The sequence below is a fragment of the Vicugna pacos genome, unplaced genomic scaffold, assembly GCF_048564905.1.
Source record: "Vicugna pacos unplaced genomic scaffold, VicPac4 scaffold_102, whole genome shotgun sequence".
Classification (NCBI taxonomy): domain Eukaryota; kingdom Metazoa; phylum Chordata; class Mammalia; order Artiodactyla; family Camelidae; genus Vicugna; species Vicugna pacos.
The window spans coordinates 1,156,781-1,228,869 of NW_027328782.1; the positions used below are offsets into that span (position 1 = coordinate 1,156,781).

The window sequence follows — 72,089 nt, forward strand, 5'->3', positions numbered from 1 at the left end:
GAAGAGAAGGACAGAACGTCAGGGAGCCTGAGGGCTTGGCAGCGGGGCCTCGGGTAAGAGAGGAGCAGAGGTGGGGAGGGGCCTGGCTACGGAACCAGCTGCTGCACTTTTTCCCGCACCCAAGCCACACAGCATTTAAATGGGCCCAAGACTCTCTCCGGTCTGGATGTCACCCTGGGCAGAACCTTGAGAATTGAAGGTAAGGGCAGCACTCACCTAGGGGGTCACTGAGGACTTTGGTCAACTCTACAGTGCCTTTTCTAGTCATGTGCCTTCACCTGTTCTTTATCTCAGGATCTGAGAAGCAGGAGGAAGGAAATCAGGGAGAGATCCAGGAAGACACCTGACTGTGTTAAGAGACGACAGTCACAGCGACACGGGGAGCAAAGACACTTGCAGCAAAGTAAAATGATTTCACAACTATTGCATCAGAGCTGCAGGTGTGAGAGAGCGTAAGCCTGTCTCAGAGTGCAGGGGGCAAGAGAAAAAGAATGGTAACATTATAACTGACAATAGAAATTTTGTTAAATAGCCTGCTACCCTTAATTTTATCACTTGAATGCATGCAGGTGTATTTCTATGAGCATTTATAGGTTCACACAACCCCACCAGCCACTCTTGCTCCCATCTGGGATGGGCTTTCTCAAGCACAGTGCCCCTCCTGCTTGGGTGGGCCACGCTGCGGGTCCTTGCCTGGGGCCGGACGGATACAGAACACTGAGTCCCCGAGGCATGGCCTGGGAGGCATGACAGGAAAATCTCTGCTCTTGGCTGAGGGCCTCCTTTTCCCCCTGCAGTGTAAGAATGCCGGTGACTCAGTTAGAAGCATGCATCCAAGCAGTCCTTCCGTGTCATCACCATCTAGAAACGGTGCCTGAATCTTCTGAATTTCTTCAGCATGTGGTTTACAATCACCTTCAATAATTGAGTGTGTGTCCTCTTACAAGTGGAGGAATTACTGCCGTTTTCCTGGAACTTACTCACCACTAGTCCATCAGATTTTTCTGTGCTAGGATTCAGTATGGCCTGCTGAAAACTCTGCAGTCAGATCTTAACACCCTGATGAAGAGGATTATTTATTTTATTTCTTTATATGATAGTATTTTACTTTCAAAATTCAGAGTTTTCGGTTCTTGGAGGAAATTTTTCGGGGGTTGGATAAACAACTTTACTCATACCTTCTTTGTGAACTGTTGCTATATGCCTCTCACCTGTCTTCTGTCACTTGTGAAGCGGTTCCATTTGTGACCCTGTCCGGGTTGTTCATGTTACAAAACATAAACTGTAAAAGTACAGTCCCTTTTTCTCTGAAGACATTCCACAAATACTACTTAAATCTGGGTGTTGTTGTAAGAAGACAGAATCATTAGAACATGTCCTTGCAGGTTGCTAGTGCAAAATCCCCAAATCAATAGTCTCGCTCAATAACTAAAATCTTTCTAATCTACCTTGGATTTGTATGGATAAGTGAAGCAGTTTCCTAAGAACTCAAGACCAGGTTTAGAACACAGGCTGGTGTAGCTCAGCAGGTCCTCCCAAGATGATGCTCTGCCAGACGGTGGGGCCGAGGGGAGACGGCGGGTCCTGCCCTCCCTGAGCTGACAGTTTGATTGCAAAGACCTTCACCAGGTGAAGAAATTAGAGTTTCTTCTAAGAACAGTGGGTTTGAAAAGTGTCCAAAAAGGTTGGGAGTGACACAATCCCATTTGTCTCAAGTAGGGGAGAGCGGCTGAGGGGCCACTTGGGAGACTCGTGAGTCCAGGTGGGCAGTGTTGGTGGCTTCCTCTTGAGCGGTGGGACGGTCAGTGGGTAAAAGCGAACAGATTGAAGGCATGTTTAGATGGTAAAGAGGAAAGGATGAATGCTGTCTGTGAAGGTAGGATGGAGTAAGCCCCAGGTTTCTGGGTGGATTAATGAGTTAAATGATGGTCCTGCTGTGCTCTGAGGAGGGAAAGCTGCAGCGGGAGCTCTGGGGGAAATCTGATGATTTCAGCTGTGGGTAAAGTGAAAGGCTGTTAGATGTGTGGACTTGGAGCTCAGGTGAGAGCCCGTAGTGTGTCGGGGGGGGGAGAGACTTTCAAATCTTTTTGTCTTGTGAACATACAAATAAGTATGAGTAATGACACACTTAACCCATCTATATTCTGGATTTAAAACCCAGTAACAATTTGCTATATTGACTGCAGGAGTTTTTAATTTTTTAATAGAAACAAAATAGTGGAGTTAGTGAACATCTTAGAGTTGATGTGTGTCATTGTATGTATTTTCATACTTCATCTGTTTATAAACATAATCTACAAAACGTTAACTTTCTTAGCATAAGAATTAAACAGAGACGTGACACACACTGTTGGGGGTTGAAGCTGATTTCTTCGGCAAATTATGTAGCCTCTCTGTCTTAGTTGCATCTTCTGTGACGGACCCCGGGCCCCTCATCACAGCTGATTTCCTAGACTAGTTGTTGGGAGGGAGGCTGCTGAAGGGAGTAAGAGGTGGCAACTCCTAGGGATACTGAAGAGAGAGACAAAAACAGATTAAAGGCGAGAAACTGAGTACAAATACCCTCAAAAGAGAAAGAATCCCGCAGTGTTTTGAGCCACTTAGCGTAAGGGAAACAAAATCACGTGGATCCAAAGCTCTTGAGCATGAGATTATTGTGGGTGGGAGGGTGTCATCAGAAAAGTGTTGAGAAAAAGGCCTTTTGGTTTCCCATAACATTTCCAGTAAGGATGGTGCGCAGAAGCGAAAACCACCCGCTTCACAGTAGATGGTGCTGTTTTGTGCGAAAATGACCAAAGATTGGAGACCAGTCATCAGCGGTGCTGGCAAATGAAGAGGCTTCTGGATTGGGTGGGGCACCTACTGTGACTTCCAGGTGACCTGCTGGCTGGGGGCTGTGAGGCGGGCAGTAGGTTTGCAGGGTGACCCGGGCATAATCCCTGGCTCTGAGTCTGCTGGTCTGACTAGCAGACCTGGGCACCCCCAGTCCTAATGGGGCAGGTCGGGATGTGGCCTGGGACACCTGCCGTGCTGATGGCGAGAAGAGGGCTCCCCTGAAGGGGTGTCCCTGCAGAGAGTAGAAACGTCCTCCTGCAGGGGGGAAGAGCCTCTGAGCAGAAGGCCGGATGCACAGGCAAGACCAGCCAGAGAACAGAGGTTTCGGGGAGACGGAAGTCATACAGTGGCCCAAGCAGCCTTGTTTCTAAGAGACTGGAGGGAAAACATGCTGAAAAGGCAGGCTAGGTACAGACCCTGTGGTGAGTCATGAGTGACAATAAAGGACTGTTCAGGCAGGCACGAGAGAACTCTGTGGGCGTCCCAGCTGGGGCGTCACGCTGGAGGGAGGAGCAGAGTTATAGACTTTGTCACTTATTATCTGTGTGACTTTGAGCAATATCACCCTACCTCTCTCTATATATATCTTCATCTCTAAAGATGACACAGTGACAAGCTCGTGTCATCAGAAAGCTTAGTTTAGCTCTGATCCTCTGTGTCCTGTCCTGTCAGTGCTGCCCTGCAAGGTTCTGCAGCGGCTGCTCTTACCCTGAGATGGGAGGGCATAGAAGGAAACTGTAGCACCCGAGGGCAAAAGGAGTTGCTTTAAAAACAGACATGCAGCCGCCTGCAGCAGCAGACCTACAGGCAGTTTGGCTGATGGTCGTGGAGAGGTCTTTGGAGGCCTTAGCATCGTCTTAAGACTTGTTTTCCCTTGGGGACCGGAATTGTCTTCGCAGATTAATGCTGAAGATTTGGGCTTCTGGCAAAGCTGTTTTCAGAGATGGATATATACGTAACACAGCGTATAAAATAAAATGTTTTTATTTAATATGTGAGGCTTTGCAGCTGTTGGGAACAGCTCTGTTGGCCTGGTCTCCTCGGTGGACACTAGGGGTCAGCAGAGCGTGCGGGAGGGCAGGCAGCCAGCCCTGCTTCTGCGGGGGGGTTCTCCCCAGCAGGGCACTCTGCAGAGTTGACTCTTGTCTGAGTTTTGTTCCCAGATGGGCAAACAGCAAAATAATGGGTTCTGGTGGGATTGTATAATGACAGGAAGAAAGAGGGAGCCGTAGATTTTCCTGACTAATACACGCTTTTGATTCCTGATCCAGTGTGTCCCATTACAGAATTGACGATTTGTGTCTATTCTGGGACTTGATTGAAATAAACATGCAGCCTAAAATTTAAGAGTTAGGTTTTATTTGTCGGGAGGACTCGAGCCAGGATGACCGTCTCTCAGATCACTCTGAGAGACTGCTCCCAAGAGTAGGGGAGAAGCTAGGATTACATAGGAGCTTTACAACAAAGACCAGGTAGTTGGAACAATAAAAGATTGCTTGTTATCTAAAGAAAGCCAGGTATCTCAAGTTCAAGTGTTTAGTGCTTATCCATGTATGGGATAAAGCAATAATTTGGGTCTTTGAATCCACACATTTGACAAGCACCTAGCTGTCTAGGGCCAGTATCCTGTTGTTTCTTATTTGAGTCCGCTCAGAGGGCACCACTGTGAGTGGCTGAGAGGCTGGGCTGCAATCCTGTCCTCACTGGGGGTGGCAGCACCCGCTGATGACTTGGTTTCAGCATTCTTTGTTTACAGACATGGTTGCAGTATTTTCATTCACACTGTAGTATTTTCATTCACAGTGCTCCCCCATGGTCCTAAATTCGACCAATATTTTGAGAGACATTTCATGACCAATTTTGTCCCACGGTGCTAGGATGGCTCATTCCTAGTTCAGGTGAAGAATCTTCGGAGCTGCCATTCAAGGTGTTTGGTTTTTTTTTCAGGCCCTGTTGATACTGAAAGTTCTCTGGATTGCCTGTCTTACTAGTCTATTTTGATCCAGGAAATGTTTGCCCTTCGTTGCTCATTCCCATACCTAGAATCACACTATTAAATTTATTTTATGCAGGGTTCTAAGTTTAATCTATTTCTTCAAGATGCTTAGCCATCATCAATCTTGTAGGCCTAGTTACGCATTGGGAAATGTAAGAGACAACAATTTTATAAAATAGACAGTATATAAGTAATACAGCTAGTAACGTTAATAATGTCACGAGTAAGAATTTAATACTCGAGAAGTTATATTTTGGGTTAAAATTTTGCTTGTGTTTCTGATTGAGTCTGAATGATCTTATGAGGAAGTTCATATTTATGATCAGGCTCAGGGAAGTTATTAATTGGCCAGGTGATGTCTCCCACCATGTAAGATGAACAGTGGCCTAAATAGAACTATAATTTCTTTTTAGAATAACGTTTCTCAGGGCTATCTAGTTAGACACCTGGAGTAGGGAAACCCACCAAGGTAAAACAGAAGTAATAGACATAGTTAATTTACCATAAACTTAACAATTGGTGTAGTTCATAATCAAAGGTTGGAGAAATTGTCAAAGTAATTAGTATACAGGCCTGGTCCAATGTCTTGGGTTAGCTGTCTACCTCAGATGTCGTCTTCTCATCCTGACATGGTAGCTTTTTCTCCAGTTGGGCATTGCTTTAAGGTGGGCAGTGCGCTATAGGCCATTGCACTGCAGGGAATGTTTCTTATAGGAAATGAATCTGAAAGTCCGTTTCCTTCAGCTTTGGTGTGTATGGTCTAGTTAAGCATACCTGATAAAGGGTCCTTCCATTCAGGTTGGAGACAGTTCTTTAAGTCATGCCTGTTCCAGGATGTATAATCCCCTGGCTGTAGGTCATGGGGCATTGGAACTTTACCCAAAGTTAGATTACTGAGGTTCAGAAACAAAGCTAGGGTATCCTTTTAATAATTCAATTAAACTTTTCAGCAATTTCACATAACAGAAAGGAATGATCTGGGAAGTGTCTTACTAAATAAAGACTTCAATTAACAAAACTAGAATTTAATATCCACTAAAATATAAACTTTTTCTCTATAAAGTTACCCTCATTTTTCTCAAACATAGCCAAATAAAGATTTATTTGTTTACAAGTTAATTCTGATTATTTGATCATATAGGCTTTTTAAAATTGGCTGTGTTGGAACTTTAAATAAGGAGTCTCAGGGTAGAATGTTAATAAGGTTTTCTAAGGCCAGGAAAGCCACGTCAAGGGCTTGACATGGATTTCTGCCGTACAGATTTAGGTAAATTATTTTCTAGTTAAATTCCTTAAAGTGCATTGAGATTCCTATATCTGTTAGGAGATGATCTTCCTAATTTGTCTGATAGAGCCACTGGGGACCTGATAGTTTTTAGTCTCTTGAGGGATCAGATAGAAAATATAACTGTTCCAAGGCTGCTTACATAGGTATAATTTATCAAATTGCTGTGAATCATAACTAGCTTAAGGAGAAGAGATTCTTTATGTCTGGGAAACAGGTTTAAAGTGAGTAGTATTTCAGACAAAATCAAAAATTATAACCATATTCATCAGTTTACTCAGTCCCATGTAACTAATTCTTTTAATCAGAGTTTTCTTTAGACCTTTAAAATTTCTTCCCCAGTTTAGTTCAGTGGTATAGTTTGAAGTTTATTCGAAACCAGTAAATCTTTTTGAAGAGCAAGCATTTTGCAAAATCATCAGAAGAAAACAATTAACTGTCTATAAGTGACAAAAGATTTAAAAGCATGGTAAAACACCATTACACTATAATTGGTAATGTAACCTGGTCACAATAACCAGAATTATGACTGGTAACATTTCAGATATACCAGAATTTTAGGGAGTCCATAAAATTTCTGTAATATCTATATTAATATTTTCTCATACAATATAACCTAGGAAGATTTATTATTCATTTGACAATACCATGTTATTTAACATGCCAAATGAAATTTACTAGTTTAAAATCTCTCTTTGGGATGTTTCAGGGGCCCTCTGTAGCATCCCAAACTTAACTGGAGATTAAAAGAACTTTAATTAAAAATTGATATTTGGGGAGCTTTTTGAAAGATTTCAAACACTTGGTCAGATAAACATATAGATCACTGTAAAGTAGTACCTATTCATTAACAAGATAATTTGTCAAAGGTAAAGGCAGAACAGATCAGTTAAGTGGTATAAGAAGTTTTACAATTTGTTTCTGAGGGTGGATTGTGGATTATCATTTTAAGAAAATTTTGTCCTCTTAACAGCGAGAAAACCAATTCTATTCTTGTACCAGCTTACCTCTGAGATTCATTTATATTGACCAAGTTGATTCTAAACTTAGCCAATTTCGACCATGTACAAAACCCTTTCCTCAGGTTTCCTCTTCCACAAGCCTTCCACAGCTTTCTATATTCATATTAGTGTGTCCCTTATTTTCTCTTCCATTCAGAAGTAACCAGCTTCAGTACAATGTCACTATTTTTCATTAACAAAATATAATTCCATTTCTTGTATCTTCCCTTACAGATTTATCTTACTTTCCTAGGATAATGAGATCTTTCCCTTAATAATAGAGACTATTTCAGTGTGGCACCAACCATTTATTAATATTTCTAAACACCTTTAGTTTCTCTGTAAGAGGAAGTTAAATGTTATGTAATTCATATTTCAATCTTATTTTATCTGAAAATGGCATAGATATTCAATAAAATCCTATCGTTTAACTTAATTTAGCACAACTCTAGAATTTAAAGATACCAAAGATTTAGAGATTATCTTATGCATACATTTTAAAAATGTATTTGAAAGAATTTACCCAAAGTTCTCATCTCATTTGCATTAAATTTACTTAAAATTTTACCACACCATATTAATATTTTTTTTGACAAATCTGCAATGAATGTAACAGGATCTTATTTGACTTTCATTAAACCTAGGTACAGTAAAGGTATTATACATAATATTGATGACTTTAAAGATGTCTATATTAATTAGAACATACTTAAACAAAACTTAATATCAAATATTATCTTAATATTGAATATTTTCCAGTTCACGTGAACCTTAAGGTAAATTTGGTCAGTTTTTATTTTAAAAATACTTAAATTGTAACCTCTTAGTTTTTACATCAATTAAGCAGAGCTCTTTGACTTTGTTTTTGTTTTTTTTTTTTAGTTATAGAAATATCTCACATATATAATGTGTACGCCAGCTTATAAAGAGACAAAAGCTAGAGATCTCATACCTTGACTTTAAAACTTACCTATGAGATAGGGATAATAATAGTTGGAGTAAGCTGAATTTTCTTGCTCAGATCACTAAGGCTTACTATGTATGAAACAGACATTAAAGATTTCTTGACAATATATGAAGGACCTGTCAGAGTTCTCAGTTTTAAAATGCGAAAAATTTCTTTGGCCTAAAGTTTTATCTCGTTGAGCTAATTAGGCTCACCCCTAGGTCACTGCTGTATTTACATTTCTGATATGCAAGACAAAGACACACGCGTCCAGTTCTCCAGAAAACTGCTCTGTCACCCAGTCCCAGTTGCATCTCCTTAATTTGCTTTTTTGTATCAGTGTGAAGAGCTGTAAACAAAGAATTCCATGTATTAAAACTTTAAAGTTTACTTTATCTTGTCTTCCAAAGCTTGCATAAGGCATTAAGTAAGTTCTCTTTCCCTTGTTATAAGTTAAACTCAGGGTAAAACTCTTATTATATTTTTTATTAGCCACTGAATACTAGTTTTAAATTTTATGTTATATTGGACGGCTCATGTAACTCTATTGGTTTCCTTTACTTTGTACACTCAATATTTTCAGAGGGACAGATATGTGCCCAGCCTTATAATACCAAAAAGGTGAATCGGTTTTCCATTAAAACATATTTATCCCACAACATAATTAAGTAAAAGGTTTATATAAATCTGATTTAAATATACCAATTTTAGAAACTTTTATCTCAAATTTATTAAAACTTATACCTTTAATATTAATATTTATTAGGTTTAATGAATAATTTTTATTTCTAGAAGGAGTGCCAGAAGCCTTTCTTTTGTTTGTTTTTGTGCATTGTATCTAATTTTATAGAAAACTCTCTGGGATCCCCAAGTTTGAGCCAAAGAGCTTACACCCTTCCCAATTTTTAATATGATTAATTGGTCTGTTGTCCCAATCATTGATGAAGTATCTCAGTATATAAATATATATATATATATATATATATATATATATATATATATATATATTTTAGCCGTATACATACATACATATTAAACTGTGGTAAATAAAACAGACTTGTTTGAACTTGAATGTTGGGGGGCAGTAGGTGATCTCTTTGGCCTTTTCTTAATTTTACGTAGTGTAGTATCAAAATCATGCATCTAAATCCAAAATTGTCCATTTTATTTATCTCATTCAAAATAACAATATAAAAATAATTATCCATTTGGGATAAGCCCCTTAACTTTTTTTTTTTTATTAAGAAAAAATCGAAATTTTTACAATCTATTTTCCAGTTATTCAACCTAATTAACATTAATTGTTCAAAGTTTTTATTAGCATCCCTAAAACCATTGATGGGAAAGGAAAAACACAAATGTAGCTTTTCAAACCAGTTTTTTTTTTACCTAAGTTCTTAGGTTAACCATTAGATATATTTTTCTATCTTTAAACTTGATTTTAATAGGTACCAAGAAAACAGCTGTTTATATTGAGAGCTCTTTCAACTTTCACCAATTTAAAAGCTTTTCCAAATTAAAGGATCCATCATATGGCCATCAATTTATATATATATATATCTCTAAACCAAAAAGATGAAGAGGATTTTCCACATGAGGGTGGGGGTGTTGCCTAAATAAAATTCAAAAGTTTACTCTGCAGAAGCTAAAGGCCTTTGTGGTCCAGGCTGATGCATAAAAGGTTAAGATGGCAAAATGTCTGAAAAATGGTACAATCAAAGGATTGTTGAGAATCCCAATTTACTTGCATGGCCACCATATGTGCACAATACTTGTACCTTTTGCATGGCAGAGTCCAAGATTTCCTTTAAAAAAAAGGAAACACATACATACATACACACACACACATAAAATACCCAGAGAAATATAAAACGTTTAAATTACAAGGACACAGGAAGAGAAATCCAAGTTCCCCCTAAAGGGGATTTTGTTTTTATGAGTTCAGAATTCCAAAAAATGTTTTTATCAGGCCTGGTTAGTTACTTTCACAGTGAGATTTTTTTTTCTAGTTCCCAATTAAAGTTATAAGTTTTCTACGTATATAAACCTGGCTGGGATAATAGTTGGAGGCTGGCAATCTGTCATTTCTTTTTCTTTTCACTCCTTTTCTTTTTTTTTTTTGAAAGTTCTATGCCCCATTCTAAGGCAAGGTTGTCATAATAAAATTGCTAGTAAGATTTCCCACAGGGACAACTCTGTGGCATGATGTCTTTGCCTCTACCACTCCTTCAAGTTTCTTTCTCACCCAAGAAAGCTGTTATCAGCCAGGAAGAGGGTCCCATTTTTGGAATTGAAAGGTTCTTCATAAGACTTTTACTTTTATACTGAAAAATTCAATGCAGGTAACCAAATTGAAGAAAGCATTAGAGCAGCCTCTTACCTAAACACCCAGTCCTGACCCCAGTGTCTTTCAGCTTGGACCCACTCAGGACATCTCCACTGGGTGAGTATTTTCCATGTATATTTCCACCAGCTCCACATCGGGCGTCTCTTCAAGGTGGGTATTTCCTGTTACCTTTCAACAAGGCCCCACCCACCATGTCTCCACTGGGTGGGTAATTCCCCCCACTCTTTCAACTGGGGGGCCAGGTACCTGGATACACTGCCAAATAAAACTCAGGACCATCAATCAATATGGGAGATCCGAGAACCAGGACAGACTCACACAAATTCATCTGGACTCCCCGAGGAGGCGGATGGGCACAAAGGGCCACTGCTGGTACCAAGGCTCCGGTTACTCGGAGAGTCCAGGTGGAGAGAAGTCTGCTCTGGGTCCCTTCATGGTGGTCAAAACTGTTGACTGAAATACATGTTCAGCCTAAAAGTTTAGAGTTATGTTTTATTTGGCGGGAGGACTCTAGCCGGGATGACAGCCACTCAGATCACTCTGACGGACTGCTCAGAAGAGGTTGAGAAGAGCTAGGATATATAGGAGCTTTACAACAGAGACCAGGTAATTAGAACAATAAAACATTGCTTGTTATCTAAAGAAAGCCAGTTATCTCAAGTTCAAGAATTTAGTGCTTTTCAATATATGGGAGGAAGCAAACATTTGGGCTCACTGAATATATTCTTTAGACAAGCACCTAGATATCTAAGGCCAGTAATCTGTCTTTTCTTATTCTGAGTCTGCTCAGAGGGCACCGTTGTGAGTGGCTGCAGGCCTGTCTTCACTGGGGGGTGGCGGCAGCGCTGATGACTTGGTTTCAGCATTCTTTGTTTAGTGACATGGTTGCAGTATTTTCATTCACATTGTAGTATTTTTGTTCACAGGAAATTATGATATTACACTGATTATGGATAATCTGGAAACTTGGAAAGGAACCGAGATGGAATTACTACAGGTACCTTTTACTTTAATAAGACGTGTGCAAACGTAAACACGGAGGAGGCATACAAAAAGATTCAGTGGTGAATGGGAAGGGTTTCTGCACGTTACAGGAGAAGGCAAGGCAGAATTCCTCTTCTTTGTGGGCAGGGACGTGAGTCCAACTTTTCTTTCTGAAGTGCTTTCTGAGAAGTGTTTATGGTTATTAACCAACATTGACAAACGGTGGCACACATTGCATTTAAGAGCTGGCCGGCTGCAAACTTCGGTATTGGACAGGTGGAATTCATAGGAAAGTGGTCAGGTGGATGGGATAGAGATGGAGCGAAGGCCTGGGCCCAGATTCTGGTTTAAATCGCCATTTCCTCACCATTGGGCCTTGGACTAGAGTGTAAACTCTCTTAACCTGTTGGAGAATCTGTGAAATGGGCATGATAATATTCGTTTCTTCCTGGGAATTTTGTATGTTCTAAAGAGTATTATAGCACACATGAAGCACTTAAAACACTGGAACTTAGCAGTGTACAATTTGTGCGGCCACGACGCTTCGCTTGTGTCAGAGCCGTAAAGGCTATATTTGTCTGTTGAGGATGCACTGGTAGCCCCTTGGCTAGGTTGTGAATTCGGTGATTTACTTTAATCCTTGTAAATCTGTGTGCCATGGACAGTTATTTTCATGGACAGATGAGGAATCTCAGGGTAAAGAAGACTGTGTAATTTGCCCAAAGTCAGACCATAATATTGGATTCAGGGGCCTCGGTTCAGCATGGTCCCCTGGGCCTTCTGCCCTCTCCGTTCAGCACCAGAGCCAGATGTGGGATCGGCTGTTTCTCAGCCCAGAATATCCGGCAGGCCGCAAGACACACCTGGCCCTGTGCTGCTTGAGGAAAAACTCTGGAGGAAAGGCAGTTACAAAAGGGATAAACATAAAAAGAGACGACAGCAAACTGTGATCAGCTCTGAGAAAGGAAGGAACAGGCCTCGCCGTGTAGAGCTGGGAACTTTCCCTTCGGGGCTACTCTGGGGGCGTTCATCTCAGCTAAACAAGCTCTGCTGCTGCACCAAAGCAGGAAGGCAGGGCGCGTGTGGCCAGGTAGACAGGGCCTCAATGTTCGTACTCATTCCTCATTAAGCGGCAGCTGTCTTGGGCAATTACCTAGTAAAAAGATGTCGGCCATAATCACCACGCACTTTGCTTGGTAGTTTTATTGGCCCCACCTTTGAGATGAGGTCATTGAAGCTGCGGAGTTTGCTGCATGCCCTTTTATACCATGGAAATACCCCCACTGGTCTTTCAACCTAGACTGGTGTGGCTGTCATACCCAGCCTTGTGAATGGCATCGTGTAGCTCCTCCCAAGTGGCCCAAATGACTGACATTGATATGCTTAATTCGTAGGAAATAGTATGTGACAATAGGAGAAATATGTAGTAAGAAATTGTTTGGAAAACTAGAAAAAAACCTATTCTTCCCCAGCTGGGGGAGTGTGCCCTGTATCACTCACCCCACTCAATGCCTGTCACCTCCTCCCTGCCGACTCCATGTCCAGGAGCCACTCTGAGCCTTTGAGGAACATTTTGCCTCATGACACTTTTGACTAGGACCTGCGAATTCTCTGTCCCTGGTTAACTCTCTCTTCAAAGCCATTTAATTTTTTGCAGGCTCCTCCGCTCAGATGTATGAATAACCTCTTTAAACTTCTTGATGCAGCTCCTTAATGAAGATCTTGCGTAGGAAACCTAGTCAAAACCTGGGAGGTATGCACACAGTGACTGCAAACTCAGCACTTTGTGAAGTTCAGAATCAGAGGGGTGGGTGACTCAGGAAAGGCTTTTTAAAGGTAACAAGGGGAAAGTGAAAGGACGCAGGCTGTGTGAGAAAGAAACATCCCGGTCCCAACCAGCAAGGCACCTTCGTTCAGGATGGAGTTTGGCGAGTACAGATTTCTCACAAAGAAAGAAGTGGTGAGATGGGAGGGAGGACAGTTGGATACTTTATTGGGGAGGAAAAAAATGGGCTGAAAATTTACTGGTTGAACAAGAGGATTCTGACATGATGTGCTTGTATTTTGGAGAGAAGGGTTTTGTGGGGACAGGCCTAGGAGTACGCTGTCAGGCTGGGGAGTCAGCACAACAGAGAAACACAGAGAACCGGGCAGACGCCAAGGCCCATGTTGGGGGAGAGGCTGGCCGCCAGTTGGAGCTCTGGAGGCTGCTTCTGTTCCTTAGCTGGGGCTTCAGACTTCCCTTTACAGCCCAGTCCTGTTGATACAAGAATAAAAAAAGTGGGGCATGAGAAGGGCTGTGTCCCATGCTTTGGTTGAGCCCCTGAGATGTGCCCCATCGGATTTTGTTCCTCGGCTTCGTGCAGTAAAAATTTCAAGAGCAAGCCAGTGTTGATTAAAGGTAGATTTATTCAGAGAGATACATTGAAATGCAAGAGAAACTTCACGAGGTGTGGGGGTTTGATGCTCAGATTAAAAGTAGGTACACACTCCACAGACAGTGTGGGTCTTCTCCGAAGAGGGTGAGAGAGTGGTGACCGCGAGGTGGCGCTGTGTTGCTTGTTTTCTTGAGCTTGGTGGTTTCATATGCTAATAAGTAGAAGGACCAGCCTTAGGGCAAGGGGTTGGGATTCCCAGGGAGTTGACCTTTTCCCACCCTGTGACATTTTGTGGCTAGCTTTTGGACCGCCAGGGTGCCTGGGGCATGTTATTCACCATGTTACTATTACAATGGGTGTTTACTGAATCTCAAGCTCTGCTAGAAGTTAAATCTCTTCATCCTGAGACTCAAGGCCTATTGGGGGTTGAATCCTTCACCATTTTGGTGTTAATTGCTGTGGCCTTACTTAAATGGCTGTGCTCTGCCCCCTTCCATCCTGTCTCACTGTGTTGACACAGAGACAGCAAAGGCCGGGCCCTGCCTGTGCTCCTGCATTTAACAGCAGGATGTGTGGGGTGGGCTTATGATGACTCTGAGTGTTGAGAATGATGTTTCAGATTTTCCCACGTGAGACATGGGGACCTGCCAGCAGCTACCACAGACTTATCTCACGGGCATTATTGCTTGTGTTGTTATTGAAACAACAGGCCAGCCAAGAAACAGGCACCACTCAGAGGGTGGGAGTAATGAGATTTATTACGCTGGCGGGCTCAGAGGGGCTTCTGTTCTGAAGCTCTGAGCACCTCCATGACCTGCACATGAAGTTTTATAGGCTTAATTACAACTATGGTGCTCTTAGCCAATAAGGCTCAAACAACAAAAAGGAAGGAATCAGTACACTGAAGCTTATCAACTTGGAAAAGATCACGTTATTGACAATTGTTGACCTTGGATTTACCAGTAAGCTTATTAACCCAGTAAACTGACATTAAACTTCAGGTTTACCAGGTAGCTCAGCAAAACTTAGATCAGTAAACCGACACTTATCACACTTAGATTTGTGACTTGTTAGCCCAGCTGGGCTTTTTCTTCACAGTGTCACTTATCTTTTCTATTTTTCTTTTTTACTTTTCTTAAGTATTTAAACCAAATTAAATATCAGGGTTTTTTGGGAAAGAAATTTCTCTTTTTCTTTTCTTTGGGGCTGTTTTGGTGGGGAGTTAATTAGATGTATCTATCTGTTAGTGGAGGCCCTGGGTTTTAAATCCAGCACCCCTTGCACGCTAAGCACACGCTCTACCTCCCGCCCCATCATCTTTTTCTTTTTACTTTAGCTGCCAAGAATCTTACAGCTGAATTCCTAGTCGGCCTTTAACATTTGCCCTGACTTCATGGAATCCATTTTTATGAGTTTATCTCCCCAAGGTTTCATTTAACTATTGAATCTCAATTTTCTCTTCACTCTCAATTTTGCCTTTTTGTTGTTTTGGTTGTTAAGCTGTGTTTAAAAAAATTGTTTAAATTCTCTTTAAGCAAGAGTCTGAATGTAAATAAATATGTAAACCAACAGCACAATTAAATGCTTTTATATTTTCTAAGCTGTTTAGTAGTTACTTAAAACCCGAATTGAATATTAAAGTGATAACATTTTAAAATTATTTTTTAATTTTTTATAAAATTATAGCTGAGTTAAAATATGATAGTAGTTTCAGGTGTGCAATAGATGCTCCATTTATGATTACTCTAAAACATTGCTGTATTCCCTGTGTTGTATGATACATCCCTCTAGCGTGTTTACATTACATGTTGCAGTTTGTATAAGAAATTTGGGTAACGCAGAGTCTGGGACGTGGCTGTGTCTGACCCAGGTTCACGCTCACCCTGCCTGTCAGAGCTCAAGCCCTCACAACTGTCTGCAGGGGAGCGAGTGGAGGCAGCTCTCATCAGCGCTGGCACCACCCTCTGAGTGGCAGTGACAGCAGTGATTGTGTGTGGACATGCAAAGTGTTGTTCCAAGAGGTTTGCGTGCGTTTCTGCATTTAATAATTAAAGCCCTCCTGTGAGGAAGCGTTTTAAGTTTTTAAAGTATAATACATTTTATTTTGATATTGATAGATTTCAAACCTCCTGAAAATTTACAGGAGTAGTACAATAAACGCTTTGATACAGTTCACCTTAAAGGTCATTATTTGCCTTTTTGTGTCTGGCTTATTTTAGCATAACGTTTCGAGGTTCTTCCATATTGTAGCCTGAATCACTACTTTATTCTTTTTGATTGATAGTATCCTTTTTCTTTGTTTTCGTTTTTGGTCTATTTAAATATATTTTCATTGAAGTCTAGTCAGTTTATAATGTTGTGTCAGTTTCTTGTGTACAGCACAACACTTCAGTTAAATAGGAACATACATGTATTCATTTTCATACTCTTTTTAATCTTACGTTACTATAAGAAATTAAATATATTCTCCTGTGCTATATAGTATAAACTTGTTGTTTATTCTTTACATACTCAGTATCTGCAAATCTTGAACTCCCAATTTATTCCTTCCCACACCCTCTCCCATCTGGTAGCCATTGTTTGGTTTCTATGACTCTGTGTTTGTTTCTGTTCTGTAGATAAGTTTATCTTTTTGTTTCTTTCTTTTTTTTTTTTTTAAGATTCCACATATGAGCGATCTCATATGGTATTTTTCTTTCTCTTTCTGGCTTACTTCACTTAGAATGACATTCTCCATGTCCATTGATGTTGCTACAAATGGCATTATTTTATTATTATTTTATGTCTGAATAGTAGTCTATTGGACAAATATGCTACATCCTCTTTATCCAGTCATCTGTCAGTGGACATTTAGGTTGTTTCCATGTCTTGCTATTGTAAATAGTGCTGCTGTGAATATTGGGGTGTAGGTGTCTTTTTGAATAAGGGTTCCTTCTAGATATATGCCCAGGAGTGGGATTGCTGATTCATATGGGAGGCCAAGTTTTTGCCTTTAGAGGAACCTCTATACAGTTTTCCACAATGGCTCCACCAAACTGCATTCCCACCACAGTGTAGGAGTGTTCACAATTCTCCGCAGCCTCTCCAGTATTTATTGTCTGTGAACTTCTGAATGATGGCTATTCTGACTGGTTAGAGGTGATACTTGATTGCAGTTTTGATTTGCATTTCTCTGAGAATGATATTGAACATTTTTTCATGTGCCTACTGGCCATTTGTACGTCTTCATTGGAGAAATGTTTCTTTAGGACTTCTGCCCATTTTTGAATTGAATTGTTTGTTTTTCTTTCTTATTAAGTGTAAAAGCTGTTTACATATTCTGGGAATTAAGCCCCTATCAGTTTCATTTATTGCAACTATTTTCTCCCATTCCATAGGTTGGTTGTCTTTTTGTTTTGCTTACTCTTTCCTTAGGTGTGAAAAAGTTTGTAAGTTTAATTTGATCCCACTTGTATATTTCTGTTTGTTTTTCTATTGCTTGAGTAGACTGCTCTAGGAGAACATTGCTTAGATGTATGTCAGATGTTTTGCCTATGGTTGCTTCTAAGAGGTTTATAGTGTCTTGTCTGCATGGTTAAGTCTTTAACACATTTTGAATTCATATTTGTGTATGCTGTGAGGGAGTAGTCTAACTTCATTGATTTACATGCAGCTGTGCAGTTTTCCCTACACCATTTGCTGAAGAGGCTGCCTTTACTCCATTGTATGTTCTCACCTCCTTTGGCAAAGATTCAATGACCAAAAGTTTGTGGGCCTATTCTTGGTAATTTTGTTTATCCGTTCATTGATGGATGGATATTGTTAGTAACTTTTGGCTACTCTGAATGATACTGCTATGAATATTGATGTGAAATTTTTTATGAGAATTTGTTTTCATTCTGTTGGCTGTACATTTGGCCCGCCATACCTGTAGTTTCCAATACATGGATCCAGATGGCTGATTGTAAAGGGACTCGAACATCCTTGGATTATGGTTTCCAGGGTGTGGGGTTCCTGAAACCAACCCCCCGAGGATACTGATGGATGACTCTATATGTAGGAGTGGAATTGCTGAGCCATATAACTCTAAGCTTTTGAGGAAATACCAGACTTCTCCAAAGAAGCTGCACCATTGTCCCTTTCCTCTGGCCGCAAATGCGGTTTCTCTGCCTCCTGAATGACATTTGTTATTGTCCGTGTTTTGGTTATAACCATCCTAGTGTGTGTAAAATGAGATCTCATTTTAATTTTGATTTGGCTAGTGATGCTGAGCATCATTTCATATGCTTATTGGCCATTTGTATATCTATTTAAATTCGTGGTAAATTTAAAATTTGGGTCTATTTTCTTGTATTGCTCAGTTGTAAGCATTTGTTATATATCCTGGATGCTGCTCTCTTATTAGATACATGCTTTGCAAAATTTTTCTTCTATTCTGCACATTGTCCTTTCACTATATTTTTTTTAAACTTTAAAACAATTTCTTTACAGGGGTGATAATTAGATGTATTGATTTATTTTATTTTTCTTGCTAAGCACACACTCTATCACTTGAGATAACCATTTCCCCTGTCATTTCACTTTCTTGATGATGTCCTTTATAAGAAAAGGGTTTTAATTTTGATGAAGTCCAGTTTACCTGCTTTTTTCTTCTATCACTTGTGCTCTTGGTATTGTATCTAGGAAACCAAAGCCTATCCTAGGACCACAAATATTTATGCTGTGTCTTCTTTCAGAAAGTTTATAGGTTTAACTTTTACATTTCTGCCTGTGATCTATTTTGAATTAATTTTTGTTTGTTATATAAAATATGAGTGTTCAGATTCCAGATTGATTCTTTTGCCTGCAGATACCCAGCTGTCCCTGCACCATTTGTTGAATAGACTATTCTTTAATGGAGTGTTGTTGGCCCCCTTGTGGAAAACTCTCTGTAAATGTAAGTTTTTTCCCCTTGGGTTTTTATTGTGTCTCATAGATTTATTTATCCAAACTTATGCCAGTACCATACTGACTTAGTACTATAGCATTTTATTACCCTTTAAAGTGAGTCCTCCGACTTACTCTTCTTTTTCATGGTTGTTTTGGCTGCCCTTTGCCCCTTGAACGTCCATATGAATTTTGGGATCAGTTTTTCAATTTTTACAAAGAAGTCAGCTGGAAATTTGATAGGAATTCCACTGAATATGTAGATCACTTTGAGGAGTCTTAACATTTTTAATAATATTGTCTATGATTCCATGAAATTGGGATGTCTTCCATATATGTAGATCTTTTAAAATTTATTTTGGTAATACTTCAAATATTTCAATGTACGTATCTTGTAAATTTTTGTTAAATGAATCTCTCATTTTGTTTTTAATGCTGTTGTAAATGGAAATGCTGAGTTTCTTATGGGTGGGACTATATTATCAATCTTCTTATTTCTAGAATCCCTTTACAGCAAATACCCTAGCTATATACTTGCTACATATATCTATCCACAACTATTCCCCACCCCGTGTTATAAGAAACCAAGACCCAATTAAGCTACCTGAACCCCTATGTGGAAGTGAGAAATGAGACCCTTGGGTGGGGCTTTTTGCAGATGATACTGAGAGCTTATTCAGGATGGCTTCTTCTTAATTTCTTTTAAACAACCCTTTCGTTGTATTTAGTCAGATACATTAAGAACATTCCCTTTTGATGTGCAGAGTAGCTAAGACTAAAGTTTGCAAATAATTTCTAGTGAGAATGTTGTACTTGAAACCTAATTTGCATCAATCTTTGAAGATTTATGTTTCAGGAGCTTTGACTAAAGAACACCTGTCTTTATTCAATAATGACAACTAAATGCTCAAGCAACATGTAAGAGTTTGAGCAAACTGTCCCCTCCCCGTACTGCTGGGTGGCTGCAGCTGTAACTGGATTCCACGCTTACCTCTCCTAGTACCCTTGTGCTGATCTGTTCAAAGGGGCTCGTCCAACAGTTTATCAGTAGTCGGTTGGACAAAGTCATAAAACATTGATTGAAAGTTGCTAGAATGCAATATATTCTTATTAATATTAAGTAAGCACATATTGAGTGCTTACTGTATGATGGAATTGTCCCTCAGCCTCACATGAATATTATTTCTCTTAAAACCTCACATATTTCCCTGTTATTCTCACTGTACTGATAAGGAGACTGAGAATTAAGTCTTCTCTCTTTTGGTGGGGGCTCATTATCAATGATAGGAAATTGTAAGGAAAAAGATATTGATTCATCCTAAGAAAACATTTTTCTGAGTGTCAGCAATGAAGAAGATGAACACTGAAGAAGGTGTTCATTGTTCGAGTGAGACAAGTCCTTGGTTGTACGGAGTCAGCATCCCTGTCCTGGACACGGTATGGGTAGAGTTGCGTGGTGGGTGAGGCGGCGCTGCCGCGCAGGGAATGCAGATGCTGAGCCGTTGGGCTGTGCTCAGGCCAGGTGGGGCTTTCTCCTAAGGGCAGTGGACCGTCATTGACAGATTTTAAGTAGGGGAGTGGGGTGCTCTCATAGTTCACTTTTGTCTCGTAGAATGCTTGGAAACATTTAGAAGGCTCGGCAGGAGATGATGTGATGAGTCATAGTAGAGTGTCTGCGAGGTGTAGCAGTGTTCAATTTTCAAGTGGTTTTCAGGCCCAGGCTTGTGGCTCAGTCGCCGTGTCACTTTGGATGACGCACTCAAGGAAGTGAAACAATTTATCTAATCAATTGAAGCAGTGATGTACCCAATTCCCAGGACTGTTGTGGAGATCCAGTGAGATGACGTGTGCACAGTATGCAGCGTGGTCTCCATCACAGTGTCAGTGCTGAGTGAGTGCCAGTGAGTACCAGGTAGGTCAGGTGATGTTGGTGGGACTTGGTGACTGAGGATATCTGGGCCCTGAAGGAGGAGTCCATTCACATCTGTGAGTGATGGGACTGAGTTGGGAGAGGCAGGGAGATCTTACCCCCCGACCAGGTGCCCTGGGCGGGACGGCTATGGGAGGAGCACCATGAAGTCAGCTCTTTGCGGGTGGAGTTGGAGGTGACCTTGAGACATCTAAGTGCATTGTCACGAGCTGAAAGAGGAAGTCTGGGCCCAGGCTGTGCATTTTCCTATAATCTCAACACGTGAGGACGCCGAAGTATTGATCACTGAACTTGAAATCATACTTTACAGGAGAAATGAATATTAGTATCACCTCTGTCATCAAAGCTCACGTCTATTTATTCATCAATCACGTTGCTAACTGGGTACTTACAGAGCTCACTTCACCGTCCTCCCCGTGGGCTCAGGCTCCACAGAAAATAGCTGATGAGTCTCCCTCTTTTCCAGAAGAAGACACATTTAGCTTGTAGGCTTCTGTACCTCGCCAGAATTAAGATATTAGTTTGTTGGTTTAATTGTATTTTCTGTTGGCCATGTCCTGACAGGAGAGAAATTTTACCTCATCATCATGTTTCAATTAGCTGTTACTGAGAATTGCTGTTCTGATACATAGGGTATGTATTTTATTAACTTTGTAGAGTAGTTATCATTTTTCTGTCTTTGCCCTTTAATTTTGTTTGCCCCTTCAATGTTCTATCCTATTTGGGGCCTTATTTTTTTTTAATTAAAAAATGTCTGTTAACAGTTAAGAAAACAAAAGCAAAGAAAAAATGCACATGAGAGCTAAATTTAGAAAATGTCTAGTGTGTTTTCTGTCTCAGCAATGGAGGGTTCTAGAAACTCGTGGAAACCTTCATTACACAAGTTCCTTAAACTGCTGATTAAGAAATAAAACCTTCCTTCCTCATCTTTCAAGCTGCACAACTAATTGTCAAGAAAGTGAGGGGAAATTTTCAGAAGCCAAGACAAACGAGAAAGCAGAGATTCTCGGAGATACACGAGCCTTAGAAGCCCTGGGGTGCTGGTTGGCTCCTAAACTGATTTTCAGTTGCCTTGACAGGAGGGCAGGGGGTGAGCCCCAGGCCTCTCACACTAGGAGTTGGATGGGTGATCATATTATGGGCCAAGCCCATCCCGAGAATCTTGCTTTACTAAAGGGTGAAATTGGAAAAAAAAATTCCTCAAGGCAAGAAAGTAAGGAAAGTCACTTTTGCTGGAAGACGGGAAAAATAACAAATCCAAAGTAAGGATATAGGTTAAAGCTGTTCTGGCATGAGAGGGACCACAAACTCCTGGCAGAAAATCACAGCTTCTCCTTGACTGATAACTTGTGTTTTGAATGAATCAGTGAACAGCCATTCCGAAAAAGGCCTCCAGAATCTTGTGGATCAAGATACTGGACAGCAAACACCTCTCTTCCAAGGTCTCATTCAAATAACCAGAAAGCTTTTAAAGGAAAGTAGCAATAATCATAGTTCTATTTATTGACATTACTATATGCTAGGAATTCAGAGGTGACTATGCAGTTGTCTCCTCTTTTATGGACCTTACTTTCTCTTTGGGGAGACAAAATGACATAGTTGGTTAGCTTGGTGGAGGGAGGTGTTAGTCTTTTGCAATTAGCCAGGAGAAGAGATTAAGAAAACAGTGAAGGGTGGGTGAACTTTTTAGCTGAGGACATTCTTGTTCAATTGGCTTTTAATTGCTGGCTCAATGATCTGTCACTGGAGGGAATTGATCTTATGGAGGATGGACTTAGCTCAGGCCTCTTTGGAATGGACAAGTGAACCTGGAGAAAGACAGTCAAATCTGTGCAGACATTAAAGTTCACTTGAACGTGCTCCATCCCTGAGCCAAAGATAGGACAAATATGCAGCACTTCTTGAGGAGAGAGGAGTGGTTTTTAAGGTTCTCCAAGAATAAATCCCAGGGAACAGAGATGGCCAGTTGTCAAACTGAGACTTTGCACTTTGGACGGTGTACTCAGCAAGGGTATTGGCCTTTTATATGTTTCCGTTTCTCTTTAATACATGTCTGTTGATGAGGACGTGGGCCCAAGTGTTTGACACCTTGTCGAGGCGACTTTGGATACCTGCCTAGAAGTATGGGCACACTTGCGGCTGCATCATAAATCTTGCAGCCCATCCCTTTCCCCGGCTCCGTGATCACGGCAGAGTGATTCCTTGTTGACCTGTCCATCTCCTCTGTGACATCATAACCCATGAAAAGACCAGAGTATATTAACTTGTCTTTGTTAAAATCAAAGGAACAGATCAAATATGGAGACAGATTTGTTCTTTCCTAGTTCAGTAGTGCCATGGAGAAGGCAGTTTGGGCAGCTTTTTGTAGTGTCTTGGAGGCTTTCTCTCTCAGCTTCTGGGCGCCTCTGTTGAAAACCCTTCATAGCTATCTGGCCTGCTGGAGAAGCACTCTGCCTGTTTTGCCCTGAAGATGTGTTCTGTTTATAACACATCTCTACTCCTTGGAAAACAACTCAATTAAAACCCAGTTGGTTTTCCACCAGCCATGGGCAGGGGTGAGGTATTCCATGTTATTATTTCATAAAATAAAAGTAATAATAGTAATAGTAGTAATAATAATAATAATAATAATAATAATAATAATAATAATAATAATAATAAAAGAAGTCTTAAAACAGGAATGAGCACATTGGAGAGAGTCAATAAATGCTTTCTGGCTTAAATCAAAAGGGATGACTCAGTGATTCCATGGCTACTGTATTTGCTAAGCTAGTTACTCCTTTGCTCCATTACACATTTTTTTAACTGAAAAAGAAATACAAGCAAATGGTTAAAAAAAAAACTCAAATAGAGCACAAAAATACACAAGTGAAAGAAGTTTTCCCTCATCCTCTGTTCTTTCAGCCCTCTCTGGAGATGCCACTGTTTACTATCCTTTGGGTGCTTTTCCAGGTATGCTTTGCACATTCCCACCTATGTGTGTAAATTCCTTTAAACTTTTACTTATTTTTAACTTAAAGTGATTTAAATCCTCAAGTGGCTTCTGCCCGGGTAATAAAACAGAACAAATCTGACCCCATATTAGATCTGTTCCTTTGAGTTTAACCCTATGCTCTGTCTCCTAGGCTTCATTTTGCTTCTAAAACAATGTTGCCTAGAGCCTGAAATATACAGAAGAGCCTATTCTGAAGGCTCTGACCTTTAAGGATATTTAACACTTTTTCATTCATGAAAAGATAACAAATTGCAGAAAAGAAAATAAAGTTCGTTTTGTTGGAGGTTGACAGGTATCTGACCCAGGCAGATAGCTGCAAGAACAAAGGATTCTAACAAGAAGGGATTCCTACACTAAGAAGTTTGTAACAACCAAGCACGTAGGAAAGGATCCTGAATTGTGACTTGGGGAGATGGTTTTCCAGGACATTAGTTTGCCGTCTAAGTCTACAGAAACTTGCTATTCCATGCCCCAACATCTGGTCTCCCAACTTACTGGCCTGTTCTGCACTGAGGAGAATGAATTTGGACATGGTAACACTCCTATCTACCTTGAAAGCTGGGCACTGGAGCTGAGTGTTATGGAAACAGGCCAGCCAAGAAACAAGCACCAATCGGAGTGTTGAAGTACTCAGAATTATTATGCCGGCGGGCTCAGAGGGGCTTCTGCTCCGAAGTTCTGAGCACCTCCAAGACGTGCACATGAGGTTTTAAAGGCTTAATTACAAGTAAGGGGGTATTAGCCAATAAGGCTCAAACAACAAAAAGCAAGGAATCAGTACACTGGAGCTTATCAATTTGTAATAGATCAAGTTACTGACACTTGTTGAGCTTGGATTTACGAGTTAGGTTGTAAGCCCAATAAACTGACAATAAACTTCAGATTTACGAGTTAACCCAGCAGAATTTAGATCAGTAAACTGACACTTATCACACTTAGATTTGTGACTTAGCTTGTTAGTCCAGCTGGACTTTTCCTTCACATGAGGACAGCTCTCCCACACCCAGGGAACTACTGTGAGCCCTTGATGTTTCCACTAGTGTGGGGTGTGGTTTATCCAGGAGGGATGGGGACTCTGCACCAACACTCAGGCAGTCTGCTCTGTCTGGGGCTCTGATCTTGTACCACCCCGCTCCCCGCCAGCCCAACACCGGGGACAGTGGAGCTAAGGCAGAGATCGTGCCTGCCTGTTTCCCAGCGTGTAAAAGGGGAATATGTACTCTTCCCAAGGTAGTTCTGAGTGACAACACCTGCGGGTGCTTGGTTCCCAGAGCAACAGGAAACCTAGCTCCCCGTGGGGGCAACGGGAGTGATACCCGTAGCTGTTCTGCAGAAGCATCGGATGGAGGGCTGGATCAGGGAGGTAAAACTTCAGCTGCGGGTCTTGAAGGGTTACAGAAGGGTACAGAGGCAGGTTTGCTGCCTCCTTTGGGGTGCCCCAGAGGTAAATCTTTTTCTCTCCATCTCCGCTATGACCCTCCCCTCTCCAGAGTCCTCCCTTCTCTCTGCTCCTCCTGTCCATCTGTCTCCCCCCACTGTTACCCTCCTCTCCACCCGCTCCCATCTTCTCCCTCCCTCGCTGTCCCACCTTCTCTCACAGAACCAAGAGCACATTGCTGGCCCTCCTGCGCATGCGCAGTCGGTGCTATCTGGTCTGCTGGTTGGAAGCTCCATCTCCAAGCCAGGGATCTGCCCAAAGGCTTCTCAGCTGTATTGCCCGGTAGGCCTTTGGCTCCTGCCTGGGGCCGGGGACTCTGGCTGTGGAACTGCAAGTTGGGGGGCCCTCGGGAAAGGGGTCAGGAGGCTGCGGGAGGGCGGTCCGCCTGTCACAGCCCCCCAGGGCGCCAGTTAGCCTGTGTTCAGCTGAATTGCTCAGGCCAGACCACTTTGCCCACGCCACCTGCCCCGGCGCCTCGGTCACACCTGTCCAGGGCCAGGTGTGCCCCTGCCGTCTCTCACCCAGCTGGGCTCCCCTCAGTCCGTGGCTGGCGTCCCCTTCCCCTCTCCCACCCGCGAGTCCTCTCCTCCCGGGCTGCCTCTCCTCGGCCGCCGGCCCGTCCCCGCCCCTGGGCCGGCTGTGTCCCGGGCGGGCAGTGTCTGCGGACATGGACTGGGGCGGGCGGCTGGGGCTGGGGCTTGGGCTGGCCTCCGAGCGGGGCTGCAGACAGCGTTTCCACCGCCTCTGCTTTCCCTTTCCCACTCCCCGAGGACCAGATCAGCGGCGTGGGCGCTGCTCCCTGGGCTGAGAGCCTCAGGCTGTGACGCCCAGCTTCTCCAGTTGGAGTCCGGAAAAGGGAGTGTCAGTGCTGAGCGAGCTTCGGTCTCTTCCCTTAGTGTTTCTGCCCCAGGTAAGTACCTTGAACACTTTCAGATGTTATGATGGCGGTGCTTGTTGATGTCACGTGTTTTTATATTGCGAGGGTTTACAGTGTTGAAAGCAAGGCTTGGTTCATTTAAAAATGAGCTGAAGGCATGAGGCTGTGACATCCTCCTTCCTTCCCTCTCCCAGGGTGAAACGTGAGACAGTAGATCTTAAAAAGATAGTTACAGTCTCTAACTAGCCCAGCCCAGCTAGTGTGTTTTAACAGGAACAGCACCACCAGAGGCATTGGAGACCCAGGGACATTGCAGTCCTAAAGAGCTCCTGGCACAGTTTGTTTTGTTTTGGTTTTTTGTTTTTCTTAAATTGTGAGGCAGACTAGTGGTATAAACAGAAAAATAATTGTCAGGAAATATTTTTTCATATAACAGCGTTATTGTGATATAGTTCACACACCATGAAGTCCATCCATTTAAATGGTACAATTCAGCAGCTTTTAGCATATTCACATTTGTGCAACCATTATTATTCCAGAACGTTTTCATCACTTCAGAAAGACCAGTGGACATGAATGACCTATCCACCCCTCCCCAGTGGTGTTTCTAAAGAAGTTTCTTGGCTATTCCTGACCATAAACTAACTTGTTATATTCCATGAAAAATCTGGTAGGAATTCTAATCAGAATTGCAATGAATCTGCCTATGAAAACAGGAAGAATTAATGTCTTTATGGAATAAAATTCTTCTACCCATGAATATATCTGGGACCCTATCTTTTCATTTGTCCAGAGCCTGGCCCATGGGAAGTCCTCGCTATTTGTTGGGCTTGTGAATGATGAGATTCTATACATTGTTAGTTGCAACTGTAGCCTTCACAGAAAAGAAAAGTAACCTCAGTGAAGCCAAGTGTCTCGTTGAGGGTCAGAAAGAGTGACAGCCACTGCTGGAATGATCCAGCGGAGTTGGTGCTTGCAACCAGAATTCTCCACCACCTACAGCTAAGGGGAATAGAGTGTTCTTTTATTTTTTCTTAATGGAGTTGCTTTTATTTTTACTTATTATATAAAATTATTTTTTTGAAGTGTAGTCAATTTACAATGTTAGTTTCAGGTGTACAGCAGAGATTCAGTTATAAACATATGCATATGTATATACATTTGTTTTAGAGTGTTTTTAGTGAAACTCATTACAAGAAACTGAATATAGTTCCCTGTGCAATATAGTAGGTCCTTGTCATTTATTTTATATTTATTAATGTGTATCCATTAATCCTCCCTTTCCTGCCTGCTAACCACAGTTTGCTTTCTATGTCCATGAGTCGATTTCTAGCAGCACCGCTTTTGCTAGTAATATATGCTGGTTAACAGTTTTCAGTTTCAGTAATTCCATCATATTTGTGGGCACTTTTCTTCTGGTGGCCTTTATGTGGTTTGCACACGTGGTAATAGAGATCTGTATTTGGGAGAACTCCAGGCCTCATGTAGTCCCTGGTACAGAGCGTCCACTGAGTTGATGCTTGAACTGGGGAAAAAGCATAGTAAATGTTGGAATTTCCACTATGGTTGAGAATTCCAGGTTTCTATAACCTGTTTAGCCCACCTTAATATTTGGTGCACCCATACTAGGTAATTTGGTGGAAATTCATGGTATGGTGGTGTAGAGACAGGACTTTGTATGCTTCTTCTCTTTCCTATTTCTAACACTCATTCTCCTGGGCCTCCCAGATTCTCCTCCAGAAGTGCCCAGTGCTGGCTTGGTGCTGCAATGTGGCTATATTTGTTAATAAGGCCCTTTCCTCATCTCTTCTGAGACTCTGTTTCTTTCTCTGCACAATGAGGGCTTAGACTAGATAAGTGCTTTTCAGTTTCTTTTAAAGCCATGTTTCCTTTGAGAAAAAGAAAATGCAAATCTCTTCTCTCAAACCAACCCTTTAGATTTTGATAATTCCTCCAAGGGGTGACATAGCTCTTTGTGGAAAATTGATGTGATTGTGATTCCAGGTGGCACAGAAAAGACTCTTCAGAGATTTATTGCAGGGAGAGGGCAGGAAAGGGGCAGTATGTCACACTTTCTAGTTTGAGCACTGGAGCAGGGGCTTCGATTTAAATACGGTGTCTAACATGGCCTCTTTCTAATCTTGTACAATGAGATAAAGTTCTCTACCTCTGTTTCTTGATGTGTCAAGTTGGGGTGATAATTTTTTAGAGCTTTTTTGAAACATTATACACATAAGCCATTTGTGTCTTGATAGAAAAAAGACCTGCTAGGGATCCAGGGATTTGTTTAAAAAAAATAATCTTGTCCATAGCACTCTGTCGGTGTGTATTTTGAAGTTCCTGGAGGGTGAGAGTTGAGTCTAAAGTCCATCGTGGGACAGGTGGCCCATAGTTCTCCGTGCCTGAGATTGCCCCCTCCTCCCCAGTCCTCTTCCTCAGTCCAGGATGAAGTTCCCTAGTAGATTTACACAGAGATCTTGTGGAAATGGCTTTTCATTTTATTGTTTCACCAAGAAGGGCTGCCATCATGTTCTCTGTGGTCAGGTTTTGAAGGGCTGCAATCATGATATCTGGTCAGGTGAAGGCTATGCAATTGGGAGTTTCTATTTAATAAAAAAAATTACAAATAGAAAATTAGAACAAGGGTGGTGACAGGGGCTCTTGGTAGTGGGCACCATTAGCTTTCTTAGCTTCAGGTGCAGTGGCCTATTGCCAAGAGGACCCATCCTTGTGCTCTGAAGTTGAAGGGACCAGTGGGTTCAGTGGGAATGTTAACCGAGTGTATCTCATGGGCTGGGCATTGTCCTATTTGTACTGTGTGTTCATTTTTTGAGACAGTGAGCTCACTTAACCTCAATAACCTCTTTAAAAAATTATACTTTTTATTTGAGATGTAATGTAGATTCCCATGTGATTCTAAGAGATTATATGAAAAGGGCCTATGGACACTTTGCCCAGTTTTCCTTAATGGTTCCATCTTGCAATGTTGAGGTACAATTCATTACTGACTCAGTAACAATTTGAGGTTTGTGTTATTGCCCTCATTTCTATTCACGATTAAACTGGGGCTTAGAGAAACACACAGGGTTAGTGTAGAGTCGGGTGGAACGTGGGCCTGGGATTTCCAGGTATTACCATTATGATGGTCTGTGGCAGGGAGCAGCATTCACTTTGTTTGTTTATTCATTCATTCAACAAACATTTATTGAGTAACCTCTGTGTGTCAGATGCTTTCTTAGGGTTATCTGATTCTTCAGCAGTACTGAGAATCAGGTAATGTTTGTTTTTTAATCTGAGAAAATTAACTCTGAGAGGTTATAATCCCCCCAAAAGGAAATATAGCTCATAAAGGAGAGATAGTAAATTTGTACAGTCCCTCCTTTTTATGAAGGTGGTACCCTAGGCATTTTACATTTGCAAACTTGTGTAATCCAGATATATTCTTGTAAGTCAAGGAGTTTTTTTTAATTGAAGTTTATTCAAGTTTACAATGATGTGTCAATTGAAGGTGTTTTTTGAATTTTTAATTAAAAAATTTTTTTGAGAAGGATAATTAGGTTTATTTATTTGTTTAATTTTTTAAAATGAGGTTCTGGGCTTTGACCCCAGGATCTCGTACATGTTAAGCTTGTGCTCTATCACTGAACTGTACCTTCCTCCCCAAGGAGAGTTTTCTTATCCATTATTCTGCAGCTTAGGAGTTCAAATAATTTGGATAGAAATCCAGATCTTTTGATCTTTATATTTCTTTATATTCTGCTGAAGGGGGTTGGGGAAAGCAGTTCCTTTGTTCATTTATTTATTCAGCATTTTTGAGCAGTGATTTTCCATCAGGGCCTTGCTAGGTGCTTGGAAACAGAAAACAAGAAATGACCCTACACTGCAGGGGCAGGAAGCCTGGACCAAAAGCTGGGTAATGTGATCCGAGCTACGGTAGCCATGTGCAGACTCTGAGGACAAACTCTACCCCCGGATTTGCTTTGGCTTCCCTTGCCTTGTGACTGGTACACACCAGGTCACCGCAACCCAGATGGGCCCACAGCCCACAGCACAGTATGTACCTCGATCTCCTCTCCCCTCTCAGCAGGGCCTGCAACATCAGCATCCCTGACTACGTGCAGTGTGCTGAGGACTATGAGACTCTTCCCGTGGTGTTCCAACCCGTGGGGATCATCTCAGAGGAGAATTTCTTTTGCATCTATAAGCGAACCTCCTCGGTGAGCCAGACCAGCCCGTGCGGCTCCCAGTGGGCACTCTGTATCCACTACAGGCACCACTATGCGCCCGAGAATGGGTGGAGCGACTTCCAGACCCACTGCAAGGTCGTGGGCCTTGTCACCATTACTGACTGCCTCTCGGCCAAGGGCTTCGAGAAGCTCCACATGCAGAGGAGCTGAATGACACCACGCTTAATGACTCTCAGCTCTTTGTCTTTGTGTTGCATGGGGAGGTAGCCGAGCAGTCGCTCACCAACGTGGCCTTCAATCTACGAGGACTGCAGGGTGGTGGAGAAGAGGATCGAGGACTTCACAGAGTCACTCCTCATCTTGCCCAAGTCCAAGTAGCTGGATGGGGCCCCCGACATATCTGGGAACAAGATCACCCTCCTCTGCATCCCGTTTGAGAAGGAGGACGTCATGGGACTGAAGACAGACAGCAGGTAAGTTTCCCTGGAGACCAGTCCACCCTGGCTGTGTGCCAGGTATCTTCCCTACATCCAGAAAGGGATCAGCAAAGAAGAAGACTGTCTTGTAGCCAAGGGGGGAGGGAGGGGCAGCCCGCCGGTTTACAGACATTTAAAAGTGAATCTGCCTTTGTTTCAGAGAGATCCTTTTAGGGTTAGTGTGGACACTTACTCCCGCTTTTCAGCCAGGACCACTGGTGGGACCCCTGGAGTTGCTGTCCAATATAGTAGCCACAGTCACTGATGCTAGGAGCACTGGGGAGGAGGCTGGTCTGTGTTGAGATGTGCTGTAGGTCAAATGCACATCAGACGCTGAGGCTTGTCTAGTAAAAGAATATTAACTATCATGTTACTTCCTATATTGATTACATGTCAAAATGTTAGTATTTTAAATACAGTAGATTAAGTAAGATCTGTTCTTAAAATCTGTTTCTAGTATTTGTTTTTTGTTTGTTGGTTTGTTTCTTTGATTACCGTTTTAAATGTGGCAACTGGGAAACTTTCTTTACATGGCTCTCATTTCATTTTTGTTGGGAAGCCTGTCCTGAGACAGTGTCAACCCTTTGTTTATAGATGAGATGCTGAATCCCGAGAGGCAGAATGAGGCGCTGGTTGAGCTGGGGCTGGAGCCAGTGTCTCCTGCCCCCCAGGCCCAGCACCTGTTAGGCTCAGGCCCTCTCTTCCTGCCCGACAGCCACCATGCCAGGTTTGGATATCAGAAACACTGCCAGGGACTTCCGAATTAACTCCTAATGCAGGGAAAGGCGTATCACGGAGTATGGTAGAGAACAGAGAAATGCTCATTCTCACTTTGTCACTGTGATTAAGTCAACGGCCCCACTTTGCCTTGGATGTGCAGACGAGCTCTTCTGGGCTTCCCACCTTCTGCTCTGTTTCCCCGTGTATCTATCGTGCTGTCCCTCATGCAGAAGAGGGTGAGATGCCTTTGCCGAGAGGTGGTCCCCCTTTGCTGGGGAGAGTGAGAGAAGCTGTGTCCCCCCAGCCTACGGCCTCGGTCCTTGAGTCTGGAGATCGCTCATGGCGGTCCCACAGGTGACGGTCGGAGGACCTGGTACATGCTGCCGGACCCGCTGTGGAGGCGGTGCTCTGTGATTCTTGAACTTAACTAAGATCAGATTCTACTTTCTGGTTGTTGGTAAGTTGGAGGAGAAGATGCCAGATAATTGATAAAAAGAATGTCGAGACCAGCCCTGTGAGTGATAGGCAGAGGGGACCCGAGTCCCACCTGCGTGAGGTGCCTATTGGGCTCTGGATGAGTTTTCTGTTCCTCCCGAACATACCTCTATGGCTTAAGGAAGGGGCAAGTCATTTCGTGTCCATGATCTGTGCTTGTCCTCACAGGGCCCTGTGATCTACATGCCCGCACTCCCCTTCTTCTCCTTGGAGATGAGGTGTCAGGTTTAGGAACCTGGGCACTGCTGAGAGCATAGCTGCCAGCACCATGGTACACCAAGGCTGGCTCCGTTCACCTCACCTGTCACCACCTGCTGAGTCCCAAGGCGTCAGTCAAGGTAGGTGCATCGGTGCAACATAAGCAGGGACCACCTTCTCCCCCTGGACAGACTGGTGGGTGAGCAGTCGAAGCCCGGAGCCCTTCCCCAGCCCCCAGGCCAGTGCCTCCTCTTTTGTCATAGGAGGCACTGGTGACATTTTTGCTCAGCAACTGCTTCGCTCTGAGTCTAAAAACACACCAGAGAATGTCAGCTTGATTTTGACTTTTGAAGTCTGCCCTTGGGATTTGGCGGAGTACCTGGATATGTGCTTAGCCCATAGTGGAAGACACTGTCACCATTGTTTACCCAGAACCTCGTGTACCACGCATGGCTCCAGGCATCAAATACAGCAGCGCATTAAACCTCCCTCCTTGTGGGTCTTTCTGTTCTGGTACCATAAGGGCTCAGCCAGCATCTTAATGTCAGTGAGGTAACGCGACCAGTGAGCTCGGGTCAAGCACATTCTCTTCCAGTCATTTTATTCCATTGTTGCTTTTTCTATTCCACAGTCATTAATTTATAAAGCAATGCTTTGGTTCAGGAGAAGAGCCTAATTCTCTCCTGCTACTCGTGGTGGAAGTGAGCCTGAAATGTGACCACAATTTGTAGCTCAAAAGCTGCCTAGATGCATGTAGGTGGAGTTTTGGTTAGGGGCGCTGACCACACTGGGGTCCCCCGGCAGCGCCGCTCCCCTCAGGCCCCTGCCTCCCCTGGAGCAGGAGGTGAGGTTGGGTCTCACCGTCCCCGCGTCCCTGGCCTCACACACTCTCATAAATTCATGTACATGCTGTAAAAATCATTTTTCTTCTTGTGTGTTTTTAATTATCTCTTGTTCCTCTTCTCCTTTTTCTTCGTTCATTTTTCTCTTGTACTGCCCAGTGAGCATGTTGTTGCTTCTGAAAATGTGGGCTGTGCACACGCTGCATTGGGAATAGCCAGATCGCCCTCCGTGCTGTCTCCATCGCTTTAAAAAGCAAAAACTTAACAGATGCCTTGATCCGTGTATTATCCTAGTCATCTTTTTAATTTCTAATTTTTTGGAATATTTGCTTTGTTAGCACATCACCCACTGGTGTTTGATACCTGTTAAAATCCTTGCTTTGAGGGACATGTTTGGTCCTCCTTATATTTGGTGACAAATGCGCCCTTATTAAACTTGTTTGATTGTTTTGAAGAAGTGAGATGTGAATTGATTAAGGCGGCTGCTGAGGGATTCTTTTCATGGAGAATTTAAACTTGTAAGGTCAAACTCTGCAGCATTTTGCTCGATTCCTGCTTTTACACAAACGTGCTCGGCACGCGGTTCCTGGCTGTCGCTGTGTGACGTGCGTGACGGCGCTTCCTGGCCGGCGGTCACTGATGAGGAAGTGGCAGGCTCGGGATGGAACAGCTGCAGGGGACGCTGTTGGAGGAAGCAGTCAGTTTTTTTTTCCTTTGCATTCAACTTCCCCGTGCCATTTACCTTACTTTGCCTTCATAAAGGGGCAGAAGTGGGTCTAAAATCCATGCCACTATTTTGTTCCCTTTATGAGGCTGGCTTTTCTGAGTATCAGGACAACATGACCTTCTCCTAAGTACCTGGCTCACCTGGATCTTTTGGACACAGGGACTGCAAAAAGGGCCGTAGCTTCCTCTCTGCTCCAGCCAGTGGGCATTCACAGCTGGGTCTGTGGTTTGCCTCAGCAGCCGTGCAGACCTCCCTGCTGTGGCCTTTACTTTTAACCCATGTTGGCAGTAAAGAGCTGAATCCGTGTCTGTTGCAGTTGGCGTCCACCACTGACGGCTTCTTTTAGTTTGTGGTAGTCAGTCTCCAACACCCCAGTCAACCGTGAAGGAAGATGCTTTGGCCGACCTAGGACCTTGGATACTCACCCCCACCATGGTTCTTCTCACCTGGTGGAAGGGTTTGGCCACCGCCATCATGCTGACCATGAGACATTGTTGCTCCTTTCATGCTCTGGTCCAAATGTGGACACTTCATTTTTCACTGAATTTGTCTCGCTTGGGTCAGGACAGAATATCTGAATGAGTCCATCACATTCTGGGTGGGGAACAGAACAGAAGTAAGTGTCGCAAGTAGATGGAGTCTATGCTGTCCAGGTTGGCAAATGCAGACTGGTATCTGTGATGGCCGGGCTGTACTACCCTGGACACAGGCACTTCCCGTGGCTCCCGAGAGCCCAGGGGTCGGAGTGAGAACAGTCTTGCCTAAGTTCCTGCATCCTCACCTGCTCACTGGCAAATGTGTCTGCTAATTAGGAGCTCCCCCGGACCTCGGGCCCTTCAAAGCTCAGACCACGTGAGAACTTCTCCTGGGCCTCCTTTATGAGAATCCAGTGCCTTCTGAGGTGACCCGTGCCAGGAGATGCCTCCCCCTCCAGGGAGTAACCTACGGAGGACTGTGACTCACTGCACCATGCTGTGAGCTTGTGGGGTTCCGGCCATGGTCCCTGCAGAACTAGACTTGAGATGGGCTTAGTGAAGGAAATTACATGACAGATTCCAGGGCAGGGCCGGGGGGAGGGAACAGGGGAAATTGAATGTGACCTCAAACACATAGATGGGTACTGGGGCTGTTACTAAAATGGGGAGTCTGGGAGGTACATGCCAGGAATCAAATTCCAGAGTAAATGGTGGACATGAGGCATTTTTAAGGTGCCATTTGTCATCCAAGTTAGGACTTCAAAGAGACACTGGTGTCTATGAGACTGGGGCTCAGGTGAAGGAGCCGGACTAGAGACACACTTTGGGGGTCGTCATTCTTAGCTGGTGTTCACAGCCTTGCATGTGAATTAGATCATCTCGAGAGGTGCAGAATTAGGCTGTGGGGGGCAGGGCTGTGCCTGGTTTGGAGGAAAGCCCAGACCATGCAGCTTTGCTGTGTCAGTCAGCGGCGTTTGCGATTTTTCGACTAATGGCGTTTATCCTTAAGGGGCCGGGCGGTGGGCAGGGCCAGCCAGGAAGAAATCTGAAGGGAGGGTCGTGGCTATGTGTGTGTCTTGGGAAGGTGCAGAGGCTGCAGGGTCCGGGAGGGTAGACTTCTTAGAAGCTGGATTTGGAGTGGGGACAAGGTAGTCACACTCACCTGTGAGGGAGGGAGGGAGGCCTATGGAGTCCCACCCTACCGGACTTGCTTTCCCATGAACAGAAGGCAATCATACAAAATATCTGAGGTGAGAAGGGATGGGCGCTGTGAGGGGAGCCAACCTGGAGAATGGTGCTTGGAAAGTTCTCGAATACTCTCCCTGCAAAATAGAGTAAAAAATACCCAGACCCTTAAGAACATTGATAGTGTCTTGGGAGGAGGCAGTTGTTTTTCTTGGCTCCTAAGGGTAAAGCATGTATCTGGGGATACACAGAAGATACGGGCAGTCTGTACCGGGGGCTTGATCCTTACCGGGGGAACAGTGTAAGTTCAAAGGGGGAGAAGGGCAGCGGAAGGCAACTAGCCAGGCCCCGTGTCAGGTACCAGTCGGCCGCCCTACTTGCGTGTTGCATTCACATCCATGCCTCCCAGGTGGCGGTGGCAGCCCCCTTTTGCGGATTGGGAAGCCTTCTCAGAAGGGTTCAGAAATTTGTCCATTTAGTGGCTAGTAAGTGCTGTAGCCGAATTCAAGCATGGCCTTTTCAGACTTCAAGAGCATGTACTCTCTATTAATTCCGGTACCTCCCTGTTGAACCTGGAATGGTGAAGTGGGTCAGTTTTGGAGCCTTTCAGAAAAAGTATGATTTAAGTGCCTCAGGACTGTTTCACAAAGCTCAGTGTTCTCTGTTGGTTCGGAAGCACCGCAGTGCTTTTCTCCCCACAGATGTTAGGTTAGGTCTTACTCCTAGGTCGATGACGTGGTTGCAAATGACCTACAGGTGCAAAACCACACTTAGCAGCTTCTGAAGGGAAACTCTCCAGTTCTCCCTTGATTGGCTTTATTCCACGGGCTGTAGCTGTGCTGCAGCATAAGCCTGAGCTTTACTTATGGAGTGAGGGTTTAATATCCAAATTTAGCATAAAACGATCAGATGAAGAAAATCGACATGACAATTTATTTTTGGGTTTCATTAGTCAAGATATACTATCAGTTAATGGCCCATATAGCAAATGAAATTGAGTACAGGACATTGCATTTCTTCCTTTCTATTTAGTGTTCTCTTACAGCATAAGGCTGCCTGCTTTGGAACATCAGCTCCGCCACCACGGCACCTATCAGTGTGTTGGTGTGATTGCATTTACACAGTGCATGTAATCTGGGCTTCCTCAGCCTCAAAAACTCCAGTGCATAATCACGGGCTATAGCCATCTCTTAGTCTCGCAAATACTTCTAAAATTATATGATGCCAGAAAAGAAAGAAGAGAGAGAGATTGTCTTTATCAAAGTTCCTTTCAATTCTAACTGCAAACTGTTTTTGAGCAGCTCTGGTTTCCTTTGGATATGAATGTATACATTTCTTTGCATGAAACCTTGGTTCTGGACTAGAACACCAAGTTCTTGCTGTCCACAAGCCACAAAAATATTAGCCAAATTGCACACGTGTGAAATAGTTTATATTTTTTCTGAGAAATTGTCCTTGAATTTGGGACTTGGGCTGTGATTTTTGCTTTTTGCTTCCCCCAGCCCTCTTGCAATCTCTCACTCCTTCCCACGTGGCCCCCAAGATTTCGTGGTCTCAAAGGAGGGGGCAACTACCCAGTTGGTCACCATGTACTGCTGCTGTAGACGGAGCCCAGCCAAGACCTAAAGGACATTATCAGAGAGGACTTCCTGGAAGAAATGTGCTCTACATTCAGTTGTGATGACAGAGTAAGAATCAGCCAGGAGAAGGAGTCAAGAATGTGGCTCAGGTCGCAGGTGCAGCCCGGGCAGGCGCTTGGAGGCTTTTGGCGTGGGGACCTGGGGAGAGTGCCCTGTGTGGTCCAGAGTGGAGGGTTCCCCTGCTGGGGAGGACACTGGAGAGAGTCTGGGGTGGAGGGCTTTGGAAGAGGTTGGGTTTTACTAGAACTGACACAGTATACAGTGAAGGGTGTCATCAGAAAGTGACCCTCAGGAAAGGTACTTCTGGTTTTGCTTCTGATATTCTACAGACAGAAGGGTCGGGACGGGCGAGAGTAGCTATGTCTGTCACTTTGAGACTCACCCCGTCATTTATTTATTCATAACACACGCACTTCTCTGAGTCTAGGGGAGAGAGGATGTAGCCACATTAGTAAGCAAAATGTATTTGCTTCTTGAGAGCTTAGCATTGTCAGAAGTTTACTTAAGCCTATAATATTCTAGGATCAGAGGAACAAATTGTGGATTTTGGAGGGAGGGAAGGCTTCCTTGGGAAACAGTCAAAATGAGCCTGGAGGCAAGTGGGAAGTAGGAGCAGGTCAGGGGGCCCCTGAGGTCACTGGGGACCTGGGTACTGAGGTGAGGCTGGGCGAGCAAGGTCTGGAGTGGGGATAGAATTCCACCAGGGAGCCTCTGAATGGTTTGAAGTGGGGTGATGTAATCAAATTTGTGATTTGGGAAGGCTGCCTTGGCTTTGTGTGTGTGTGTAGCGGGGAAGAGGTGGAGGGTGCCACCAACTGGGGGATCATTAGAAGACCATTCACAGGCTCGGAGAAGGGCGTCGGGGCTGCTTGGGGACGTCAGGGGCAGTGTGGATGCCGGATTTCCTTATGGGGGGCCTTGTTAGCGGGGCCGCCCTAGAGGAACCTTGTGGCTGCAAGAAAACTGATGGAGGCCGCCAGCTGGACTTCCCTCTTCTCTCTTTCCCTGCCTTGTGTGATGATCTTAGCTCAGCCAACATTTGGAACTGATAATTTCCATTTGGAAATTTGGAAGAGCTAATTTCCAGGGTAGCCCAGGATGCTGTTGAGCTCGTTCGAGTGAGATCTGATAGGATCTAAGTTTGTGTTCAGTTCTGGATGTTCACTTAGCTAGAAACGTCCTGTCATTTTGATTTCCAAAGGGGTTTTTATTCTTGATAAAGATTGCTTGGTGAGAGGAAATTTAATACAGCTGTTGTCTTTTTCAAAAAAAATCATATCTTTTAAGAAATTTAATATTCAAAAGAATAGGAATATATAAAATTGTTTAAGTAAGTTTTTGGTGTAGTTTCTTTGCTTTCTGAGCTACTGTGGAGTTAGAGCCTTTGCATTACTTAATAGCACATCCTTGTCAGTATTTAAAGAGCTGTCAGTGAGCCCCCCAGGCCTCACCTCTCAAAGAATCGTTAAAGTTTGCTCTGAAATAGTGAGATCATAAAGGTCTTGTTTGCAGAAATCAAACAGTTTGTTTAAAATCCGCAGCATAGCCCCATTTATAAAATAATAGTAAGTTCAAAATTAAGAAAGTGGAGGATAATTGACTTTTTTTAAACCTGAAGCATAAACTTTCTTGTGCTAATTTTGCAACTGGAAATTTTGAAAAGAAAAATCCTACTGCAATATCATCTACGTGAAATACATATATGAGTTTCACGTTTGAATAGTAAATGCGCAGTGGTTTTCGAAGTCAGGAGCATTCCAGCTCAGATACTGGCAGTGATGGTTGCTGGTTTTCAATGGAAGAGCCTTAATTTTCCTTCTTACCTTTTTTTTTTTTTTGTACTGAGAGGGTTGAGTACTGCTTTGCCAGCATGATTTTGGGGCAATTTGAGGGCAGATGTCGTGTATCAGCAGTGAGATATTTCCATGCATTTTATTTTCCGGACATCACCAGGGCACATATGGGGTTTGTGCCTGCATGCTGGAATGCTGCAAGACTCCCTGATCCATCACCGTTATATCCTGGAGCTGCTCTGGTTAGTGAATGATTTTCTGTGGCTTGGAGGTAATGCGGTCTGATGGAGATGTTCAGATGTGCAGTAAATTGCTATTACTTGAAATAAGAGTAACCTAGAAACATTGCTCTAACAATACAGGATGAGGGAGGAGAATTGGTTGAGCTGCTTGCAGTGAGGAGTCTTCTCAGGTGACTCCCACACCGTGATTCCTGCCAGTATCCGCCCCAGCCCTGCACGGTAGTCCTGCCGAAGCAAGCATGCACTTTGCTCAGAAACGCAGTGAATTTCCTTGTGCCTCTGTTGGTTGGCTTTTTTTTTGAAAGCACATTTTGCCCTTTGCTTAAATGCCATCCCTGCTAGTCACCACTTACACTCATTCTTCTGAACCTCGTCCATACATAGCTGTTGAATGGATGAACAGAATGTAGTATCTCCATGTAGTGGAACATTATTCACACGTAAGAGTGAATAAAAATGAAAAAAAAAAAGAGGAAAATGAAAAGGGCCACCTGTTTTGGAAAGTCCACCCTGACTGTTCAACCCACCCTTTTCCCTTTGAAACCCAATCACTTATGCTCCACTCTACTCTTTTTGATAGTACTTACCACCTTCTAATAATCTTTAATGTTTTCCAAAAAAAAAAAAAAGAGAGAGACGCTGATACCACTTCAAAGTTGACAAGCCTTGATAACAGCACATTAAGTGAAAGGAACCAGACACAAACGGCCACATACTGTTGAATTCAGTGATCTGAAATGCCCGGAATAGGCACATGCAGAGGCAGAGAGCAGGTGATGGTTGCAAGGGGCTTGGTGGAGGGGGATTAGGAAGTGTCTGCTAGTGAAAGGGGGATTCTTTTGGGGTGATGAAGTGTTCTGGAAATAGATGGTGGTGAGGGCTGCACAACCGTGAGTGTGCAGAAGACTGCTGAGCGCTGTGTCTGGTTGTGCCTGTTGTAGGGCGGCTTTAATTTGTTCTCATCCTGCCATGTCAAGAGTCATCTTGTGCTGTGGCCGTTCTACTCCTGTGAGTGGTGAGGGCCAGAGACTTTGTAGAATCATGTTTCATTTTTCCCCCTTGCTGAGTGTAGGCAAAAAAGATTTAAGCCTGAGGAAGTGCTCCATCTGCAGAAATGTCTTTTAGTTTTGCATGGTGTAAAAATCTTGACAGCTTTTAATCGTTGAGGCCAGTGTGTGTGGGGAAATAGCCCGTGAATCCTGGGTGAGACCGGGAAGAGCCACGCTTCCCTCCCGGACACGGGTGGGGATTTCACCCCCGTTCAGACAGTGAAGGGCCCAGACCCATGAGCGGAGTTGACAGTCGTGAATATTTACGTGTATCCGCTGCTTCATCTTGGATATTAATTTCTAGCTGAGTCATTTTGTGGCGGCAGCCTCATCCTACATCAGGAATTTATAGCATCTGCTCTTTGAGGTGAAGACCTGACAGACTTGATTATTTAACAGTCTCCCTTGAATTGATATCTCAGGTTCCTTTGTCAAAAGCAAAACAGCAGAAATACAGACGTCCTTCAATGCCAATGTGACCTGGAACGGGTTTAGTCTCTGTGCCTCAGTGGCCTTGTATGCGGGTGGGGAAGATGATAACAGTGCTTCCCTTAGAGGGAGTGGTGAGGGGAGAGTGAGAAACGCAAATGGAGGACTTACATGAGATGCTCATGTATGACCGAATTTAGTGCTCTCAGCCTGGTGAGGCCTCAGGGGCAGAGATGTCAGAACAGAGCAGTCCTAGCCGGAGCTCGATCCGCATTGGCAGCTTTTATGATCACTATCACCACTGTGGGTTATCAGGTAGTTCTAAGACTTGATAATATGAATTCATGAATAATGTTAGAAGACTAGACATCTCAGATCCAGGTTACATAGTTCTCAAGATTTCTTCTGAGAAATGGATGGTTTCTTCCCAATCTAAAATCTGAGATGAGTCTCTAAAAATTCTGTAATCCTCCATTTTTTTGCTTTAATTCTCCATTTCTTAAAAAACTTAGTTTTTAAATGGAGTTAATGGGGACTGATCTGAGGGCCTCATGCATGCTAAGAACATACTCTCCAAAATGAGGTATAATCTCCCCCGTAATTTTTTTTAAACTTTATTGTCTTAGTATTCAGAGGTTAGAGGCCTCTAATTCTTTTTCTGGGGACTTGTCATGAACCTGTAAATCTATAATTAATGGACAAAACTTGTTTTATTAAAAAAATCAATAGAATATTCTGCAATCCATCCAAAAAGAAATGCTCATTGACATAAAATGTTTCTCCTTTAAGGTGATTTCTCCTTTTTGGCCTAGCTTAATTTACTAACAGCCATCCTCATCATCATAATGACCAAACTCGCTCTGAGTGGACACCTACCTAAGTCTAAAATGCTTTCCTCGTGTTTTACTTCATAGCAGGTGTTTGACGGTAGGTATCAGTGTCTCCTTTTTTGCAGCTGAGGGATTGAGAGATGGAGCAGTTTGTCCCGAATCACACGCAGCTGGCAGTGGCTAGCTCGGTGCTGGAATCCAGGCTGCACACTATGCATTCTCAACTGCTCCTCTAATCAGCCTCCCATTAAGTGGTTACCCTTATTCCTGTGGCTCCATAAATGGCCGATTTTAGTTATCTTAGCCAGATGAGGACTTCAAAGGAGAGACACCATTGAGAATGTGAGACAGAGTGGCATAAATTAAAATTGTACATTTTCACAAATGTTTAGTTCTCAGGTAATTATATAAAAAGTTAATTATTTTTTTTTTAGTGCTCTGTAAGCACTAAAAACCCAACATTAAAAATACTTATAGTGAAAAAGAGAAGAGGGCTTTGAAAGTCCAACCAGTGCTAAGGATGTTACTTGTTTTTCTCTAGTGGCCCTTATTGACAGAAATACTTACAAAGACTGAGTTGCTTTATGTAGTCTTAATATGGAAGAAAAGATTGTCAGTGAATATTGTAAGTAAAATCTTTACTCTTCTCTTTCCTGTTGATGAAAATGTAAATTGTTTTCATGGCTTAAGTACATTTCCTCATTTGTGAAATTTGAGTAATATCTTTTAAATTGTCTGACTGTGAGAGTTAGGAGCCTTGTATACAAAGAACCTAAGAGGTGATTAATAAATGTGTGCTGTCACAATGACAGATATTTTAGAAGGATCAACTCTCAATACTAAAGAGTTTTCCTTATTTCTGATGCATATTCAATATGTATATATGATATATTTGAATATGGTTTAAAGTAACAAAGATTCAGTTTTTTTTAGTGTAGTATGAAGTTTTAATGAAATCTGTATCATTCTAGTGAGACAGGGACTAGTTAAATTGCCTTAATCAGATGACCTTGAAGATTAATTACACTGAATATGTATTGTTACAACTGAGAAATTATGTTGCCGTGTAACCATCCACTCAGACATTTAAATTCGTGGGATTCTGACCAGATCCATTAAGTTTAGTAAAATCCACATTGATCATTTTTAGGGAATAAGCTTCTCTCTTTTGCGATTAAATTTTGATTTTATTTCCTGCACTCTTAAGAGGTTTAAAATATCAAAATATTGATTTGACATGTCACTTTTCTAATAGAGAGAATAAAGCTCATGCTGTTTTATTATGCAAATAAATGTTTCTGTATTTCAATAAACTTGTATGATATCCTGGCTCTTTCAGAAGTGTTTTGCAAAATACTTAGATAACCTACTGTTGGAAAAATACAAACGTGACTTATGAATATAGTGCCTAGTACAGTGCTTTTGCTACAGTGCAAGACATGAGGCCTAGGAGAGCTTTGCTGCCGATTGCCAGGAGGACAGATCCCATGTCTCAGTTTCCCCTCCTGTAAAATGAAGTGGCTGGACTGGATTCTTTCCTTTTCTAAGATGAGTTTCCATGAGCCTATGTCTTTTGTTTATATTCAGGAGTATTAGCAATATCAGATTAAATACTGAATACCCCTCCCTTCCCCGGAAGCAAAGTGCAGTATGTGCTACATAAGCTTTTAGTTATCTGATTCTCGTTTCTGATCCTACAGGCAATTTTTTTGTTGCATCTTTCCCGGCAACCTGGAAGGTCTTTTTAGCCATAGGTGGCGCTGTTGCACTTTCTTACAGTCTTGATTTTCCTGTTTGTAAAAGAAGGCTTAAACAACGTTATTTTATTTTGATTTCTTTGCTTAATGTTTCAGAATAGCCCAATGTCCATTATGTCTGTCTACCTGGAAAAATTATTCTGCTTATATCTTAGTTTTATTCTGTCATGTCACTGTGAACATTTCAGACTTGCTTTGCAAACAATGGCAAAATTCGTCTTGTCTTCCAGTGTTAGAAACCAGTGAGCTGGGATTTTATAAAGCAGCTAGAAGCGGCCTCTGGAGCACGTTAAAGCTGAAAAGTGTACTGAGTTCCCTGAGTATTGACTCCGCCCCTGTGTGTTAATTGGTGGTAGGAGATTTGGTGCATTTACGAAGGGGTGTAGTTTTTGACTTGGGTTTGCGTGCACGCGCTGCCACTGAGCCACGTGAGCCTGAGTCAGTTCATTTTGAGATTTTCCCTCATCTGTGAGATGGGGACATTCATATCTGCTTTGTAGAATTGTGAGAATTAGAAATTTTGTAAAGTGTTTACCACAGTTGGTATGTCAAGAGGGCTCAAAAACTTTAGCTACTGTTTTGTGTGAAGCCATCATTTGAGTCTTTGGCAATTACTAAGAAACAGGAAAATAAGAAAAGCTGGTTTTATGATGAGAGATACTTGAGGAGGTTCCATAGTTCCTATACCCATAATTAAGCATCAGCATAGTAAGAAATGTTACACAGTCGTCCTGAACCAACGTTAAGCCACAGAATTATTTGTTACTTCATATATGTTGGGGCCTAAGGAGATCCAATACTTATACACATGTTCTCTCCAGCAGCCAACTGAGAGATGACACAAAAAAATAGGCATGCTATAAATGTCTTCTTTGTTACTGATGAAGCCACATTCTCCATGAACTTCAGGGCTGTGGGAAATGCATGTCATGACACTGTGTCCCAGAATTAGAGACTCACGCTTTCCCAGATATCTCTGGGCCACAGCGAGCCTTCCCTTGAGAGGACCTGCCCCTTCATGCACAGGGCTTTACTGCCATGGAACTGAGCATCCCGGGTGCTTCCCAATGGTAACAAACACTGGAGGGAAAGGAAGGGTTTCAAATGCTCTGCTTGTCTTCCCAGACTCACACCTCACTCTGTTACTGTGATGAAGGCTAGCTGTGGGCCAGGGGCCAGGGGTGTGAAGGGAGAAGCACTCTCCATAGCCCAGAGGAGTGGTTAGGAGGCATCCCCTCACACGGTTTTAACAGGTGGTGAGATAGAAGAAAAAGGTGCTCCCCAAGAGTTTATAAATGTAGAAATAAGGATTTTCTTTGTGACTTAGACTAACCAGGAAACACATAAATGATTAGAAGTGAGACTGGTAAATCACTTTGATATTAATTTAACATTTGTTGAGCACCAAAAGTGTGCCACATTCTTTTCTGAGAGTTTTACAGAAATGAATCCTTCAATCTTCTCAACAAGCGAGTAAGGAAGATTTGATTGTTGTCCCAGGTTTACAATGTGAAAATTGAGGCATACAGAGGGTAAGTAAGTTGGCCAAAGTCACAGAACTAGTAAGTGGCAGAGCTGGTATTCAAACCCTGGCTGTCTTGTTTTGAGGCTACCAGAGATGGGCTTTGGGTGTTTAGCGTTATCTGTATCCCTGAATCTATGTACCCCTGTGCATAAGTTAGCCCAGAAAGGACAGGGAAAGGAGAGTAACACAGGTGCTCATAGTCGTATCTTGGCCACTGTCCACGGAAATTGCACTGTGATTAGCGTTAATTGTTTTCCAGGCAGTATATCAGTTCTTATAACAGAAATCTAGTCCATTGAGTTAATCTAGAATCCCTTCCTGCTCTGCTTCTGTCCATGTTTGCCATGTGACTGCCTGCCCGTGATTGGGCGGTGGAGGAGAAAATGTACTCATGGTGGAACTCTGATATTTCAGTCTGGTTCATAGTTTCACATCTTCTGTTACATTAGTAATTTAAGTTTCTGGTTTTCTTTCATCAGTGTGTGATGAGTTTGGTTAATGTGAAATCAGTCCATTGGAGCCCAGGGGTGCTGACGGTATAATTTCTGAGAACGTGTGTCACTTCAACTCGAGCAGACCTGGCTGGAGAATTTTCACCAACCGCACTGATTTCCCCCAACAGCGGGGTCCTCTCCCACCCCCGGATGTGAGGCTGGGTGCTCTCTGAGTAAGCCAGTCAGAGGCCAAGTCCACCAATCAGAAAATGATGAAGTACCTAGAAGTGGGTTTAATAGAAGAAAAGGGCTTCCAGGTTGTCTGATGGGATGTTCGAGTCCGTTTGGTGAAAAGCTGTCCACTGTCTGTGGTTGAGCTGCTTCTTTGCTGTTGAAAACTCTCGATTAGATGAAGGGATTTTAAAAAGCAGAAAGGAGTGATTTCAGGTCTTACGTCCACACAGGTGAGAAGTGCTGGATGACCACCTGTGTGAGGCATAGACAGAGTCTTACAAACTTCATAAAATAACTTTAAAAGCTCTTCTATCTGAGTGCACTTCATATGGGGTCCAGTTCATCACTTGTGATGCTGAGAGGGCAAATAATTGATGATGGCAGAAAGGACACGGAGGCATCAAAAAGGTCTCAGTCATTTTCCCTTTTTAAAGGATGCGGCACAGTGTAATATATTTGAGCTGGTTTTCCACTGAACAATTTTTAGTGTTTTCTGGGGCCCCCCAGTGCCCCAAACTTCCGTGCAGCTGGGTGTCCCCTCAGTGCAGCTCTGTCAGCGCTTGCCCTGGGCTGACGCGGTGTCACGGGGAGCAGGACGGTCAGCGTCCCCTGCTCCTCCGAGCTCCATCTCCTCATCCGCGGAGCCGGGTTCCTCATCCGTGTCTACTTAGTAGGGTTGCTGAGAATCACACGTGATGGTGGTCAGGTGTGATATGTGGTTGTCTCTGTGATTGGCATATAGTCAATATTTGATACAAACACTTTTTTTGTATAATTGTAGCCCATAGATTGCAGTGGTTTTTAGTCTGCATTTTTTTATAACTTTATTATTTTTAAATATGCACTTATTTTTATTTATTTTTTGGAGGTAATGCAGAATGAAGCCAGGACATTGTGCATGCTAAGCAGGTGTTTTACAACTGAGTAATACACACCCTCCTTGTCTGCACTTGAAAATAACTATTGCAATACACAAAATAGCTCTTAAACACCATCAAGGTACCTAGTCTCGGTATAGACAATTGAACATGTATGCTATTTTAATAAGAATAATTGTTGTTGAGAAATAATTTCTGAATCTGTTAATGTGCTTAAAAACGATCATAGGTAGTCATAAACACGAATCTTTGATCCAGTAATTATTAGGGTCTGTTTTGCCATCAAGGGAAATTACATTCTACAGAGAAGGCTAGTTGGGTCTCTTTGGTATTTGGATGGTTTAGCAGATGATCAAGTCTTTCAAAAGCTGACAGTTTTGTATTTTAAACTAACTAAAAAGTTATCTTCTAGAAGTTGTAAGTACTAAGCTTGTGAAGTGCCCAGTAATCCAGGGGTAAGTGTCTGTGTCTGTGTGAACGTTTGTGTGTGTGATTTCAGGAAGGTAGAAATAAGTTCCATATAGGCTTCGGATACCTTTCTCCTCCAGTTCAAGGTTTAGGCATATATATACACAAATAAATTGATATTGTTTGTCATTTGGCATATTATTGGGAATAAGAGCTTCTCATACTTGTTTCAGAATGTTTGGGGAGAATGAGCTTAGAAAATGGGAGGAGAAAGAGTCAAGGAGGCACTACACACTTTGTGCAGGATATGAGAAACAGTAGCTTTTCATTTCTCTTTTCTTCTAAAGCAAATTGGTACTGAATTGTAACCTAGTATTACTCAGAATTGCTTTTCTGATCAGATACAAGTGCCTCAGATTTTTCAAGGCAACATGAATGATGAAATGTGTTTTAGCAGTTATCTTTAAAAGTAGTTTTATTTTTCAAGTAAAAGGCTATTGCCTGTTCTTTCTTCCAGCAGCACAAGAAATTCTCATTGATCTATGTACATGATCTATGTGCTTAGTTTCTATGGCTTTTTTTTTTAAGGGCTTGTTTCATTGTGGTTTGAATGAATGTTTAAAATTTCTGGATTTTGATCTTTAGAACATGCTGATTTATCAGAACTGTTAAAAACCTGATTGTTATTTGGTCCTTGTTTGTTGGGGCAACCTATTGATTTCTTTTGTCTGTTATAGAGGGAAATTCTTCCTGTAGCCTGCAGATCATTAAGTGAATGGTTAGCAGTGTGCCTTTAATATTATTTGAATGCATTGAGCATGTTTGTCCAGTGAATTTTGAATTGACTCATTATAATGACTTTGCTTTGGTTCTGTGACTTTTGCTCTTCTCCACAAGAATTTGAATTCTCTGTTGTATTTTGTATACGTGTTCTTAACAAGGGAAGAAATTTTGCATTTTTTACAGAGGTGGGTTTTCCTACCCCTCTGAATGCCTTCTTTAATTTATACAATAAATGTCTGTTATTGCAGTGCATAATTATTTCATAAACTACTTTTTGGCATAATCAGAAGCAATGACAAAGAATTATAATAAAAAATACGAAAACTTTCCTTCCTTTGAAGAATAGAAATCAGGTGGTCAGGCTCCCGCATGCTTTGTGCCTGACACACTTACTCTCATGTCATTGTGTATCATGATTCGGAGATGGGGTTGCTTCAGGTTTATAGATTTTTGTTTTAACATTTGTGTTTAATTATTTCTCCAAGCCAATGTTTCCTGTTGGGTTTGTGGAAAGAGTAGAAGGGAAAAAAATTCTTTGTTATGTTTTCAGGAGGCCTGAGTTGATGAGAAAAGATTTGAGGGTGGGCTGAGGAAGAGAGTGACACTTCCTCTCCTCCCGGCTGAAATTGATAAACAAAGAAATCAATTACGTTTATCGGAATTTGACTAATAGGAGTTAGCGAGCCCAAGCTGGCTAGATTTGCCCAATGGGAATTACTGAATTCACCTGCAGAATTAGGTGCTTTACTAAGTAGAAACAGCTTAGAGCAATCAGAAAAATCAGTAATATGATGAGATATAATGGGATTATAATAACTTTTATTTCTGAAACTTTTCTTCGGTAAGTTGTGTAGAGCTACTATTAAGTTTCAAGCACCAGGAGTTAAGAGTGTCGGTGGTTATGTAGGATCGTTATTCACGGATGTGTCTAGTCCCTGCTAGAGTGGCTGCAGCTGGCAGAAAAAGACTGACAGCCAGGATTTGTCATCCTAGGCTGTCCTCCATAATGGTTCCATGTGAGAGCCCATGATTGCGTTAACAAATTGTAACACACCCCAGCCGCCTGTGAACTTTAAGAAGAGAAAAGTATGCTTAGAAACTGCTTAGTAAGCAAGTACCTGTGCAACCTCACTGCAGTCTCCTTGCCTTAAAAAGCAGAGACAATGCTTTGCTTGAATAGCTGAGGTTTTAGATAGCACTCTGCTGGTTGCAAAGCAAGGACCGAGGCCCTCAGCTATAAACGCTGGGCTTGTGTGCTGTTAGAAAGTCAATTATCCCCAAAACAAGGACCTGGCTGGTCTGGTGGTCTGCTTTGTAATTCACATATCTAAAAATGTATCTTGTTCCCTTCACCCCATTACTTCCTTAAAATTAAACTAATCCTTTGTACTCATTGTGTATTCTACAATCTCTGCCTCACCCTGTCTTTCCCGAAGTTCCTCCTTACTATCACACAACTGCTAATGAATTTTCCTTTGATTATACACAATAAATATGGGAGCATTTGAGAGTCTCTTGGAGTTGACTCCCTACTCCCTCTCGATTTCTTGACTTTTTCCACAGAGTCTTGAATAATCATTCCATATCGGTAAGACTTCTGCCAGCCAGAACCCACAGTTCCAGGTGAGAACGATGCAGGCTTTATCTCTCCTACCAGATGAAGACAGAGAAGAGAATTGAGATCTGTTCCGTCGTGGTCCCTTCCTGCCCCAGGGCCACTGCAGTTCACCTTCAGCCTTCTGGCCTCTGCTCAGAGGGCCTCTGTCCCAGGACTGACTGCAGCCTTTTCTTCCCTTTTCAACATTTCCTGTGCCTTTCAGAAGTTGGTCTCTTCTCTGTAATACAACGCTGGCAGATTTGATGGTGGTCAGCGTGCTGATGGGCAGTCCTTTGGGGACTCCCAGGAGCCATGCTGATTTTCCTGAGTCTTTCAATCGGGGTTACAGAAGAGTCTAGCACCAGAGGAAGCCCATTCACGTGAGGTCAACAGAGAATTTCATCAGTTTCATTTTATTTTTAAATTTTCAGTGGAGAAATTATTTGTAGCAAACTGTTCCAGATTTTCGGCCGCCTGCTTTCCTCACCACGATTTCCTTGATGGCTCTGGTGCTTGTTTTAAGAACCAAGTTTCTTCTCTGTACTTTTGTAGCTGCTGGGCTTGCCCAATACTTGATCTGCATTTGAAGCAGAATGTTTCTTCGTAATGTCAAACTGATTTTCGTATTTCTGAATATTTCATGTACACTCAGCTACTGTTTCAAGTGAAATGCTCTTGTCCAACTCCGGTTAGCTCACATTTGCTGATCTCCTGCTATCATGCTGAGGACAGTTTCTTCTTCCTCTAACAAAAGTTAGCAATTTGCATTTACTATGGAAGGTACTGGCCAGAGGTGCTTTTTTTCTTAACAGTTTTAATACAATTCACCCATTAAAATGTACAGCGGTTTTTACTCTATGCCCAGAATTGTGTATCGCAGTCAATCTTAGAACATTTTCATCTCCCCAACAGGAAGCCCCATATGCATAAGCAGTCATTCCCATCTTCCCATCCTCCCCCAGCCCCAAGGAGCCACTCTTCTCTCTCTGTGGGTTTGCCTGAGCTGGACATTTCATGTAAATCGAGTCACTTCTTGTAAGTGGAGCCGTCTATTGTGACTGACTTCTTTCACACTGAGTAGCGTTTTCAATGTTTGTCCAGGTTGTGGCCTGGGTCAGTGCTCTATGCTTCGCTATTGCTGAATAGTATTCCACTGTATGGCTGGGCCCCACTGTTTACCCATTCATCACGTGATAGGCATTTGGGTTGTTGCTGCTTTTTGGCTGTGATGAGTAGTGTTGCCGTTAACATTCCTTTAGGAGTTTTTATGTGGACATTTGTTTTCAGTTCTCTTACGTGTGTGCCCAGACATCAGAATTCTGGTTCATTCAGAAACCAAATGTTCAACTCTCTGAGGACGTGCCAGGCTGTTTTCCAAAGTGGCCACGCTGTGTTACGTCCTCACCAGCAAGGGCTGCGCGCTCCGCTTCCTCTGTGTCCTCATTGGTGCTTGTTATTCTTTTTTTTATTATAACCTATTGTAGTGAGTGTGAAGCGGTTTCTCCTAGTGGTTTTGACTTCATTTCCTTTACAGCTAATGATATTGAATATCGTTTCATTGTGCTTATTGAACATTTGTATATTTTCCTTGAAAAATACCTTTTCAGATCCTTTATTCACATTTGAATTGAGTTGCCTTTTTAGTGTTGAGTTGTAGGAGTTTTTTTTTTTTTCCTTACATTTGGAGATACAAATTCCTAATCAGATAAATGATTTGAAAAAGTTTTCTCCTGTGTGTTGTTTTTTCACTTTCTGGATGGTGCCCTTTGAAGCAAAGTTCTAAATTTTGATGAACTCCAATTTATCTCTGTTTTCTTTGTTCCTTGTGCTTTTGGGGTATTATTTAAAATCTGAATTATTTTATTTAAACTTGTATATCTAAAATGACTTAATTCGTAGGACCGTTCTAGGAGATGGGTGTGGTTGTTCTCCCCAGTCTATGGATAGAAGACTGAGATGCAGAAAATTTCACTGAAATATCAGTGTCACAGCTACCCAGTGCTGTGGGAGTTCAGACCCTCATGTTTGTCCCCAGCAACTGTGCTCTTCACCACCATGCTCCACTACTGCCTGGAATCGTGAATGAAAACGTCTTTCCTTTTTTGATTTCTTGTTAGTTTCTTTTCTCATTGGGGACCTCATCTCCTCATTTTCCTTTCGGAAACCAGTGTAGGTTTATTTTAGGTCTCATGTAGGCAGAAGCATTGCTATCAGTTAACTTCTTTATTATTCACTCTCCAGTGATGATTGTTGCTAGTTGATCTAATCAAGTCATGCTTAAGTCTTTCCTGCTCATGACACTAAAAACAGTCATGACTTACAGAATGCTCAAAGAAGGAAGTATTTGATTGATTTTATTTTGCTACCCAATCAAACCAATCAAATAAAAACCCCGGTGTTGACACAGATTATAAGCCCTCCAGAATAGGGTCACTGTCTTCCTTGTGTTTCATTGGTTCGGTCACAGTGTCTGGATAGTGCATTTCAGTCCAGCAATTTTGTGAGGATACGGTGCTCGTGAATCATTGTAAGGACAGAATTTTGACAATAGACTGTGTTGTTTATTTTATAAGGGAATAGATAATATAGAAATACTGCTCAGATCTATTTTAAAATTAAGCTTGGAATTTTGAGAAGAATTCAAGGAACCATACAAAGATCTTTTTCAATAATTTTAGATCTATCTTAGACAATTTGTGGTTATATAGCAGAATAACTTATCAAGTAGATTTGACAAGAGGAGTGTAGTATTGATTATTTGTTTTAGTTGAAATATTCCAACTGGGATAATTTAATCAGTGCCTATAAATGAACAAATATGTTTGTATTTCTATGCAACATGAGAGAAGGCTTCATATGTTTGTATATAATATATATGATTGTGTGTTTTAATCTGTCTGACAGTGTTTTTATAGTTTTTAAGCAATGTTGTAACTTTAGAATTCTCCTAAGAAATACACTCCCCTAATACAGCAGTTTGTACTGTGTATCCTGCCTTATGAATGGGATTCCACTGTCCCCTCAGTGAGGAATTTCCTCTCCTATTGAATTAGTAGCAGAGTTAAAGGAGCTGTGATTTCTAGGCCTTTGCTCTCCATGTGTTTGCAGTTGGCTGCCAATTAGGATTTTGCCTTTCTTGAGATTTCATTGTTCAATTAGAATTTTTGAAAATAACTATTAGTATGTTTCACTGGTCTCCCTAGAAACTTGATGTGTTTGTGCTTTTCAGTTTTCAAATTATGAAAATTGTATATGCACACTAGTTTTAAAGTAGTCCTTTTTCACTTGATATTTATTTACCTCTTTATAGTTAAAATAATTTTTTTCCCAATGAATCAATTGTTGTGCATGTTTTAAAATATATCTTACTTTTTATTTTTCTTATTCTAACAGGTATATTCATGGTACAGAATTTAGAAAATAAGGATAAACACAGTAATAACTTAAAAATGGCCTCTAATCTCACCTGGAGATACAGTTGTAAGGTTTGAAATTGAAAATTACAAGTCCTCTCACATTGTTCTTGTTTTGTTACTGAGACCCTCGAATTCCCATATGAATTGTAGCAGCAGCTAGACATTTACTGCAGAGGAGCCCACTGGGATTGTGATCGAGACCACGTTGAGTATACGGATCGTTCTGGGGAGCACTGCCATGCCAAGAGCTCTGTCATTTGATCCATGAATGTGTGTGGTGTGTCTGTCCAGGTATTTAGGTCTTCTTTAATTTTGTTTCAAAAATGCATAGAGTTTACATAGTATTATTTTACTTTATTTTTTTACCTTTATACTGAGTACAAGTGTGCAAGGTACCGGGATCAGAATTGTATTATTGTCCCACCACTTGCTGCCACCATGGACGCTGCGGTCTTTCCTTGCCGTCTGTAAAATCTTGCACAAAATAGGATGTCAGTAACTCTCTCTTGAATGAATGATTATATGATTGTTGGATGATGCTTGAGAGTCCTTGTGATAATGTCTTTTTCCCAAAATTTCCCCTCTTCTTATCTATGCCCTTTATCTTCCTTTCCTCCAGCCTGGGTTTCAGCCTGCCTGTGGCATTGATTTTCCCTGCCTGAGGACTCTTCCTTTCACTAGTTCACGATAATGTTACATGTGGGCTGTGGAAATATTTAGATATCAAGAAAGAGCAAATACATTGCATGCTAGTATTTTTAGAATTTGGTATTCTTTTATCGAATGAAATTAAATAAACCTGACCCCCTGAGCCCTCCCCTGAGCTCTTTTTGCCTTCCTACAGATGATACTGCTCTGGTTGCTGCATGTGCCTTTCGCCAGCCTTCATTTTCGAGTTGAGTAAGTCACCATCACTGGAGCCCTCTCTTTAAAATGAAGAGAATACTTGCTCCTTCTCCAAGGTTGGGGACTTGGATGAGATGAGGTAACAGATAAAGAATGGAGCCCAAACTCATTCTGACACGTGCTCTTTCCATTCTTTCTCCAGGGGAAAAGAGTGCAGTTCAAAAATATAATGATTGTGAGCTAATGAGATAGACAAAACAACCGAACATTTATTACATATCCTTTCATGCCAGAAACAAATGTATTATACACACAAAAAGGACATAATGTACGGTAGTACTGTGGATACAAATGTGGGTCCGAGTTCTAGTCCTGCTCTGAATTGACCAGTCCTGTGAGATGGAGAACTGGTAGGTCGGCTTAGCCTCTCACGGACTTGTTTTCTGTCCTGCAGAGACGGGGCTCGCTAGGCGTCCCCCCCACCCCCGTAGAGGTGCTGTGTGTGATAAATAACGCGCGTTGGCAGCCCGAGCACACCTGCTCGTTCCTCGTAAGTGCAGGATAGCATAGCTTTTGTGGTGACGGCTTTGTGACCGTCCCGTGTTGACTCTCTGCTCCAAAGGGATGCCTTGTGGTTTGGAGATGGGATTCTCATTTCTGTGAATACCCAATGATTGTGTTATTGGGCCCTGCTGATTTTAATCTATTCATTATAAAGTACATATTGTAGGTATATTTTTCAACCATGCATGCTATTTTTCTTTTATTATTTATAATTCTACCCTCTCATCTCTTGGTGTGACTTTTCATGGAATCCAGGAAACAGTCCTAAGCTACCTGCCTCTTCACAATTCTCCATGGTGGTTTCCTTCCCTGACTAGAAGAGGGTTTTGCATAGGAAATTTTCTTTGTTCCCCTTTCCTTTCTTCTTTCTGTTGACCTTTCCTTCAGTCCATTTACCTACCCACTGATTCTTCTGACTTGTTCCAAAACACATTTCAGGCAGCTTACAGAAAAACAGATACCAAAATAAACAGGTGAAAAAATGTGGCCAAGTTCAGACAGTGAGGCTAGGAGGCGAGCCTGTGTGAGGGTTGCAGGCATGAGACACTCGCCTCTGCCCTGTGACTTATAAGATCGACAGCAGCAGTGTGCCTCAGCCTCCCAGCAGACACAGGGAAACAGGGTTTGTGGGAGACGCTCACTGGCTGTGAAATTAATAAGTGGCTGAGGAGAAGCCCAGCCTTTCCATCTACTAAGGCTTAGGAGAATATTTTGACTGTGTTCCAATACCAGAGTATTGCATCTTTTCTTTTGTGAGAGTTCTATGTATAGTTGGTTACATTCTATACCTGGAAATTTCTCCAAAACTGCTTCCCACGTGAGTCCCATGGCTCAGGAATGAAGTGGTTCTGCTCATTGACGGGTGTTGGCCAGAAGCAGAAAATGACAGCCTCCAAGGAGCCTGGGATTTGTCAGTTATGTTTTGTCAGTGCTGTAGATTTCAGAAAATGCTTTCACCGTTTCTCTCCATCTGAGGAGGCAGCGTGCTCTCTTACCAGCATCAGGAGCTCAGGGCCACGGGATGATGGGGGATGCCTGCACTGCCGTCAAGACAGCTGAGCTAGTCACTGCAGGCGCGGTGGTTTTACATAGTGCATTTCATGTTCTTTAATGGGTTTCAACAGATAGTTAATTAACTGAGTTAATTAACATTTAATAAATATGATGCTTTGTTGAAAAGACAGTTTAAAAACTGTTTCATTACTGAAATTTCAGTAGGGAAGATTCTTTATCTTATTTAAGCCTCTCTTTTAAAGTAACAAAGAAACAAGACAGGAAAAGCAGAGGATGATTTCTGTTCTTCCTCTCGGCTTGAAGGTGCCCTCACCTCCAGTGGCATCCATCCAGATACCAGCACTGACACTGGCCGTGCTCAGAACTGCCTCAGCCCTGAAGACACAACTGACAACTAGAAGGGGGCCACGCCCTGTTACAGCAGGTGCTCTTACTTTGTGGGTCCTTATGTAACTGCGTGGTGTTATTCAGGATCGCCCTTTCTACACTGTGTGATGGTGCTGCGGTGTCTCCTAGTTATTTGTTTCCGTAAGTACTCGTGCATGTTTATAAATGTGTTTTACTAGACATCTAAAAATGCTTTTTTCAGATGAAAAATAATGTGTATTTAATATAAAAGTCTGAAAAAAGGGGCAAAAGTGTCTATCCTGGTCCCACTACTCAGAGATAATAATTAACAGTTTAACATCTATTTTCTGTTCTTTTCATCAATGTGTAATACCTCTGTCATAAAAACCAGCGAGCACTCTATGCCTGATTACTATGTGGAGACCTCCATTTTCCATTCGGCTTATTACACGTTTTTCTACAATATTCTGTCTCCCATGGCATGATTTTTAATGACCAGTATAGCATTCTGTCTTGTGGAGGCATCGTCCATTTTACTTCGGACTAAATAAACTTTTAAATTCCAAGTATACTTAACTGATATACTGAAAAGAGAACTGTGGTTGTACCGAAAGGCCCCTACATCCCTTCCCCTTTTTTCCTGAGAGTAAAAACTGCTGACAATGTGGAGTATATATTTCATGACCTTTATGCCAATGTCATATATATATACACATACATACAGACACGTATATGAGAAATCTATGTATATGTGTGTGTATATATACTTTATTGAAAAATAAAGCCATACTATATGTTTTCTGAAGCTCGGTTTATTCACTCAGGTGTATATCATAAACGTCCTCCCACTCCAGACTCACCCGGTCCTTTCAGATAGAGGGGTCTCCTGATGTACAGGTTTGGTCTCTTCTGCAAGGACAACTTTGGTGGGAGAGTGCTGTGGACAAGGCCTTGGGCCACGCCGAAACGCCGGCCCCTTAGTGCCCACAGCTCACCTTTATTTGCCACATGATTTTCTTTATGGTGGACACTTAAGGTTTCTCCAATTTCCACTGTCAGAAAGTATGTTTGACTGGCACCATTCTCGTACAAACATTCCTGTGATATTGTATGAGTATTCGTTTAGTTAAGGATTCTGAAAATTTAGTCCCTGGATGTGACAATTACATACATCACAGGCTTCTTTCAAGTGACTCTAGAAATTCCTTCTCCAGTGGGGAATGAAAAGATGTAAAATAACTTATGTAACCAATTCTCTATTGCTGGATATGATTTCACTTCAGCTTTTCTTCCCACCATTGTATACAGTGCTGTGTAAATGCTCTGATGAGTACATCTTTTGAACTGATTTTTTTCTAAACGAAACGATTCCTAAAAGTGGAGTTGTGTCTGTGTGTACACACGTTTTTCAGAGTTTACATATCCATTGACATGTCATCCTCTAAAAAGATCTCACACAGTTTTTTCTCCCACAGATGGACACTAGCTAGAATATGTTTGAAAAATGTTTGGCAATATGGTGAGCCAAAGTGCTTTTTCATTGATTTAGTTTGCATTTGATGACCAGTGAAGTATTGAGCATTTTTCACTCATTAGCCTTCTGACTTTTAAAAAGTGAATGATCCCTTTTGTCCTTTGCAAACATTTAAGTGAGGGAGCTTCTGGTTGCTTTGTGACAGCTCTTTGTATGTTATCAACATTAACCACTTGTCTTCATCAACATGTATCACAGAGATTTTCCTTGTCATTTCTTGCCTTTCATTTTGTTCAGTAGGTTTATTTCTGTTGTGGCCCAAAATAATCTTAAGCTAGTAAATGTCTTCTTTTTGGTTTTATCCTTGATAGTATTCTTAGAAATACTTTCTAATATTTACATCAATATCTGTAATTTTTCTAGTGGTCATTATGACTGGAATAGAATTTGCTTTTTCCAGGTGATTCTCTGATTGTCCCAAGACAATTATTGAATTCATACTTTGCTCTTTGATTTGAAATCCCACCTGTAAAAAATACTTATGCATACTACAGTCTCTTTTTGAGGTCATGGTTTATTTCTGTCAATCTTACTTTCTTACTCCAGTTTTATATCTCACATATTGTAAAAATTTATTTAATATCTGACAGTGTGATTTTTTCAATTCTTTCTTCCATCCCTAATTTTCTTGGCTAGTATTATGACTTTATTATTCCTGAAGAATTCTAAAATACTTTTTTCAAGCTAAAAAAAAAGGATAAGGGTTATCATAGGATATTTTAGTAAGTTTTGAATTATCTTTAGGAGGACGTACATCTTTACAAAACTGCTTTCCTCCACAAAATATGTTGATGTCTCTAAATTCACACATCTTTCTTTACCCCGCAGTACAGTCCTGTACTTTCTCCATGTACAACATGGGCATTGTTTTTGGGTGTATTCCAGATTATTGTTGATGTTTTTGTTAATTTTGTAAGTGAGAATTTTTTGCTATTATATTTTGTAAATGTTAAAACTGACACATAGAAAGGCAGAATCGGTTTGTAAATACTCACTTTGTAACTTGTACTTTAAAATTGCAAATATTAAGTAATTGTTACAGAATCCTTTCTTTTCTGTTTTTAAAAATTTGTTTCCAAGATTCTCAAAATGGTCTTAGCTAAATAGTATAGGTGGGGAAACAGATGGAGCGAGGTAGTGGGGCTCATGTACAAACTGTGAGCAGTTTTATGGCTGTCTTTTCGCTGGAAAAGCCACGGAAGATCCCAGGTCAGACCAGGCGTGGTTTTGTATGCACTTGAAAGCCAGCATTCCTGCATGTATGGTGAAGCCTGGTGGGCGAGGCTGGTAGATGATCAAGGTCGAATGGAGGTTATTGGCTGCAAAATGTGCTGTGTCTGAGAACTGGAGACCATCGCCATGGGAAATGCTTGGTGCTGGAAACAATGCAGGGGAGCTGGGGAGCCTGTGTGTTAAGGTTTTTCGAGCCCTGGGAGTGGGAAGTTCAGACTCTGCATTCAGATCTGAGTATGAATTCATCCTCTTTAGTTTACTGGTCCTCTGACTTTTGTCAAGTTATATACCCTCTTTCAATTCCTGTTTTCTTGTCTCTCAAAATAGGAGAATTACCGCCTGCTGCTAAAGTGTTTGATCAGGGTAAATAATTTGTTTCTATAAGATGCCACGTACAGTCACAATCTCAGTGAGAAATGGGCTGTCGCCTCTTCTTCTGCAAGTTAGTGCTTGACAAGACATGGGGGAAGCCAGCCCCTAATTTTTGTGTGATGCAAGTAGGAACAAAATTAACGTCTTGCCTTTCCCTAGCAATATTCTTACTCCTTTGCTTCATTTACCTCTTTCCTTTTTTCCTTTCCCCGTTCCCCTCCTCCACCAAAAGAGAATGAGACTCTCAGAACACTAGATTCAAATTACTTTAAATGTTGGCTCATCCCCATGAAATGACAGTGACATTAAAAAAAAAAACCTGTACACATCCCAGACTTGATTGTATTTGATTTACACACACACACACACACACACACACACACACACACAATCAGGCTACATTCCACTTGCAGAGGGAGAAGGACTACTTTTTCTGAGTTTTCATTCACTGAGCATGAGGACAAAGTCTCTTACGCAGACTTTCACCAGGCTTCGTGCATGGTGTTTTTAATTGGATTTCTGCTTTGTCGCCATAGATATAGTCTCCTAATAGAAGAGAGAAAGTGGAGACATAGAGATTCTGGTGAGATATTGGTGTCATCATATTTGAGTTGGAAAGGGCTTAAGAGAGCATGGAGTCGTAACTATTTATGGGTGAGTATCCATGATGGTGTAACTTTGACAAGAATTTGGGTCTTCTGCCATTGTGTCCACGTAGTTGAAGAGGCAACTGGGCAGGGGATGGCAGGGTTCCTTCTTGCTTGAGTTCCAGGGTCATGCTACTTTTTATTGCTCAGCTGCCTTTAGTTTATGTCCATGAGACCTCTCATGGGAAGGTCACTCTGTCCTGATAGAATGAGTTTGTTATCAACAAAAAGCTCTGGACCCACTCATATTTCCCAGAGTTTTCTGCTGACCTGCTGACACTTTAAATAAATGAGAACTAAGAAACTACTGAATATAAAATCCTTATTGTTATCATTTGCCCTCGAGTTCCATAGGAATGAGGTGCTGTCTTAGGCTGTCTAAAGCTAGATCTGAGCAAAGATAGGGTGATAGGCTGTGCTGCTGGACCTCTCCAGTCGAAGGGTTTTCCACCTTAGTTTTTAGAATCAGGCAGATGAGCTCAAATCTTGCCTTTACCAGTTATTATCTTTGTGACGTGGGGGAGAAACTGTTCTTTTTTGTGTCCAATTTTCTTTATCTGTAAATAAGTTCTGTATGTATTTTAAGGTTTCTCGTTTAGAATTGAATGAGCTAATTCCCTCATTTATACCTGAAATAGTGATCGTGTGGTTCTATGCTGGTGATTTGGTAGTTGATTACTAAGGGACTCGGCAGTGAGAATGGGGGTGGGGGACCCCTGGATAATAGAGCTTATATTCCAGAATATGCTTGTAAAAGACTGGATGTGCAGTGGATTTTTAGTAAATATCCACTCATTTCCTAGTCTGCATTGATTGTGTATATATCTTTATACTAATATATGAACAATTTTTATTGTAATTTAAACCTTATCAGTATTTAAATATGTAGCTATAAAAATATGTGAAATAAAATGATTTGTCTTTTATTTTCTTTTCAATAAGCAACAAAATAAAATAGAAAAAATTAGTTTTGAAGGAGTAGAAATAATTTTATTTCCGTGGAATCAATTCCGTATAATAGGTTTTTTGGTCGTGTTGTTAAACAGCATGTAAAATTGATAGGGTGTGACAAACTGGAAATGAGGAAACAATGGAGACATACTACCTCCAATGCAGTCATTTTGTTACCAAGTCCAAACTCGTTCTGCTTGCTGCATGACAGGCCAATAAATCGGGAGTTAAGATGTTGGAGTTAGGAATAGTGACTTTATTTGAAAAGCTGGCAGACCCAGAAAATGGCATACTGATATCCAGGAGAACTCTCTTCCCCAAGTCAGAATTCAGTCTCATTTTATAGTAAAAAGCAGCGGGGTTGTGGTCGGTTGTTGCAAACTTCTTGCTGTACCAATTGTTTGTCCTTGAAATCCTTTGATCTTGCAGCTGTCCATGTGGGTCAAATCATGGTGTCCCCGTATTACCTCTAAAAAAAAAAATAGGTTATTCTCTATTTTGCAACTTTTCATCTCTACGTAAGTGTAGAAGAGCTAACATCCTTAAAGATCAGAGCCCGGAGAATAGGCTGTCCTGGATATTTCAGGCTAAAGGCAACTATCTTTTACAAAAGGTTCAGAGATAGCAAGTCTGAGCCTAGAAAACAGGGTACAGGTCTAAAGCCAAACGAACATATCTAACATGGAGTCAAATTTGTTCTTTTGTATTACAACTTCTTTTTCCACCTCATAAATAATTTTAGTAAGAAACATGAGCAATTTTTTTGTTTTTGTTACTTAATTACGGATATGTGGGCCAACTACAGTTTTATGAGCAGGGATTCTGTGCGTGCCTTGGGGTCACAGCAAACTCTTCTTGGGGGTGGCCTACCCTGCAACATGTCTGATGCCCGATGAGTGTTGGTGAGGGTCCCCCTAGCCAGGGGCTCTCTTCAGGTACCAGCATATGGGCATTGCCCTCTGGAGACCTCTTTTTCAGCTGCAGGAAATTTTTTCAGATACTGTGATGGAAAAATCACTCCAGCTGGGGATAATCAGGGAAAAAAGGAAGAGGAAAAGGGCTGGGAGTAGAGTAGATGAGAAAGACAGAAGATCAGGGAGCCTGGGGACCTGGGAGCGGGCCCTCGGGAGAGAGAGGAGCATAGGTGGGGAGGGGCCCGGCTCCGGAACCAGCTCCTGCACCTGTCCCCGCACCCAAACCACACAGGCATTAATTGGGCCCAAGACTCTCTCCCGGTCTGGATGTCACCCTGGGCAGAACCTTGAGAATCGAAGGTAAGGCGTGAGAGGCACTCATCTAGGGGGTCACTGAGGACTTTGGTCAAGTCCACAGTGCCTTTTCTAGTCATGTGCCTTCACCGGTTCTTTATCTCAGCATCTGAGAAGCAGGAACAAGGAACTCATGGAGAGATCTAGGAAGACATCTGACTGTGTTAAGAGACGACAGTCACAGCGACACGGGGAGTGAAGACACTTGCAGCAAACTAAAATAACTTCACAAATATTGCATCACAGCTGCAGGTGTGAGAGAGCCTAAGCCTGTCTCAGAGTGCAGGGGACAAGAGGAAAGGAATGGTAAAATTAACACTGACAATTGAAATTTTGTTTAATAGCCTGCTACTGTTAATTGTATCACTTGAATGTATGCAGGTGTATTTCAATGAGCATTTATATGTTCACACAACCACACCAGCCCCTGTTGCTCCCATCGGAGATGGGATTTCTCAAACACAGTGCCCCTCCTGCTTGGGTGGGCCAGGCTGCGGGTCCTCGCCTGGTGCCAGGCTGCTACAGGGCACTGACTCCCCGAGGCACGGCCTGGGAGACATGACAGGAACATCTCTGCTGTTGAATGGGGGCCTCCTTTTCCCCCTGCAGTGCAAGAATGCCGGTGAGTCAGTTAGAAGCATGCATCCAAGCCGTCCTACCATGTCATCACCATCTTGAAGTGGTGACAGAATCTTTTGAATTTCTCCAGAATGTGGTTTACAATCACCTTCGTCAAGTGAGTGTGTGTCCCCTTACAAGTAGAGGAATTACTGCCGTTTCCCTGGAAAATACTCACCACTAGTCCTTCTGATTTTTCTGTGCTAGGATTCAGTATGGCATGCTAAAAATTCTTCAGTCAGATCTTGAAACCCTGATGAAGAGGATTATTTATTTCATGTCTTTATATGATAGAATTTTACTTTCAAAATTCAGAGTTTTCGGTTCTTGGAGGAATTTTTTCGGGGGTTGGAGAAACAACTTTTTTCTTACCATGTTTGTGACCTGTTTCTGTATGCCTCTCACCTGTCTTCCGTCACTTGTGAGGCTGTTCCATTTGTGACCCTGTCCGGGATGTTCATGTTATAAAACATAAAGTTTGTAAAAGTACATTCCCTTTACTTGGAAGATATTCCACAAATACTACCTAAATCTGGGTGTGGTTTTAAGAAGACAGAATCATTAGAACATGTCCTTGCAGGTTGCTAGTGCAAAATCCTCAAATCAATAGTCTAGCTCAACATCTAAAATCTTTCTAATCTACCTTGGATTTGTATGGATAAGTGAAGCAGTTTGCTAAGAACTCAAAACCAGGTTTAGAATACAGGCAGGTGTAGCTCAGCAGGTCCTCCCAAGCTGATGCTCTGCCAGAGGGTGGGTCCGAGGGAAGAGGGTGTGTCCTGCCCTCCCTGAGCTGACAGTTTCATAGCAAAGACCTTCACCAGGTAAAGAAATTGGAGTTTCTTCTAAGAAGAGTGGGTTTGGAAAGACACCAAAAAGCGCGGGAGTGACACAATCCCATTTGTGTCAAGTAGGGGAGAGTGGCTGTGGGGCCACTTGGGAGACTCGTGAGTCCAGGTGGGCAGTGTTGGTGGCTTCCACTACAGCGGTGGGATGGTCAGTGGGTAAAAGCGAACAGATTGAAGGCATGTTTAGATGGTAAAAAGGAAAGAATGAATGCTGTGTCTGAAGGTAGGATGGAGTAAGACCCAGGTTTCTGGGTGGATTAATGAGGTAAATGATGGTCCTGCTGTGCTCTGAGGAGGGAAAACTGCAGAGGGATTTCTGGGGGAAAACTGATGAGTTCAGCTGTGGGTAAAGTGAAAGGTTGTTAGATGTGTGGTCTGGGATCTCAGGTGAGAGCCAGTAGTGAGTAGGGGGAGGGGAGAGAGACCTTCAAATCATTTTGTCTTGTGAACATACAAATAAGGATGAGTAATGACACACTTAACATTTCTATATTTTGGATTAAAACCCAGTAACATTTTGCTATATTGACTGCAGAGGTTCTTAATTATTTTTTAATAGAAATAAAATAAATAGAAACAAAATAGTGGATTTAATGAACATCTTAGAGTTGATGTGTGTCCTTATATTTATTTTGATACCTCATCTGTTTATAACCATAATCTACAAAAAGTTACCTTGCTTATCATAAGTGTTAAACAGAGGGAAGTGACACACACTGTTGGGGGTTGAAGCTGATCTTCTTGGGCAAATTATGTAGCCTCTCTGTGCCTTAGTTGCATCTTCTGTGACTGCCCCAGGCCCCCTCATCACAGCTGATTTCCTAGACTAGATGTTGGGAGGGAGGCTGCTGAAGGGAGTAAGAATAGGTAACTGCTAGGGATACTGAAGAGAGAGACAAAAACAGATTAAAGCCGATAAACTGAGTACAAATACCCTCAAAAAAGAAAAAATCCTACAGTGCTTTGAGCCACTTAGCGTAAGGGAAACAAAATCACGTGGACGCAAATCTCTTGAGCATGTGAATATTGTGGGTGGGAGGATGTCATTAGAAAAGTGTTGAGAAAAGGACTTTTGGTTTCCCTCGATGTTTCCAGTAAGGATGGGGAGCAGAAGCGAAAACCCCCGGTTCACAGTAGAAGGTGCTTTTTTTGCAAAACTGACCAAAGTTTGGAGACCAGTCATCAGCGGTGCTGGCAAATGAAGAGGCTTCTGATTGGGTGGGGCACTTGCTGTGACTTCTAGGTGACCTGCTGGCTGTGGGCTGTGAGGCGGGCAGTAGGTTTGAACGGTGGCCCGGGCATAATCCCTGGGTCTGAGGCTGCTGGTCTGACTAGCAGACCTGGGCACCCGCAGTCCTAATGGGGCAGCTCGGGATGTGGCGTGGGACACCTGCCCTGCTGTGGGCGAGAAGAGGGCTTCCCTGAGGGGGTGTCCCTGCAGAGAGTGGAAACGTCCCCCTGCAGGGGAGGAAGAGACTCTGAGCAGGAGGCCGGATGCACAGGCAAGACCAGCCTGAGCACAGAGGTTTTGGGAAGCCGGAAGTCATACAGTGGCCCGAGCAGCCTTCTTCCTGCCAGACTGGAGGGAAAAGGTGCCGAAAAGTCAGGCTAGGATCAGACACTGTGGTGGGTTATGAGTGACAGGGAAGGACTGGTCAGGCAGGCAGGAGATAAATCTGTAGGCCTCCCAGCTGGGGCATCACGCCAGAGGGAGGAGCAGAGTTATAGACTTTGCCAATTATTAGCTGTGTGACTTTGAGCAATATCACCGTCACCCCACATCTCTATATATATATCTTCATCTGTAAAGTGATAGAGTGACAAGCTCATGTCATCAGAGGCTTAGTTTAGCTATGATCCTTTTGTCTAGTCCCGTCAGTGCTGCCCTGCAAGGTTCTGCTGCGGCTGCTCTTACCCTGAGATGGGAGGGCGTAGAGGGACATTATAGCACCTGAGGGCAGGGGGGGTGCTTTAAAAATGGACATGTAACCGCCTGCATCTGCAGACCTGCAGTCAGTTTTGTTGACGGTCGTGGAGAGGACATTGGAGGCCTTAGCATCGTCTTAAGACTTGTTTTCCCTTGGGGACCTGATTTGACTTTGCAGATTAATGTTGAAGATTTGGGCTTCTGGCAAGGCTGTTTTCCGAAATGAGTATATACGTAACATAGCATAAAATAAAATGTTTTTATTTAATGTGTGGGGCTTTGCAGCTGTTGGAGCAATTCTGTTGGCCTGGTCTCCACGGAGGACACTAGGGGTCAGCAGAGCGTGCGGGAGGCAGGCAGCCCGCCGTGCTGCTGCGGGGGGTTCTTCCCAGCAGGGCGCTCTGTTGAGTTGACTCTTCTCTGAGTTTGGTTGCCAGAGGAGCAGACAGCAAAGTAATGAGTTCTGATGGGCTTGTATACTGACAGGAAGAAAGAGGAAACCGTAGTTTTTCTGGACTAGAACACGCGTTTGGTTCTTGATTCAGTGCGTTCCATTACAGAATTGCTGAGTTGTGTCTATTCTGGCAGTTCATTGAAATAATCTTTCAGACTAAAATTTAATAGTTATGTTTTATTTGGCGGGAGGGCTCGAGCCTGGAAGGCAGCCCCTCAGATCACTCTGGGGGAATGCTCCAAGAGGTATGGGAGGAGCTAGGATAAATAGTAGCTTTACAACAAAGACCAGGTACTTCGAACAATAAAAGATTGCTTGTTATCTAAAGAAAGCCAGATATCTCAAGTTCAAGTATTTAGTGCTTTTCTATGTATGGGATGAAGCAAACATATGGGTCATTGAATTCATTTCTTTGGCAAGCACCTAGCTGTCTAGGGACATTATCCTGTCCTTCCTTATTCTGAGTCCACTCAGAGGGCACCACTGTGAGTTGTTGAGAGGCTGGGCTGCAGGCGTGTCCTCGCTGCGGGTTGACAGCAGCCGCTGATGACTTGGTTTCAGCATTCTTTGTTTACTGACATTGTTGTAGTACTTTCATTCACATTGTAGTATTTTCATTCACAGTGCTCCCCCTTTTTCCTAAATTCGACCAATATTTTGAGAGACATTTCATGACGAATTTTGTCCCACGGTGCTAGGATGGCTCATTCCTACTACAGGTGAAGAATTTTCTGAGCTGCCATTCAAGGTGTTAGGTTTTTTATCAGACCCTGTTGATACTAAAAGTTCTCTGGATCGCCTGTCTTACTAGTCTCTTCTGATCCAGGAAATGTTTACCCTTCGTTGCTAATTCCCATACCCAGAATCACACTATTACTGTTATTTTATGCAGAGTTATAAATTTTATCTATTTCTTCAAGATGTTTAGCCATCATCAATCTTGTAGGCCTTGTTACACATTGGGAAATGTAAGAGACAACAATTTTATAAAATAGACAGTATAAAAGTAATACAGCTAGTAACGTTAATGAAGTCACGAGTAAGAATTTAATAGTCTAGAAGCTATATTTTTGGGTTAAAATTTTGCTTGTATTTCTGATTGAGTTTGAGTGCTCTTATGAGAAATTTCATATTTATGGTCAGGGTCAGAGCAGGTATTAATTGGCCAGATGAGGTCTCTCACCTTGTAAGATCAACAGTTGCCTAAACATAACTATAATTTCTTTTAAAATAACGTTTCTGAGGGCTATCTAGTTGGAGCGCTGGAGTAAGGAAACCCACCAAGGTAACACAGAAGTACTATACATAGGTAATTTACCATAAACTTAACAATTGGAGTAGTTCATAAACAAACTTAGGAGAAATTGTCAAAGTAATTGTTATACAAACTTGGTCTGGTGTCTTGGGTCAGCTTTCTACCTCAGATCTCGTCTCCTACTGATCCTGGCCTGGTAGCTTTTTCTCCATTTGGGCATTGTTTTAAGGTGAGCAGTGCTCTATAGGCCAGTGCACTGCAGGGGCTGTTTCTGATAGGAAATGAATCCGAAAGTCCGTTTCCTTCAGCTTTGGTGTGTATGGTCTAGTTAAGAGTACCTGAAAAAGTGTCCTTCCATTTAGGTTGGAGACAGTTCTTTAAGTCATGCCTGTTCCAGTGTGTATAATCCCCTGGCTGCAGGTCATGGGGCATTGGAACTTAACCCAAGGATAGATTACTGAGCTTCAGAAACAAACCTAGTGTATCCTTTTCATAATTCAATTAAACTGTACAGCAATGTGACATAACAGCAAGGAATGATTTGGAAAGTGTCTTAGTAAATATAGACCTCGATTAACAGAACTAGAATTTAATATTCACTAAAATAAAGTCTTTTTCTCTCTCTAAAGTTACACTCATTTTTCTCAAATACAGCTAAATCAAGATTAATTTCTTTACATGTAAAGTCTGATTATTTGATCATATAGGGTTTTTAAAATTGGCTGTGTTGGAAGTTTTAATACAGTGTCTCAGGGTAGAATGTTAATAAGATTTGCTAAGGCCAGGAAAGCCATGTCAAGTGCTTGTCATGGATTTCTGCCTTACAGATTTAGGTAAATTCTTTCCTCTTTAAAATCCTTAAAATAACTTGAGATTCCTATATCTGTTAGGAGATGATCTTCCTCATTTGTCTCATAGAGCCACTGGGGACCTAAGAGTTTTTAGTCTCTTGAGGGATCATATAGAGAGAAAAGATAACTGTTTCAAGTCTGCTTACATAGGTAAAATTTATCAAATTTCTGTGATTCATAACTAGCCTAAGAGGAAGAGTTTCTTTATGAATGGGAAACAGGTTAAAACCAGTAGTATTTCAAACAAAATAAAAAACTGTAACCATATTCATCAGTTTACTCAGTCCCACAAAAGTAATCCTTTTAATCATAGTTTTCATTGCATGTTAAAAATTTCTTACCCTGTTTAGTTCAGTGCTATAGTTTGAAATTTATTAGAAATCAGTAAATCTCCATGAAGAGCAAGCATTTTCAAAATCATGAGAAGAAAACAATTAGCTGTCTATATATGACAAAAGATTTAAAAGCATGGTTAAACACCGTTACACAATAATCTATAAAGAAACCTCGTCACTATACCCAGAAATATCACTTTTAACATTTCAGATATACCTGAATTTTAGGGAGTCCATATAATTTCTACAGTATTTATATTAATAATATTTTCTCATTCAATATAACCTTAGAAGATTTATGATTCATTTGACAATACCATGATATTTAACATGGCAAATGAAACTTACTAGTTCAAAATCTCTCCTTGGAATGTTTCAGGGGCCCTCTGTAGCATCCCAAACTTAACTGGAGATTAAAAGAAATTTAATTAGAAATTGATACTTGGGGATCTTTTTAAAGACTTCAGAACACTTGGTCAGATAAACATATAGATCACTGTAAAGTAGTACTTATTCATTAACAAGAAAATACGTCAAAGGTAAAGGCAGAACATACCAGCTAAGTGGTATAAGAAGTTTTACAATCTGTTATTGAAGGTGGATTAACATTTTAAGAAAAATTTTTCCTCTTAACAGAGAGAAAACCAAATCTATTCTTGTACCAGCTTACTTCTAAGATTCATTTACTTTGCCCAATTTGATTCTAAACTTAGCCAATTCTAACCACGTACAAAACTCTTTCCTCAGGTTTCCTCTTCCACAAGCCTTCCACAGATTTCTATACTCATATTAGTGTGTCCCTTATGTTCTCTTCCATTCAGAAATAACCAGCTTCAGGAGAAATTCACTATGTTTCATTAACAAAATATAATTCCATTGTTATGTCTTCCTTTACACATTTACATTACTTTGGTAGGAAACTGAGATCATTCCCTTACTAATAGAGACTATTTCAGGGTGGCACCAACCATTTATTAATATTTCTAAACACCTTTGGTTTCACTGTAAGAGGAAGTTAAATGTTAAGTAATTCATCTTTCAATTTTATTTTATCTGAAAATGGCATAGCTATTTAATAAAATCCTATCATTTAACTTAATTTAGCACAAATCTAGAATTTAAAGATACCAAACATTTACAGATTATCTTAAGCATACATTTTAATGATATATTTTAAAAATTTACCCAAAACTCTCATCTCATTTGCATTTAATTTCCTTAAAATTTTACCACACCCCATTACTGTTATTTTTTTTTGACAAATCTGCAACAGATATAACAGGATCTTATTTGACTTTCATTTAACCTAGGTACAGTAAAGTTATTATACTTAATATTGATGACTTTAAAGATGTCTATATTAATTAGAACATACTTAAACTAAACAATATTAAATATTACCTTAATATTGAATATTTTCCATTTCACGTGATGCTGAAAGTGAATTTGTTCAGTTTTTATTTTAAAAATACTTAATTTTTAAGCTCTTATTTTTTACATCAATTAAGCAGAGCTCTTTGACTTTGATTTTTCTTTTTTAGCAGTAGAAATATCTCACATCTATAATGTGTACACAGGCTTATAAACAGACAAAAGCAAGAGATCTCATAGCTTAACTATTAAACTTATTTAGAAGATAGGTGTAATAATAGTTGGAGTAAGCTGAATTTGCTGGCTCAAATCACTAAGGCTTACTATTTATGAAATAGACAGTTAAGATTGCTTCACAAAGTCTGAAGGACCCGTCAGAGTTCTGAGTTCTCAAATGCCAAAAGTTTCTTGGCCTTAAGTTTTATTTTGTTGAGCTAATTAGGCTCAATCCTAGGTCACTGTTTGTTGTATTTATATTTCTGATCTGCAAGACAAAGACACACGCGTCCAGGTCCCCAGAGAACTGCTGTCACCCATACCCAATTTTATCTCCTTAATTGGCATTTTAGTATCAGTGAGAAGAGCAGTAAACGAAGAATTCCATGTTTTAAAACTTTAAGGTTTACTTTATCATGTCTTCCAAAGCTTGCATAAGGCATTTAGTAAGGTCTCTTTTCCTTGAGTTATAAGTTAAACCCAGGTTAAAACATTTATTATATTTTTTATTAGCCACTGAATATTAGATTTCAGTTTTCTGTTATATTGAATGGCTCATGTAACTCTACTGGTTTCCTTTACTTTGTTCAATTAATATTTTCTGAGGGACAGGTATGTGCCCAGCCTTATAATACCAAGAAGGGGAGGCATATTTCCATTGAAATATATCTATCCCACAACATAATTAAGCAAAAGTTTTATATAAAGACCGTTTAAATATACCAATTTTACAAAATTTATCTCAATTTTATTAAATCTTATACCTTTAATTTTTATATTTATTAGGTTTAATCAATAATTTTTATTTCTAGAAGGAGTGCCAGAAGCATTGTTTTTTTTGTGCATTGTATCTAAATTTATAGAACAGTCTCTAGGATGCCCAAGTTTCAGCCAAAGAGCTTAGGCCCTTCTCAATTTTTAATTTGATTAATTGGTCTGTTGTCCCAATCATTGATCAAGTATGTCAGTCTATATATACATATATTTTAAACTGTGGTAAATAAAACGGACTTGTTTAAACTTTAATGTTGGGGGGCAGTAGTTGATCTCTTTGTCCCTTTTTTTTTTAGCTTTAAATAGTGTAGTATCAAAACTTTGTATCTAAATCCAAAAATATGCAATTTATTTACCTCATTCAAAGTAACCATATAAAAATATTTATCCATTTGGGATAAGCCCTGTTCTTTTTTTTTTTCAAAATTTTTACGATCCTTTTTCCAGTTATTCAAACTAATTAACATTAATTATTCTAAGTTTTTATTAGCATCTCTAGAACCATTTATCGGAAAGGAAAAACATAAATGTAGCTTTTCAAACCAGGTTTATTTTTTTAACTAAGTTCTTAGGTTAACCATTAGATATAATTTTCTACCTTTAAACTTGATATAATAGGTACCAATAAAACAGCTGTTTATAATGAGATCTCATTTCAACTTTCACAAATTGAAAAGTTTTTCCAAATTAAAGGATCATCATATGGCCATCAATTTATATATATATAATATATATATAAATATTTTTATATATATATATTTTTTTCTATATATATAGAATATATATATGTAGTGATTGTTTTAAAATCAGTTGAAGAGGCCCTTCCACATGAGAGTGGGGTGTTGCCTAAATAAATTTCAAAGGTTTACTCTCCAAAAGCTAAAGGCCTTTGTGGTCCTGGCTGATGCAACAAAGTTTAAGATGGTAAAATATCTGAATATTGGTACAAAGAATTGCTTAGAATCCAATTTATTTGCGTGGCCACCATATGTACAATATACTTCTACGTTTTGTATGGCAGAGTCCAAGGTTTCCTTTAAAAAAAAAGTACACATATATACACATACATACACACACTTAAAACACCCAGAGAAAGATACAACATTTACATTTCAAGGACACAGGAAGAGAAATCCAAGTTCCCCCTAAAGGGGATTTTGTTTTTATAAGTTCAGAATTGCGAAAAATGTTTTTATCGGGCCTGGTTAGGTACATTCAGAGTGAGTTTTTATTTTTTCTAATTCCCAATTAATGTTGTAAGTTTTGTACGTATATAAACCTGGCTGGGGTAACAGTTGGAGCCTGGCAATCTGTCATTTCTTTTAATTACTTTTCTGTTCTTCTTTTTTTTTTCTTTTTGAATGTTCTATTCCCCATTGTAAGGTCGGGTTCTCAGAATAAATTTGCTAGTAAGATTTCCCACAGGGACAACTCTAATGGCATGAAGTCTTTGCATATACCACTCCTGCAAGGTTCTCTGTCACCCGAGAAAGCTGTTACCAGCCAGGAGGAGGGCCTCATTTTTGGAGTTGAAATGTTCCTCATAAGAGTTTTACTTTTATCCTGAAAAATTCAATGGATGTAACCAAATTGAGGAAAACATTAGACCAGGCTCTTACCTGACCACTCAGTCCTGAACCCAGTGTCTTTCAACTTGGACCCACTCGGGATGTCTCCACTTGGTGAGTATTTTCCTCATATGTTTCCAAAACCCCACTTCGGACGTCTCCTCAAGGTGGGTTTTTCCCGTTATTGTACAACCAGGGCCCACCCAGTATGTCTCCACTGGGTGGGTAATTCACCCCAGTTTCTTTCAACTGGAGGGCCATGTACCTGGATACACCGCCAGATGAAACTCAGGATCATCAGCCAGTATGTGAGATCTGAGAAACAGGAGAGACTCACCCAAATTCATCTGGACTCCCCGAGGAGGCTGATGGGCACAAAGGGCCACTGCTGTTACCAAGGCTTCAGTTACTCGGGGAGTCCAGGTGGAGAGAAGTCTGCCGTGGGTCCCTTCATGGTGTCCAAAACTGTTGACTGAAATACATGTGCAGCCTAAAAGTTAAGAGTTATGTTTTATTTGGTGGGAGGACTCGAGACGGGATGACAGCCTGTCAGATCTCTCTGAGGGACTACTCCAAATGGGTTGCGGAGGAGCTAGTATATATAGGGGCTTTACAACAAAGACCAGGTTGTTGGAACAATAAAAGATTGCTTGTTATCTAAAGAAAGCCAGGTATCTCAAGTTCAGGACTTTAGTGCTTTTCTATGTATGGGAGGAAGCAAATATTTTGGACTCACTGAATTCATACTTTAGACGAGCACCTAGCTATCTAGGGCAAGTATCCTGTCCTTTCTTATTCTGAGTCTGCCCAGAGGGCACCATTGTGAGTGGCTGAGAGGCTGGGCTGCAGGCCTGTCC

At 41.6% G+C, this 72,089-nt stretch overlaps 1 long non-coding RNA gene across 2 annotated transcripts; it reads left to right on the forward strand.

Annotated features, from left to right (window-relative positions):
- Window positions 1-30,334: 30,334 nt before the first annotated feature.
- On the forward strand, window positions 30,335-58,762 carry LOC140694696 (uncharacterized). 2 transcript variants are annotated; one of them, XR_012070279.1, is made up of 3 exons: window positions 30,335-30,577; window positions 31,964-32,133; window positions 58,686-58,762. It is a non-coding gene; the product is annotated as an uncharacterized lncRNA (long non-coding RNA). The 2 variants fall into 2 exon arrangements; XR_012070278.1 differs by lacking the exon at window positions 58,686-58,762 and adding an exon at window positions 54,966-55,103.
- Window positions 58,763-72,089: the final 13,327 nt, after the last annotated feature.